Genomic DNA, 72,089 nt, shown 5'->3' with positions numbered 1-72,089 from the left:
TCCTCTTGAAAGTTCTTTAGGCACTTCAAACTTAATGTTCAGAAACTGAACTCTTCTAAACCTGCTCCTCCTCTTTCCCTGTATCGTATCAAGTAAATGGCATCACCCAGTCTCTTAAGTCCAAAACCTGAGTGAGTCCTTGTTACTTCCCTCCCCTTTCACTCCCTATGTATAATCAGTTGAGATTCCCTAGTGGCTCAGATGGTAAAGAATCTGCCTGCAATGTGGGAGACCTGGTTTCCATCCCTGGGTTGGGAAGATACCCTGGAGAAGGGGATGGCAACCCACTCAAGTATTCTTGTCTGGAGAATCCCATGGACAGAGGAGCCTGGAGGGCTACAGTCCATAGGGTCACAAAGAGTCAGATGCAATTGAACGACTAACACATATCAAGGTGTTTACCCTTAGCCCCTTGTCCTCCCTGAATTTCTGTTCTTCTATGGTAACAAGCCCATGCATATGATAGATTTATCCTTGTAGGATTCGAGGGTAAAGAGGTCTCAGAATCAGAAGTCAGAGGTATAAGAGACCATAGAGATCATTGAGAATTATGGGTTTCAATTTTTTAAGCATCAGAATGATTTCTTCAAGTGAATCCCAATGCAGAACAAAAAATATAAAACTACAATGAGGTACCATTACACGCCAGTCAGGATGGCCGCTATCCAAAAGTCTACAAGCAATAAATGCTGGAGAGGGTGTGGAGAAAAGGGAACCCTCTTACACTGTTGGTGGGAATGCAAACTAGTACAGCCGCTATGGAAAACAGTGTGGAGATTTCTTAAAAAACTGGACATAGAACTGCCATATGACCCAGCAATCCCACTTCTGGGCATACACACTGAGGAAACCAGATCTGAAAGAGACACGTGCACCCCAATGTTCATCGCAGCACTGTTTATAATAGCCAGGACATGGAAGCAACCTAGATGCCCATCAGCAGATGAATGGATAAGGAAGCTGTGGTACATATACACCATGGAATATTACTCAGCCATTAAAAAGAATTCATTCGAACCAGTCCTAATGAGATGGATGAAGCTGGAGCCCATTATACAGAGTGAAGTAAGCCAGAAAGATAAAGAACATTACAGCATACTGACACATGTATATGGAATTTAGAAAGGTGATAACGATAACCCTATATGCAGAACAGAAAAAGAGACACAGAAATACAGAACAGACTTTTGAACTTTGTGGGAGAATGTGAGGGTGGGATATTTCAAAAGAACAGCATGTATACTATCTATGGTGAAACAGATCACCAGCCCAGGTGGGATGCACGAGACAAGTGCTCCAGCCTGGTGTACTGGGAAGACCCAGAGGAATCGGGTGGAGAGGGAGGTGGGAGGGGGGATCGGGATTGGGAATACATGTAAATCCATGGCTGATTCATATCAATGTATGACAAAACCCACTGGAAAAAAAAATAATAATAATAAAAATTTAAAAAAAAATATATAAAACAAAAGTTGAACAAATTTGGCTGGAAAAGTGCGAGGTGCCTATGGGTCCATTGCCTAGTACTCACCTCTCCCTCTCCAAGGCACTGCTGTAGAAACTCAATGATAGTTTGAAAACACCAGGTTAATTGAAACTGCTCTTTTCATATATGAAGAAACAGCGTCCCCAAGAGAGAGCAACTTTCTTAACTAGTTAGTGGCGGAGGCAGATTCGGAATTCAGGTCTCCTGATTCATACCACAGAATATTGTTTATTACCGCATCCTCCAAATTCCCTTTCATGAAGTGAGATATTTTACACAGCTGGGAGTTTGGGATGAAATGGGCTGCTTCTTTGGCAAGTAGAAGTGTCCCCTATCCTCTAATCAGACCCAGTAAGACTAGAGACAATTACAACCTCATCAGCTTTCATCATTTCTACACGGGGAATGGTAGATCTCAGGGGATACCAAAATACTTTAATAATAGACAGTCCTCACAGTCAGAACTGGGTATATAATTTGTAGCCCCAGTATAAAATGTTAATGTGAAATCCTTTGTTCAAAAAGCAGAAAAAATTGCCATTAAAGATATTCAAATACAGTTTTTTTCTTTCAACTGGAATGTCTCTGTCAACCTCTCATGGTGTTTAAAGTTTTCCTTTTAATTTCATACCCTTCTCAGGCACTGGGATACTTGTGGGGCAAGTGAAGACCCTCACAAGTGCCCTGTTATCCCACCCTGTGATTTGATGCACATGTGTGGGGCCCACTAGCTGCTGGGTCCTTTTCCTTCCTGCTGGGAAGATGCATTGTACCCTGGTCAAGAGTAAATAAGTAGACCCAGTCATATCCTCTTCCCATGGGTCAGCCACCCCAACCCAGGGTAGACAGGTGACCACCAAGGGTATTGCAGCCTCTCCACCAGGATGCACTAGGTACCTGGATCCAGATGGGCAATAGGCCCCACTGAGTGATCTGCCAAATATGCCCTGGTAATACCACAGTGGGGCCAGGATGGCTGGCTGTCATCACATTCAACCCCGAGATGTTACAGGGCCTGTGTACCTGACCCCCGTCCTCCCCTGGCCCATGCCCAGATCCCTGATTGTGGAGGGCTGCAGCAGTCACTAGTAAGACAGAGAATCTGTTCCCGGGAGGTAGAGAAGCAGTGAAAGATGAGACTGTGTGCTAGCTGAGACTCTGAGCTTCAAGTGCCTAGTCAATTATTCTATCACATTTTGGTTTTCACTTACAAAGCACAAATTTGAATAATTAAAATTCAAACAGTGGCAAGTACAAGTCTCTTCTAAGCTCAGGACCCTGTACTACTGCACTAATCACATGTCCATGAAGCCAGTTCTGCTTAGAGACAGAGATTTCTTTTATCTTTGTCAAGCAGTATAGTGTAGTGGTTAAGACCACAAGCTTTGAATCAGACTGCCAGACTTTGAGGCCCATCTCCCTCACTTTTTTTTGACCCTATACAAGTTACTTAACTTTTTTATCTCAATTTTCTTATCTGTACAATAAGGATAATAAGATTATATGAAATGAAAATATCTCCTGCCATATCAATAAACAAGAAATGTCATAGCCATCAGCGATTTCTTGCCTCCAAATGTGAATGAGGGCTCCCCAAACGGGGATCCAATGGATGCTGCCACCCTGACGGTGACTGTTGAGGACCTTGGGAAATGCAAAAAGCAGCCGGCCATCTACCACTCCTTAAGGTGAACAAGAAGGAACCAGGACTTGGCCCCAGATAGCTGAGGTACATATGAAAGGAATGAATTCAGTGAGCCCACAGGCTTGCATCTTCTCATACAAAGAATGCTAAATTCCTTAACTTGTTACCTGATGTTTGACATTCAGATTGCCTGCTCCCTTTGTTGCAAACTTGTGTATAGCCTAACTCACCCTCCCAGCTCCCTTCGAGCAGTTTTTTCAGAGATACTGAGATGCTGTCTCCCGGGGTCAGAGTCCTAAACATTTCCACAAAATAAAATAGCTCTCTACTTTCAAGTTGTGGCTATATTTTTTAGTTGACAATAACTTCCTAAGGCTGCTGTGAGGTAATGCATGCACATTGAACAGAATAATGCCCGGACATGTTATCCACTTAATAACTTTTTCATTCTTATTTTTTGTTCCTAGTGTTGCAGAAAAGGGCCCGAAAGTGGGCTCTTGTCTAACACTCAGAAATGAATTGTCCAAGGAGACACATGTGCTGACAAAGCAAGAGATTTTGTTGGGAATCTGTGCCTGGGCCAAGAGCAGTGGGGTTAAGGAACTCAGGAGAACTGCTTTCAGTCTTGGGTTTTATGGTGATGGGATTAGGTTCCAGGTTGTCTTTAGCCAATCATTCTCACTCAGAATCCTTCCTGATGGCGCACGCCTTGTTCAGCAAAGATGGATGCCATTGAGAAGGACTCTGGGAGATGGTTGGACACGTGGTGTCACTTTTTGAGTTTTCCTGAACTCTCTCTGTTGGTGGTGGCTTATTAGTTCCGTGTTCCTTACCAGGACCTCCTGTCATAAAACAACTCATGCAAATGGTGACTATGGTGCCTGGCCAGGGTGGGCGGTTTCAGTCAGTGTGCTTCCCCTAACACTAGGCTTCTACAGTTCTTAGGTATTCACACAGGCATCAGGTTTTGTTTGCTCTGGATCTGCTCTAGGTCTGTGTTCCAAATGGTGTTTACTCAGCTTGTATGTACAGCATATAACCAGACCTAGTCTCCAGTGACTGCTCAGGCTTCAGGAAACTCCACTAGATTTACACAAACCGAGTGAGCTGAGTCAGCCGTCAGTGGTAGAGTCTAGACCCATTCACAGACTCAGGACCCATTTGAGCTAGTGTTAGGCTATATGACACTGGGTTTCAATGAAGAGGAAAAGTTAAAACTTTACACAACTGCCTGCTCCTTCTGCCTCTGTAACTCAGCTCGCTCCTTGCAAAGTCTGGATCATGTAGGTCACGAAGTCTCAGAAAGTGGGGACTTACAATACTAGGAACTGGAGCTTATCTCACTCGTCCTTGTCCTGCTCTTTGCAATTGCCCAGCCCCTGCAAACCTGCTTAATCATGCTTGCCCACGTAAAGGTCAGGCATCCCCCTCCCCATCTTGACTGCTGTTCCTGCGCTCACAAAACCCCTTAGTTTAAACCAGTCTATTAACAGCTAGTGTTGCCCCCTATAGTCTGTCTATAAAAACTCTGTAATCCCTTTGTTTGGGGCTCAGAGCTTGGAGCGTAAACTCCTCTGGGCCCGCCGGTATAATAAACCTGAGTTCTCCAACTCTCCAAGTGTGGTGCTCTTGGGTACTGGTTTCTGCAACATCAGACTATTAAATTCAACTTCAGGGACATCACTTCTCGTTTTGTTGCTTTTCCAATAGGCTTTCAAGAAGAGGATGTTGTCTTATAAATAATGGCTCTTAATTATAGGGTTAATGAAAAGGACCATCCAAGGCAATCTCTGGTGTTCCCATTTCAGCAAACTCTTAGTTGCAGCATGTGGGCTCAAATCCCCTGACCAGGGATTGAACCTGGCTCCCCTGCATTGGGAGCATGGAGTCTTAGCCACTGGACCAGCAGGAACATTCCTATACCCTCAGATGTGACCAGAGAATAACCACTGACCTCTCTCTGCACTTGCCACTCACAGTGACAGGAGAACCTGAGCCTTGCTTCCCAGGGAGCTCTCAGCTTGTCTCCAAGCCCTCTGTCTCTGCTCTGCACACAGGCAAGGTGGGCTGCAGGCAGCTACGCTTAGAGGCCGGGTCTCCTCCCCAGCGCGGCTCCAGATTGCAGTGCTCAGAGCAGCTTCTATCTCTCTGACTTAAGGGTCTTGCTGACAGAGCTCTCAGTCACATTGAGCTCAGCCAGAGCCTGTCCTCAGGCTGAGTCAGGAGCTGAGCACATGCTCAGATACTGGGGGAGGGTGGTTCTGGGGGTCCCAGTGACAAGATCCTACAGACCCAAAGGCTGAGCTGCAGAGTCCGGCTGGCTGTGTGGTTCCCAGCTACTGTCCAAGCCAAGGGCATCTTAGGGGCTCTTTTGGCCCAGGCCACTTGGGTTTCCTGTAGGATCTGGTCAGGGGTGTCTCATTGTTGACTTAAAAAATGGTCAGAACTTAAAAGTTGAGAGTTGTGTTTCATTCTGTGGGAATTTTTAGGACTTCAAGCCCAGAAGACAGCATCTCAAGTAACCCTGAGAGAACTGCTCCCAGGAGGTGGGGGGAGGAGTCAAGTTATATAGAAATTTGTAACAAAGGGCAGGTGGGTCTTCCCAGGTGGCACAGTGGTAAAGAACCCACCTGCTGATGCAAGAGACACAGAAAAACCGGGTTCTGTCCCTGAATCAGGAAGAGCCACTGGAGGAGGAAATGGCAACCTGCTCCAGTAGTCTTGCCTGGGAAATCCCATGGACAGAGGAGCCTGGTGGGCTACAGTCCATGGGGTCGCAGAGTCAGATGTGACTGAGCACACACGTCTGCACAGTCTGAACATCAAAAGTATTTTTGTGAATTAAAGAAAACCAGATATCCCAAGTTAAGTAATGTAACACTTTTTTTTGGAATATCACCGTTTTATAACTCCCATCAAATTAATGGATCTAGTTATAGCATTCACAGCTGCTAATATCACAAAAAGAAGGACAACCAAACAGCATGTACCTCCTAATAAAAGAACACTGTATAAGTTGCAATGTTGCCAAAGGGACTGAGTCTGAGTCTAATCAAATTTCTGTATTCATGTCATTGTATGGCAAAAACCACTACAATATTGTAAAGTAATGAGCCTCCAACTAATAAAAATAATTGGGAAGCACTTTTTTTTTGTATGGGAAGATGCGAGAGTCTAGGCTTACTGAAATCAGTCCTTTCATATGCATCTCAGTTATCTGAGGCCAGTATCCTGTGTTTTTCACATCCTGAGCACCTCAGGGCATATGGAGTGGCTGCAGCCTGATGCTGCTGATCCTAGGTATTCTTCTCTTTCCTGATTGCCCTGGAGGGCTGGAATCAGTGATGATGGTAACATTCTTGTTTATTGATTTGGCAGGAAATATTCCAATTCTCACCATTCAGGGAGGAAAGTCTCCATCTTGCCTCCTGGATTTTGAATGGTCTCCTGTTCAGGCCTCTCGTTCAAGCCTACCTGGATCAAGGGGACTGGCTGGAGCGAATCTACCATCCATGCAAGGGAAGAAATCCTGGAGGTTGGAAGTGGCTGAGGTCTCTCTCACTGCCCAAGTGGAGTTCTGGGACCCAGAGCACTAAAGCAGGGGCACTGGGAACAGATACCAGGCTTCTGAAGAGGCAGAAGCCATTTGGTAGAATTCTGGGACCATGGCTCAGGTTGGACTAATGGAAAACAGAAATAAGCAAATCCAACAACAAATATTTTCTGAGTGTTCGTGGTGTATACAAACTTATTCTAGGCTGTATGAGAAGCATAGAAAAGAGAATGGGGAGAGAGCTGGGAGATAACCCTTTCTCTTGAGGAGCATAAAATTTGGGCCCCAGAGAAGAAAAGTTTTAAGTCCATAAAGAAAAAGTCAAGCAGAAATGGATTTTACTTGATGTTTTTCTTGAAAGGGGGTTTGTGAAATGACTATTTCAAACTCAGGAAGTTCCCACTAATTCACATTTTAATTTTAGAGACTTGTTCCTACCTAAAAAATGTAACCTCAATTCAAAACAACAATAAAGGTGTTAATTTCTCTTTGGTAAGCCTTTTCCACACATGCTGATTGACCCTGATAACTAATTGAATTATCTAAAATTACTTTTTTCCTGATTATGAGAAAATGGCATGCTCATTATTGGGAAAGTGGAAAATACAGAGAAATAAGATGACTGACTCAGCACCTAGAGACAACTGCCAGTACTTTGTTATATGTCTTTTTGTGTTATACTTTTAAATGCATGCATACATGTGTGTCTATAAATGTATTTCTAGTAGAATAATGATGTAATATTACTTTGCGCCATGTTCTTTTCACTTGAAATACGTTAGAAAAATATGCAAGTCAATAAGTATTGTTCCTCTGAATTTAATGGTTTCATAATACCCACTGTATGGATGAACTCTCAGTACTAATGGTTAACAAAGAACTTTGAAAAGATTGATAAGAACATATAGCTTCTATCATGTGCTCAAAGCAAAAGATGAAATACACAATTTGGAATGTGACTGCATTTTGTTAAATTCATGAGTATTATGTTGTGCACAGTTGTGTCTGACTCTTTGCAGCCCCTTGGACTATCGCCCACCAGTCTCCTCTGACCATGGAATTCTCCAAGCTGAATTCTGAATACTGAATACTGAATTGGGTATACTAAATACTGAAATGGGTTGCCACTTCCCACTCCAGGGGATCTTACCAACCCAGAGATCGAACCCATGTCTCTTGTGTCATCTGCATTGGCAGGCAGATTCTTTTACCACTGTGTCACCTGGGAAGCCGTGAGCCTTGGTTAAATTAAGTTACTAGAAAGAAGAATTACATTCTATGATAAAATCTCATGTGAGCACAAAGACTTTAAATGATACTTTCGTTTGAATGAGTGGAAAAGAGAAAAAGCTGATGTTCTAAAAGATTTTAGCAGACATTTTCCCTCAGGTTATGGAGTTGAACAGGCATATTATTTCAGTGTAGAACACTGAAGCCAGCCTGTGTCAGCCCAGTGAGTGTCCATCCCAAGGACAGAGGGAGAAAAGCAAGTGAATGCCATGATTTCATAACTGAGGCTGAGAGCAGTCAGTAGGAGGCTGGGGCATGAAGGACTTGTGTTTGCCCTGGAGCTGAGAGGCTTCTGATGATGGTGAGGATGATGAGTGTTTGTGAATGCAGTGTAGAGGGAGTTAAAGGCTTCAAAATCACAGAGAATAAGGAGAAAAACATGGCAGCTTCATCAAAGGATGAATATCACAAAATACTTCATCAGTAGTGGAGTTCATGGTCTGCAGTGCTTGGAAAACAAGTTAGACAGGATACTGGCCATGAACACAATGAGCAGAGAAATCTAAGCAGGACAGAGAGATAAAAGGAGACTCACCCCAGTGAAGATGGCCAGCCAGTTTTGCTATTATAGGGATAGCACAGAGGAGGGTCATTAGCCCAAGAGAAAAGTTATAATAAAGGTAACTCTGTGGAGGATCAGTCAGTTCTAGGAGAATGAACTTTGCTGTAACATTACAGTTTCCTTCCCTAGTTCCCCAAAAGCATCTGAGATAAACCTCCTAAGACACAAGCTCAGGGATCTGACAATATTCTGGTTTGGTCCTCTAGCTTTGTTCCTACTCAGAGTTGTCACAAAATTAGTATAGGCAATTTGGAGTTATCCCAAGGGGTAAAACCAATTTACATCATTCAAAATTCATTTAAAGGCATGTTTAATTAACATAATATTTAATTCTACTTTAATTACTTTTAAGAACCCACATATTGCTTTGGGGAATTAGTAAAATTAGACAAAATTAGTGTGTCATAACATGGAACATGTTGGGAATCATTAGTCTAAACCATCTGGATAGATGGCTGTCTCCCTTTCTACTTGATAATTGCCAGCATTGAAAACCCTACACCTATCCATCCTCCCCTCCATTCACCTCCAGTAGGTATTCTCTTGAGAGCAGGGAGTTCTTATGTTTATCCAACAATATTTACATATTTTTAACTTGAACCTCTGATTCAGCCCAAAGCAATATAGCCTCAGTTTCCTCATGTATGACCTAAAGGTAATCACAGTTTCTTCCTATCTGCACTATTGTGAGAACTCAATAAGATAATGTACATAAAAGGTATTTGTGAAAAAGTTTCCATTATTAGTAAAAATTTCATCTAAGGAAAATGCCAGGCAGTAGTTTTCATTTACACAGTTGAAAAAATAGGGAGCAATAACAATACCAGCCACTAACAGGAGAAATCTTTGCAAAGCTTTGCAACTGCATTCCATGAAAATGACACACGGAGTAGTGGAATTAAAATTCTTCATATGTGAAGAATGTAACTTTCACTTCTTTACTCACAAATAAAAAACACCGTTTGTAATATCTAACAACACCTTTAGCCTCTAATGCTCTGGTCTCCAGCTCCAGGAATATAATTAAGGCATCTTTTTCAGCCTGGAACACAAGTGAGTGGGGAATCCCAAATATGGAGAGGCAGAACCCTGAATGAGATGTTGCTACTCCATTGTAACTGAGTAGCGTGGATAGATGGTGTCGTAAAGAGTTGGAAATGACTGAGCACACACAGAGGCCATAGTGGCAAGGTGGTGGCAGATGAGAAAGCATAGCTTCAATCTAGGACAAAAATGAACTATCCTTTCTTCAAGGATCAGACATGACTTTGCATATCCAGTGCCCAAATTGGGACTTTGCTATTTCAGCCTCAATAGAAAAAGAATGATCTCAATGAGTGTTTTCCTATCTTCTTTATTTAATCTGATTTTCCCCTCATTTCCATTATTTGTTTCTCACATAGAAATAGAATAGTTGGAAAATTGGGGAATTTGAACTCAGACAAGCTTAATGTCTAAACTTCTTGAAGTCTTGGTTTCTTTGAGATCACCAGCCTTTCAACCCTCTTTTGTCTGTTTTCTGTCTCTGTTTTGAGGGTTTTTTTTTTTTATTCTGTCTCTGTTTTGATTCCCTCACCACGTTTCTTCCTCATAACTTTCCCCTGTGTCTGTGCTCTTGCCACTTCTTCTAAAAATCAGTTTATTGGCAAGGATGTGGAGAAATTGGAAGCTTCATAAACTGCTGGTGGGAAAATAAAATGGTGTGTGCTTAGTCACTCAGTCGTGTCCAACTCTTTGTGACCTCATGGACTGTGGTCTGCCAGGCTCCTTTGTCCATGGGGATTCTCCAGGCAAGAATACCAGAGTGGGTTGCCATGCCCTCCTCCAGGGGATCTTCTCAACCCAGGAACCGAACCCAGGTCTCCCGCACTGCAGGTGGATTCTTTACCAACTGAGCCACCAGGGAAGCCCTTAAAATAAACAGTTCCTCAAAAAGTTTAACGTAGAGTCACCATATGACCCAGGATTTTCACTCCTAAGTATATACCCAGGAAAAATAAAAATACATGTCCACACAAAAAGTTGTGCATAATGTTTCATAGAAGCATTATCTTCTATAGCCAAAAAGATGAAACTATCCAACAATCCATCAATGAATGAGTGAATACATGTGGTATATCCAAACAAAGGAATATTATTCAGCTATAAGAGGGATCAAGTACTGATACATGCTACAACAGGAATGAATCTTGATTTCATTATACCAGGAGAAAGAAACCAGTCACAAAAGATCATATACTCTATGATTCCATTTTTAGGCAATGTCCAGAATGAGCAAACCTATGGAGACAAGGGGCTTCCCAGGTGGCACTAATGGTAAAGAACCCACTTACCAATGCAGGAGACATAAGAGACTCCTCCTCGCCATGCCCTGGAGGAAAGCATGGCAACCCACTGCAGCATTCTTGCCTGGAGAATCCCATGGACAGAGGAGCTTGGCGGGCTACATTCCATGGGGTCAGAAAGAGTCGGACATGACTGATGTTACACAGCATGCATGGAGACAAAATATATAACAGTGGTTGCCAGGGGCTGGAAGACAGGAGAATCAAGAGTAACTACTGATTGGTACGAAGATTTTGGGGAAGATGATGAAAATATTCTAAAATTGATTGTGGTGGCAGTGGCACAACTCTGTTAATATAGCAAAAATCATTTAATTGTACAATTTAAATAGTTGAGTTGTGTCTAAATATGTGTATTATACCTATATAAGGTTGTTATTTAAGAAAAAAATCAGCCCTTCTAGTTCTAATTGTTAGTATAAATAGTGTTATTTTAGGAGCCATAGAAAGATTCCCTGGGACTGGCATTACTAACCAGAAGGAAATATTCTAACCAGAATTCTAAACAAATCCTATCTCTGCTTCATAAATGATTCAGGGTAAATTTTTAAAATTCTTTAAAATATCACACACATATGATAAAACATTTTTAAATGGTAGTAATTGATATACAGGACTTCCTAGGTGGCACTAGTGGTAAAGAACCTGCCTGCCAATGCAGGGGACATAAGAGTGCAAGTTCAGCCCCTGAGTCAGGAAGATCCCCTGGAGGAGGGCACGGCAACCCACTCCAGTATTCTTACCTGGAGAATCCCATGGACGGAGGAGCCTGGTGGGCTACAGTCCATAGGGTCGCACAGAGTCAGACATGGCTAAAGGGACTTAACATGCACGCACACAATTAATATACAGTGAAAAATTTTCCTCTCATCCACTGTCTGCTGTCCTCCAGTTTTCCTCTGAAGGAGCAACTACTCTTATCCATTTTTGTTCATCCTTCCATGTTATAATACATTAAAACATGTCTTTGAAAAATTTAAAAAATATTTCATTGTACATATTGTTCTACACCTTACTTTTTCCACTTAAAAGTATATTTTAGAGAATGTTCTCTATCAGCTATTCCAGTTATTGCTTCAGGCACAAGAAAAAGTCTCAAAAGAGTGACTTAAAACAACAACAGTCATTTATTTTGACAATCAATCTGGGGTTGACTGGGTTCATGTAGAATTCTCACTCAGGATCCCCATGTGGCTGTAATCAGATGGTAATTTGAGGTGGAATAATTTTATAAGCCACAGGCTTCATTATTTAATATGTCTGGCTCTGGAGACAAGGGCCAATTCCTCCTCAGCCATATCTCCCTCCCTCTTTGTCTCTCGCCTCTCTCTGTTTCTCTCTCCCCTACCCTTTTCTTCCCTCTGCTCCCCCTCCACCCATTATTGTGGCTTCATAGTAGCCAGATTACATGCATGGCAACTAAATCCTGCTAGAGCAATTGCCCTAAGAGAAACTGGTAGAAGCTGTATGATCTTTCCTAACCTAGCCTTGGAAGTCCCACACCATCATTTTTGCTGTATTCTATTCATTTAAGCAGTTTCAAAGCCCCAGCTAAGTTCAAGGGATGGTGGCACAGACTTTGAGCCTTTTGATTGGACTGACAAGAATTTTTGAATAACACTTTCTTTTTTAAATTGGAGAATAATTGATTTATAATATCTATATTAGTTTCAAGTGTACACCAACCATAACAATTCAGTTATACATGCATATACATATACAGTTAAAATGTATACATTATATACATTGTACATACATTATATATATTGTATACAATGTATACATATATACAATATACAGTTATATATGTATATATATATGGGCTTCCCAGGTGGTGCTAGTGTAAAGAATCTGCCTGCTAATGCAGGAGACATAATGAGACACTGGTTCAATCCCTGGGTCAGGAAGATCCCCTGGAGAAGGCAATGGCTACCCACTCCAGTATTCTTGCCTGGAGAATCCCGTGGACAGAAGAGCCTGAGGGGCTACAGTCCATAAGGTGGGAAAGAGTCACACATGACTGAAGTGACCTAGCATGCATGCATACATATGCATATGTGTGTGTATCCTTTTTCAAATTTTCTTCCCTTATAGGATATAAAAAATTATTGAGTGTAGTTAGTTCCCTGTGCTATACAGTAGGTCTATTTTATATATATATATAAAATTATTTTATATATATATAAAATTCTTGCCTGGAGAATCCCACAGACAGAGGAACCTGGAAGGCTACAGTCCATAGGGTTGCAAAGAGTCAGACATGACTAAAGCAACTGAGCAAGTGAGCTCTCTAGCTTATCTATTTTATACATGGTGGTGGTGGTAGTGGTTTAGTAGCTACGTCATATCCGACTCTGATGACCCTGTGGACAGTAACCCACCAGGCTCCTCTGTCCATGATATTTCCCAGGCAAGAATACTGGAGTGGGTTTCCATTTCCTTCTCCAGGGGGTCTGGAGATCCCATGGACAGAGGAGCCTGGCGGGCTACACTCCATGGGAGTCACAAAGAGTCAGACATGACTAAATGACTGACTGAACACACACACACACACACACATACATTAATCCCAACCTCCTAATTTATCCCTCCCCCACCTTGCTTTCTCCCTTGGTAACCATAAATTTGTTTTCAATGTCTATAAGTTTTAATCCACTGCATCAAACGACATAGAGATAGCTTCTTCTTTGTTTAGTGACTGCACGGTATTTCATAGTATGAATGCACTATGATGAATCAGTTCCCTATTAATGGACATTTAGATTGCTTTCTGTCTTTTGCTACTGCAACAATGTGTAATAAATCTTTGTGCATAAATCTTTGAAAAAAACGTGTAAGTATATCTGAAAGATAATTAATTAAACTAGAGTTGCTGGACAAAATTAAATGAGACTTCAAAAACTTTACACCTCCACCAATAATATATGTGGATGCCTTTTCCACCCATTTTTGTCAATGCAATGTATTACTGAACCTATTAATCTTGGCTTTATGTTTGTTGTATTAAACAGCTATCTGTAAACTCTTCATTTTTTTGCACAGTTTTAAACTAGGTTGGTTTTTTTGTCATTGACTGACAGATATTTTTTCTGGACACAGGAGAAACCTATAATATACAATATAAGAAAGAATAACAGTAATTATTCAGTGTGTAGTGATATTATTTCAGATCAGTTCAGTTGAGTCGCTCAGTCGTGTCCGGCTCTTTGCGACCCCATGAATCACAGCATGCCAGGCTTCCCTGTCCATCAGCAACTCCCAGAGTCTACCCAAACCCATGTCCATTGAGTCAGTGATGCCATCCAGCCATCTCATCCTCTGTCGTCCTCTTCTCCTCCTGACTCCAGTCCTTCCCAGCATTTGGGTCTTTTCCAATGAGTCAACTCTTCACGTGAGGTGGCCAAAGTATTGGAGTTTCAGCTTCAGCATCAGTCCTTCCAATGAACACCCAGGACTGATCTTCTTTAGGATGGACTGGGTGGATCTTCTTGCAATCCAAGAGACTCTCAAGAGTCTTCTCCAACACCACAGTTCAAAAGCATCAATTCTTCAGCGCTCAACTTTCTTACCGTCCAGCTCTCACATCCATACATGACCACTGGAAGAACCATAGCCTTGACTAGACGGACCTCTGTTGGTAAAGTAAGGTCTCTACTTTTAAATATGCTATCTAGGACTCTATGGAAGAAGGGGAGGGGGAGATGATCTGAGAGAACAGCATTGAAACATGTATATTATCAAGTGTGAAACAGATCACCAGTCCAGGTTGGATGCCTGCGACAAGTGCTCAGGGCTGGTGCACTGGGATGACCCAGAGGGATGGGATGGGGAGGGAGGTGGGAGGGGGGTTCAGGATGGGGGACACATGTAAATCCATGGCTGATTCATGTCAGAGTATGGGAAAAACCACTACAATATTGTAAAGGAATTAGCCTCTAGACTGATGGGCAGAGCCCTGCTCTCTGCACTTCCTTCCCTGTCCCCTCCCCCCACCCCCACCACCCAGTAAACGTCAGCTTACTCTTCAAGACAACCCCACTCCCCAAATAAAACCATTCCTATTAACAGAAAAAAAAAACTTAAAAGGTGTTTAACTCTACTTTCAAAATAGGTTGTATACTTTTACTCATCTAAAAGGCTAGATGTTTCAAATAAAGATTTAAGTTTGTCCACTATACATACACATAGTAGCACTGAATACACTGCGTACAATGGCTATAGTCTCAAAGTATCATCTAAACAGGAACACTCTAGCCAAGGACCCTTACTAAGAAAAATAAATGGAAAAAAATTAAAATAAAAAAAGAAGGAAAAAAATGCTATCTAGGTTGGTCATAACTTTCCTTCCAAGGAGTAAGCGTCTTTTAATTTCATGGCTGCAGTCACCATCTGCAGTGATTTTGGAGCCCAGAAAAATAAAGTCTGACACTGTTTCCACTGGTTCCCCATCTATTTTCCATGAAGTGATGGGACCAGATGCCATGATCTTAGTTTTCTGAATGTTGAGCTTTAAGCCAACTTTTTCACTCTCCTCTTTCACTTTCATCAAGAGGCTCTTTAGTTCCTCTTCACTTTCTGCCATAAGGGTGGTGTCATCTGCGTATCTGAGGGTATTGATATTTCTCCTGGCAATCTTGATTCCAGCTTCTGCTTCTTCCAGCCCAGCGTTTCTCACGATGTACTCTGCATATAAATTAAATAAGCAGGGTGACAATATACAGCCTTGACGTACTCCTTTTCCTATTTGGAACCAGTCTGTTGTTCCATGTCCAGTTCTAACAGTTGCTTCCTGTCCTGCACACAGGTTTCTCAAGAGGCAGGTCAGGTGGTCTGATATCCCCATCTCTTTCAGAAGTTCCCACAGTTTATTGTGATCCACACAGTCAAAGGCTTTGGCATAGTCAATAAAGCGGAAGTAGATGTTTTTCTGGAACTCTCTTGCTTTTTTGATGATCCAGCGGATGTTGCCAATTTGATCTCTGGCTCCTCTGTCCTTTCTAAAACCAGTTTGAACATCTGGAAGTTCACGGTTCATGTATTGCTGAAGCCTGGCTTGGAGAATTTTGAGCATTACTTTACTAGCAGGTGAGATGAGTGCAATTGTGCGGTAGTTTGAGCATTCTTTGGGATTGCCTTTCTTTGGGATTAGAATGAAAACTGACCTTTTCCAGTCCTGTGGCCACTGCTGAGTTTTCCAAATTTGCTGGCATACTGAGTGCAGCACTTTTTCAGCATCATCTTTCAGGATTAGAAATAGCTCACCTGGAATTCCATCACCTCCACTAGCTTTGTTCATAGTGATGCTTCCTAAGGCCCACTTGACTTCACATTCCAGGATGTCTGGCTCTAGGTGAGTGTTCACACCATCGTGATTATCTGGGTGGTGAAGATCTTTTTTGTACAGTTCTTCTGTGTATTCTTGCCACCTCTTCTTAATGTCTCCTGCTTCTGTTAGGTCCATACCATTTCTGTCCTTTATCGAGTCCATCTTTGCATGAAATGTTCCCTTGGTATCTGTAATTTTCTTGAAGAGATCTCTAGTCTTTCCCATTCTGTTGTTTTCCTCTATTTCTTTGCATTGATCACTGAGGAAGGCTTTCTTATCTCTCCTTGCTATTCTTTGGAACTCTGCATTCATATGGGAATATCTTTTCTTTTCTCCTTTGCTTTTCACTTCTCTTCTTTTCACAGCTCTTTGTAAGGCCTCCTCAGACAACCATTTTGCTTTTTTGCATTTCTTTTCCATAGGGATGGTCTCGATCCCTGTCTCCTGTACAATGTCACGAACCTCTGTCCATAGTTCATCAGGCACTCTGTCTATCAGATTTGGTCCCTTAAATCTATTTCTCACTTCCACTGTGTAAACATAAGGGATTTGATTTATGTCATACCTGAATGGTCTAGTGGTTTTCCCTACTTTCTTCAATTTAAGTCTGAATTTGGCAATAAGGAGTTCATGATTTACTATGCTAGACAAGGGATTCAAGAGACTGTTAGTAAAGAACCATCTCATTTTCTTCATTGGCTTTTCTTTACATTCGTTTTAAGACACATACATGTGTTCTCTGAATATTACTTTTCTCTCATTCAATCTATTTTCCGGGAACTCTCACTACACATGATTTAAAATCTCTTCATTCTAACCTCTCTTTTAGTCTCTCTAATAATTTCCATTCATGTGTTCTTCTGGATTACATCTTTAGCTTTATTTTTCAGTTTGCTAATACTGTTTTTGATTCTATCAAATATGTTGTTTAATTTAGTTACAAACTTTTCATTTTAAAGGCTATCTTTTTCAGTTCTAAAGTTTCCACTTGGTTCTTTATGATCCCTGCCTGATTTCTCAAAATAGTGTCTTGTTTTATGATTCTGATTCTTTTATGATGTTCAGTTCAGTTCAATTGCTAAGTCATGTCTGACTCTTTGCAACCCCATGGACTGCAGCACCCCAGGCCTCCCTGTCCATCACCAACTCACAGAGTTTACCTAAATTCATCTACATTGAGTCGGTGATGCCATCCAACCATCTCATCCTCTGTTGGCCCCTTCTCCTCCTGCCTTCAATCTTTCCCAGCATCAGGGTCTTTTCAAATGAGTCAGCTCTCTGCATCAGGTGGCCCAAAGTATTGGAGTTTCAGCTTCAACATCAGTCCCTCCAATGAACACTCAGGACTGATCACCTTTAGGATGGACTGGTTGGATCTCCTTGCAGTCCAAGGGACTCTCAAGAGTCTTCTCCAACACCACAGTTCAAAAACATCAATTCTTTGGCACTCACTTTTCTTTATACTCCAACTGTCATATCCATACATAACTACTGGAAAAACCATAGCCTTGACTATACGGACTTTTATTGGCAAAGTAATGGTTCTGCTTTTTAATATGCTGTCTAGGTTGGTTATAGCTTTTCTTCCGAGGAGCAAGCATGTTTTAATTTCATGGCTGCAGTCACCATCTGCAGTGATTTTGGAGACCAAAAAAATAAAGTCTGCTACTGTTTCCCCATCTATTTGCCATGAAGTGATGGGACCAGATGACACGATCTTAGTTCTCTAAATGTTGAGCTTTAAGCCAAATTTTTCACTCTCCTCTTTTTATGTTGTAAATCATTACAAATATTCAATTTACTTAAACAAAGCAAAACAAAAAAAAACAGGTCACTCATTTCTCTCACCCCCTCACCACCACCTCTTATAACCACAAATCTGTTCTTTGTATCTATGACTTTGTTTTTTTTTTTTTAGATTTTAGATTCCACATATTAGAGAAATCATACACTACTTGTCTTTGTCTGGCTTACTTCACTTATCATAATGTCCTCAATATCCATCCATGTTGTGGCAAATGGCATCATTTCATTATTTTTTATGGCTTTATATACATATATAAAATGAAATATTATATATACCACAATTTCCTAATCCATTTATCCATCAATAAACACTTAGGTTGTTCCCATATCTTAGCTAATATAAATAATGCTGCAATGAACATGAGAGTGCATATTTCTTTTTGAATTAGTATTTTCATTTTCTTTGAATAAATACCCAGAAACCTGTATACTGGTTTCCATCATGGTTTCACCAACTTATATTTCCATCAACAGTGTATGAATGCTCCCTTTTCTCCACATCGTCACCTCAACCTGTTATATCTTGTCTTTTTCATAACAGCCATTCTGAGAGGTGTGAGGTGCTGTATCTTTGCATTTCCTGGGTGATTAACAATACTGAGAATATTTTCATGTAACTGTTGGCCATGTGTATGTGTTCTTTGCAAAAATGTCTAATTGGATCTTCTGTCCAATTTTTAAAAAATTAATTAATTTATTTTAATTGGAGGCTAGTTCAGTTCAGTCAGTAGTATCCAACATTTTGTGACCCCATGGACTGCAGCATGGCAGGCTTCCCTGTTGTCACAATCTCCCAGAGAGTGCTCAAACTGATGTTCATAGAGTTGGTGATGTCATCCAACCATCTCACCTTCTGTCGTCTCCTTCTCCTCCTGCCTTCAATCTTTCATAGCATCAGGGTTTATTCCAATGAGTCAGTTCTTCACATCAGGTAGCCAAAGTATTGGAGTTTCAGCTTCAGCATCAGTCCTTCCAATGAATATTCAGGGCTGATTTCCTTTAGTATTGACTGGTTTGATCTCATTGTAGTCCATGGGACTCTCAAGAGTTTTCTCCAACGCCATAGTTCAAAAGCATCGATTCTTCGGCACTCAACTGTCTTTATAGCCCAACACTCATATCCATACATGACTAGTGGAAAAACAATAGATTTGACTAGACGGACCTTTGTTGGCAAAGTAATGTCTCTGCTTTTTAATATGCTGTCTAGGTTGGTCATAACTTTCCTTCCAAGGAGGAAGCATCTTTTAATTTCATGGCTGCAGTCACCATCTGCACTGATTTTGGAGGCCCCCAAAATAAAATCTGCCACTGTTTCCACTGTTTCTCCATCTATTTGCCATGAAGTGATGCGACTGGATGCCATGATCTTTGTTTTCTGATTATTGAGTTTTAAGTCTTTTTCACTCTCCTTTTCCACTTTCATCAAGAGGTTCTTCAGTTCTTCCTCACTTTCTGCCATAAGGGTGGTGTCATCTGCATATGTGAGGTTATTGATATTTCACCCAGCAGTCTTGATTCCAGCTTCTGCTTCATCCAGTCCGGCGTTTCTCATATGTACACTGCATATAAGTTAAATAAACAAGGTGACAATATATAGCTTTGATGTACTCCTTTCCAGGTTTGGAACCAGTCTGTTGTTCCATGTCCAGTTCTAACTATTGCTTCTTGACCTTCATACAGATTTCTCAGGAGGCAGTTCAGGTGGTCTGGTATTCCCATCTCTTTCAGAATTTTCCACAGTTTGTTGTGATCCACAGAGTCAAAGGTTTTGACATAGTCAATAAAGCGGAAATAGATGTTTTTCTGGAACTCTCTTGCTTTTTTGATGATCCTGTGGATGTTGGCAATTTGATTTCTGGTTCCTCTGCCTTTTCTAAATCCAAGTTGAACATCTGGAAGTTCATGGTTCATGTACCGTTGAAGCCTATCTTGGAGAATTTTGAATATTACTTTGCTAGTGTGTGAGATGAGTGCTATTGTGCAGTAGTAGCTTGAGCATTCTTTGGCACTGCCTTTCTTTGGGATTGGAATGAAAACTAACCTTTTCCTGTCCTGTGGCCACTGCTGAGTTTTCCAAATTTGCTGGTATATTGAGTGAAGCACTTTCACATCACCATCTTTTAGGATTTGAAATAGCTCAATTGGAATTCCATCACCTCCACTAGCTTTCTTCATAGTGATGCTTCCTAAGGATCATTTGACTTTGCATTCCAAGATGTCTGGCTCTAGGTGAGTGATCACACCATCGTGGTTATCTGGGTGATGAAGATTTTTTTGTATACTTCTTCTGTGTATTCTTGCCACCTCGTCATAATATCTTTTGTTTCTGTTAGGCCCATACCATTTCTGTCCTTGATTGTGCCTGTCTTTGCATGAAATGTTCCCTTGGTATCTCTAATTTTCTTGACGAGATCACTAGTCTTTTCCATTCTGTTGTTTTCCTCTATTTGTTTGCATTGATCACTGAAGAAGGCTTCTTATCTCTCCTTGCTATTTTTTTTTTGGAACTCTGCATTCAGTTGGGTATATCTTTCCTTTTCTCCTTTGCCTTTCACCTCTTTTATTTTCTCAACTATTTGTAAGACCTCCTCAGACAACCATTTTCCCTTTTTACATTTCTTTTTCTTGGGCTTGGTCTTGATCACTGCCTCCTGTACAATGTCACAAACCTACATCCATAGTTCTTCAGGCACTCCGTCTATCAGATCTAATCCCTTGAATCTATTTGTCACTTCTACTCTATAATCGTAAGGGATTTTATTTAGGTCATACCTGAATGGTCTAGTGGTTTTCCCTACTTCCTTCAATTCAAGTCTGATTTTGACAATAAGGGGTTCATGATCTGAGCCACAGTCAGCTCCTGGTCTTGTTTTTGATCACTGTATAGAGCTTCTCCATCCTTGGCTGCAAAAAATATAATCAATCTGAATTTGGTAGTGACCATCTGGTGATGTCCATGTGTAGAGTCTCTCTTGTGTTGTTGGAAGAGGTTGTTTGCTATGACCAGTGTGTTTTGGCAGAACTGTATTAGCTTTTGCCCTGCTTCTTTCTGTATTCCAAGGTCAAATTTTTCTGTTACTCCAGGTATTTCTTGCCTTCCTACTTTTGCATTCCAATCCTTTATAATGAAAAGAACATCTTTTTTAGGTGTTAGTTCTAGAAGGTCTTGTAGGTATTCAGAGAACCATTCAACTTCAGCTTCTTCAGCATTACTGGAGGAAGCCACAGGAAGATGGTAGGGGGGGTGAAATCATGTTTAGAATCAAACCCCATACCCATCAGAGATGCTCAGAGGGCTCAAACATACCATGTGGGCAGCAAGACCCAGAGACCCCCCAGAGACTGAGACAGAACTGTGTTTGAGTGTCTCCTGAGGAGGTATGGGTCAGCAGTGGACTGCTACAGGGGCAGCGGCTGTGAGTGCAGTAGACCTGGATATGGCATAAGCCCTCTTGGAGGAGGTCACCATTAACCCCACCTTAGAGACGCCAGAACTTACACAGTACTGGGGAAACAGACTCCTGGAGGGCACAAACAGAACCTTGTGCACACCAGGACCCAGGAGAAAGAAGCAGTGACCCCACAAGAGACTGACCCAGACTTGCCCGTGAGTGTCCAGGAGTTTCAGGTAGAGGCGTGGGCTGAGGGTGGCCTGCTGCAGGGTTGGGGGTGCTGAGTGTAGCAGTGCGTGCATGGGACCTTTTGAAGGAGTTTGCCATTATCTTCATTACCTACACCATAGGAAGGCTTTGAGGGTCATTGAAAAAGGCTTTCTTATCTCTCCTTGCTATTCTTTGGAAGTCTGCATTCAAACAGGTGTATCTTTACTTTTTTCCTTTGCCTTTTGCTTTTCTTCTTTTCTCAGCTATTTGTAAGGCCTCCTCAGACAACCATTTTGCCATTTTGCATTTCTATTTCCTGGAGATGGTTTTGATCATGGCCTCCTGTACAATGTCACAAACTTCTGTCCACAGTTCTTAAGGCATTCTGTCTATCAGATCTTATCCCTTGAAGCTATCTGTCACTTCCAGTGTATAATCGTAAAGGATTTGATTTAGGTCATACCTGAATGGTCTAGTGGTTTTCATTATTTTCTTCAATTTAAGTCTGAGTTTGGCAATAAGGGGTACATGATCTGAGCCACAGTCAGCTCCCGGTCTTGTTTTTGATCACTGTATAGAGCTTCTCCATCTTTGGCTTCAAAGAATATAATCAATCTGATTTTGGTATTGACCATCTGGTGATGTCCATGTGTAGAGTCTTCTCTTGTGTTGTTGGAAGATGGTGTTTGCTATGACCAGTCTGTTCTCTTGGCGAAACTCTGTTAGTCTTTGACCTGCTTCGTTTTGTTCTCCAAGGCCAAATTTGCCTGTTAGTCCAGGTATCTCTTGACTATGGTTCCTCAGCAGGGAGTTGTAATTTTGGAGTTCTCGCATGAGAAGATGAGCGCACGTCCTTCTACTTTGCGATCTTGGAGAAAATCAATTGGTGGCTAATTACTTTACAGTGTTGTGATGGTTTTTGCCATACATTGACGTGAATCAGCCACGGATATACATGTGTCCCCCATGCTAAACCCCCTTCCCACTTCTCTCCCTATCTCATCCCTCTGGGTTGTCCCAGTGCAACAGCTTTGAGTGCCCTGCTTCATGCATCAAACTTGCACTGGTTGTCTATTTCACATATGGTAATATACATGTTTCAATGCTATTATCTCAAAACATCCCATCCTCTCCTGTACTGCATATAGGATCTTGCTGTCTTACATATAGGATTGTTGTTACCATCTTTCTAAATTCCATATATATGCATTAATATACTGTATTGGCATTTTTCTTTCTGAGTTACTTCACTCTGCACAATAGGGTCCAGTTTCATTCACCTCATTAGAACTGATTCAAATGCATTCTTTTTAACAGCTGAGTAATATTCCATTGTGTATATGTACCACTGCTTTCTTGTCCATTCGTCTGCCATATCCTAGCTATTGTAAACAGTGCTGCAATGAACATTTGAGTACATGTGTCTCTTTCAATTCTGGTTTCCTTGGTGTGTAAGCTGGGTCGTATGGCAGTTCTATTTCCAGTTTTTTACAGAATCTCCACACTGTTCTCCATAGTGGCTGTACTAGTTTGCATTCCCACCAATAGTGTAAGAGGGTTCCCTTTTCTCCACACCCTCTCCAGCATTTATTGTTTGTAGAAATTTTGATGGCAGCCATTCTGACCGGTGTGAGATGCTACCTCATTGTAGTTTTGATTTGCATTTCTCAGATAAGGAGTGATGTTGAGCATCTTTTCATGTGTTTGTTAGCCATCTGTATGTCTTGTTTGGAGAAATGTCTGTTTAGTTCTTTGGCCCATTTTTTGATTGGGTGGTTTATTTTTCTGGTATTGAGCTGCATGAGCTGCTTGTATATTTTTGAGGTTAATTCTTTGTCAGTTGCATTGTTTGCTATTCTTTTCTCCCGTTCTGAAGGCTGTCTTTTCACCTCACTTATAGTTTCCTTCATTGTGCAAAAGCATTTAAGTTTAATTAGGTCCCTTTTGTTTATTGTTGTTTTTATTTCCATTACTCTGGGAGGTAGGTCATAGAGGATCTTGCAATTTATGTCAGAGAGTGTTTTGCCTATGTTTTCCTCTAGGAGTTTTATAGTTTCTGGTCTTACACTTAGATCTTTAATCCATTTTGAGTTTTTTTGAGTGTGTCTATGGTGTTTGAAAGTGTTCTAGTTTCATTCTTTTACAAGTGGCTGACCAGATTTCCCAGCACCACTTGTTAAAGAGAGTATCTTTTCTCCATTCTCTATTTTTGCCTCCTTTGTCAAAGATAAGGTGTACATAGGTGCGTGGATTTATCTCTGGGCTTTCTATTTTGTTCCGTTGGTCTATATTTCTGTCTTTGTGCCAGTACCATACTGTCTTGATGACTGTAGCTTTGTAGTATAGTCTGTGTATGGTGAAACAATTCTCCACCACGAGTGACACCCAGAGAGGTTCACAGAGCTACACGGAGAAGAGAAGAGGGAGGAAGGAGATAGAGGAGACAAGGAGGAGAAGAAGGGGAGTCAAAAGAGGAGAGTGCAATCTAGCCAGTAATCAATTCCCTAAGTGTTGTCCACAGTCTTGGAATACCCAGAGAGATTCACAGAGTTAAGTAGACAAGAGAAGGGAGCAGGAGGGGGTAGAGGTGACCTGGGGAAGAAAAGGGAGAGTCAAAAGGGCAGAGACCAATAAGCCAGTAATCACACCCCTAAGTAAAAATGGATACTGAAGATTAGATTCTTAAAGATACAAAATTGATTTTAAAAAAAAGCAAAGATTAAAAACCTAGAATAGAGGTTAGACTCTCAAAAATACAATAATAAAATTACAAAACAAAATCAATCACAAAAATTATAAATATATATGTATGAAATTTGTTTTAAAATAGGGTCTTTTTTGCAAGGTAATAGTAGGTCAGTTTTCATTCCAATCCCAAAGAAAGGCAGTGCCAAAGAATGCTCAAACTACCACACAATTGCACTCATCTCACACGCTAGCAAAGCAATGCTTAAAATTCTCCAAGCCAGGCTTCAGCAATACATGAACCGTGAACTTCCAGATGTTCAAGCTGGTTTTAGAAAAGACAGAGGAACCAGAGATCAAATTGGCAACATCTGCTGGATCATCGAAAAAGCATGAGAGTTCCAGAAAACCATCTATTTCTGTTTTATTGACTATGCCAAACCTTTGACTGTGTGGATCACAATAAACTGTGGGAACTTCTGAAAGAGATGGTAGTACCAGACCACCTGAACTGCCTCTTGAGAAACCTGTATGCAAGTCAGGAAGCAACAGTTAGAACGGGACATGGAACAACAGACTGGTTCCAAATAGGAAAAGGAGTATATTGTCACCCTGCTTACTTAACTTATATGCAGAGTACATCATGAGAAACACTGGGCTGGAGGAAGCACAGGCTGGAATCAAGATTGCCAGGAGAAATATCAATAACCTCAGATATGCAGATGACACCACCCTTATGGCAGAAAGTGAAGAAGAACTAAAGAGCCTCTTGATGAAGGTGAAAGAGGAGAGGGAAACAGTTGGCTTAAAGCTCAACATTCAGAAAACTAAGATCATGGCATCTGGTCCCATCACTTCATGGCAAATAGATGGGGAAACAATGGAAACAGTGTCAGACTTTATTTTTCTGGGCTCCAAAATCACTGCAGATGGTGATTGCAGCCATGAAATTAAAAGACGCTTACTCCTTGGAAGGAAAGTTATGACCAACCTAGACAGCATATTGAAAAGCAGAGACATTACTTTGTCAACAAAGATCCGTCTAGTCAAGGCTATGGTTTTTCCAGTGGTCATGTATGGATGTGAGAGTTGGACTATAAAGAAAGCTGAGCGCCGAAGAATTAAGGCTTTTGAGCTGTGGTATTGGAGAAGACTCTTGAGAGTCCCTTGGTCTGCAAGGAGATCCATCCAGTCCATCCTAAAGGAAATCAGTCCTGAATATTCATTGGAAGGACTGATGCTGAAGTTCAAACTCCAATACTTCGGCCACCTGATGCAAAGAGCTGACTCATTTGAAAAGACCCTGATGCTGGGGAGGATTGAGGGGAGGAGGAGAAGGGGATGACAGAGGATGAGATGGCTGAATGGCATCACCGACTCCGTGGACATGGGTTTGGGTGGACTCTGGGAGTTGGTGATGGACAGGGAGGCTTGGTGTGCTGTGGTTCATGGGGTTGAAAAGAGTTGGAGACAACTGAGCGATTGAACTGAGTAGGTTATAAAAATGAAAATTAAAAGAATAATAAAAAACTTAAAAAGATTGAAAGGTGATAATAATAAAAAATATATCTTGGAATTTATCTCGAGCTGTTGTGGGCATTGTGGGGTCAGTTCAGTTTCAGATAGTTCCTTGTTCCAGCTTGTACTTGTTCTCAAGGTGTTTAGGCCCCCTCCAATGCTTAATCAATGTTAACTATAGAGTTTTAATCTGTTGCACCCATCACTTCCAGAGCAGTTCCCTCTTCTTTGTTTATTTTGGCTTCCTCTGTTTGCAAGTCTCTTCAGTGTCTAATTTTCACCCTGACTCAAAGGGGCAAAGGTGGTCACTTATTTAGGCTTACTTGTTCAGTTGTGTAGCGGGGAGGGAGCAACACTGCAAACAGATATTGCTGGCATGTGTGGTGAGTGATCGCAGTGTATGGACCACACTGGACTTGCCCCAGCTCACGGTGGCACATGATTTCTGGGTCTACACTGCTCAGGGTCCACCGTACTCTGCAGGGGCACTATCGAAAGTGGGGCCCTGCATTTTGTGCACTTCCCAGGTCTGAGCTGCTCAGGTTCAGGTTCTCAGGTATTCTACAAGGGCACAGACTCAGTTGGGAGAGTGTTTTGTGCCCTTCCCAGGCCCGAGCAGCGCAGGTGACTAGGTGCTTGATGAGCACACAGTCCTAGGTGGGCTGTGCGTCTTAATCACCTCCCCAGTCCTGGCTGCTCAGTTTCCCAGGTGTGCCACAAGAGCTCCGTCTCAGGTGTGCTCTGTGTCCCCTCTGGAGAGCTGATCTCAGGCTGTGACTCTCCTGGCAGATGTCAACTGTCCAGGATCCCAGGAAGACATGATTAGCAACTGGGAGCCTGCTCACAGTTTGGTGGAGAATGGTGGTCTCTGGGGCTGAGATTGCCCCTTGCCTTCTGGCTCTGTCTGTCAGGTGCCTGTCTGCCTCTCTGCCTCCGGTAGGGGGGTGGGGTCTGTATGCAGCTGGCTAGCTCTCCTTTGGTATTTGCTCAATCCTTTGTTCTGTGAGTGGGCCAGGCTGTGCATTAGACCCTTTTAAAGCAGGAAAGTTCTCTGTCTCTCTCTTTTTTTTCTCCCTGGCCATCCCACAGTTTGGGTTGCTATCTCATGTTAGCTCCCTCAGATTGTCCTCAGGGCATTCAGGCCTGGTCCTTACCCTAAGGACCAATGATGCAGCCTGTGTCTCCCTGTCCAGCCCCCTGGTGGATAGCTCGCTGGTAGTGGACGCAAGTGTCTGGGCTACTTCTCTGCTGGCAGTTGTGGTTAGGTGCGTATTCTGTGGGGTTTTTTTTTTTCTCCCAGTTATGTTGCCCTCTGAGATTCCAAAACTGCCTACAAACTCGCCTGTGAGAGGGTTTCCTACTGTTTGGAAACTTTTCCTCCTTCACAACTTCCTCCCCAGGACGGGTCTCTGTCCCTAACTTTTTGTATCTCTTTTTGTGTTTTATATTTTGTCCTACCTCCTTTTGAAGAGAATAGGCTGCCTTTCTGGGTGCCTGGTGTCCTCTGCCAGCATTCAGAAGTTGTTTTGTAGAAGGTGCTCAGCATTCAAATGATCTTTTGATGAATTTGTGGGGGAGAAAGTCTCTCCGTCCTATTCCTCTGCCATCTTGGGACTACCTCCTTCTGTCCATTTTTTAATCATATTTTTTAACAATTAAGCTGTATGAGTTGTTTACACATTGGGGATATTATTCCCTTAACAGATATATGTGTTGCAATTATTTTCTGCTGTTCAGTAGGTTGTCTTTTCATTTTGTTGCTGGTTTTTCTTCCCTGTGCAGGAGCTTTCAACATTTGTATGATGTAGTTGCATTTATTACTTTTGCTTTGGGTATTAGATTCAAAAAGTCATCAGCAAGACCTATGTCAAGAAGCTTACCACCTATGTTTTCTTCTTGGAGTTTAATGATTTCAAGTTTTACATTCTAGTAGTTAATACATCTTATTTAATTTCTTTTATATTGTGTAAGATAGTGGTCCAGATTCATTATTTTTCATGTGGCTCTCCTATTTTCCAAACACCATTTATTGAAGACAATGTCCTTTCCCAGCTGTATATTCTTGGCTTCTTTCTTATAAATTAAGGACCATATATGTGTGGGTTTATTTCTGAGCTTTCCATTCTGTTCCATTGATTTGTGTGTTTGTTTTTATGCTAATACCATACTGCTTTAATTACAATAGCTTTGTAATATGATTTGAAATCAGGGAGAAATTTTTCTTTCTCACGATCACCTTGGCCATTCAGGGTCATTTGTGGTTCCATACAAATTTTAAGACTGTTTGTTCCATTTCTGAGAAAAATACCATTGTAATTTTGATTATGGGTCCTGAGGTTCCAGGCCTATCTTTTTCTCTCCACTTTCAGTATTTTAAAGGTTATTTTATATATAATATCCAAAATTTTAATCTGTATTTAGCAGGGTGAGTAGGAAAAATTAAGTATATTCTGTTTTTCCAGAAGTGGAAATTAATAAAGGTTTGAATAGTTAATTTATCTGTCTTTTCTTTTATGACTGCTTGGTTCATGTCATACTTAGAGAGCTCTTCTCTACTCTGAAATGAAAGACAAGAGCTAACATATTTTCTTCTAGTACTTTGTCTTTATTTTTAAATTTGCATCTTTGAGCCATCTGAAATTTATTTTGGTATATGGTATGAGATCAGGAGCAAAATCTTTTTTTTTTTTCTTAGTAGGAAATCCATTTGTCTCAGGGCCATTTATTAATCAAATCATCATCTCTTCTTTTTCCTATTTAACTGCCATCTGCTTGAAATACCACATTCCAATATGATTTGGGTCTCTTTACTTTATAATGCATAAGAGATTGTATGCCAGTTCCATTTCATTATTCTTTTGCAGAAAGGTCCTATTTTATGCTTAAACGATTTTCCCCAGATAATTTTAAAATAAGCTTGATAAACTTAAAAATTCTAAAAATTCCTTTATTGATGGATATATGTCACTATGTGTTTGTCCAAATTCAGAGAATGTACAATACCAAGAGTGAACTCTAAAGTAAACTATGAGTTTTGACTGATAATGATGTATTAATTTGAGTTCATCCTTGGTTTAAAAAAACGTATCATTCTGGTGAATGATGTTGATAAAGGTGTTGGGTATGTATCTGTGGAGGCAAGGGACATGTGGAAAACTTCTGTACTACCTCCCAATGTTGTAAATGTCATAAACTTAAAACTGCTCTAAAAAATAAAGTCTAAAGCTTCCTATCGGTGTATCAGTAGATGTATCAATAGGATCCTGTTAACAGTATAGATGAATTTAAGGTCGAAGTATGTCATCCCATTCATTAACTTTTATGACCCAGCATAATGTTTTATGTTTTCTTTATGTGCTCCCTACACATTTCTAGTTAGGTCTATTCCTAGATTCTTTTTGTTTGTTTGTTTGTTTGCTCTTATAGTTGCAATTGTAAATGTTATGTTTTCATGACATTAAAAAATGTGTTTATATTTGAACACTTGCACTTTTTAATTTTTATTTTTGTGTTATCTGTCTTTTTTATCCCTCTTGTTTTTTAAAGAATAAAATGTTTATTTTTAAGTAAATAAACAATACATTTGGATTAATTTTGAATGGCATTATAAATCTTAAAACAGAATGCTTGATAATACTTTCTCTGCTATAGAAAAGGTGATTTAACATTATTTATAGTTCCTATTTTTTCTATCCTATAGGATACTTATTTCAAAGACCTTCTTGGGTCTAAATTATAATGTTGTGTGGTAGATTTAATTTTTTCATTTTTTAAAAAATTGAGGCATAATTGATTTATAATGTATTATATTGTAAAACTACTCAGGTGTACAGCATGGTGATTCAGTATTTTGTGAACTATTTCAGCCTTCAAAGAACTCCTGTATCCCCTTCATCCATATTACCCTATTGTTAATATTTTAGCATATTCACTCTATTTCTCCCTTTCTCTATAGACACACATACACATGAACACACACAAAATCATTACTTTTTTTTAACAAAACAGTTGGTTTGAGAGCAAATTTCATGTATATGCCCAATCATTCCAAAATACTCCAGTATTTCAATTGAGTGTACCCTATTGAAATGTGTGTACTCAACTGAGTACTACTCAGTTCAATTGAGTGTACTCTCAAAAGCAAGAATGTTGTCTCTCATAGTCACAAATAGAAATATCAACAAACTAACATTGATCAGTGCTACGATACAACCTACAAATTCTGTTCAAATTGTGCCAAGTGTAGAACAATGTCTCTTCTTATTTTCTGGTCCAAGATCCAATCCAGGAACACATTTTACTTTTAATCTTCATTTTTTTAGTACTCTCCCACAATATAGAACATTTTCTTAATCTTTTCTTATTTTCATGACCTTGAAGTTTAATAAATACATGTCTTCCATTTTATATGATATCCCTCAAACAGGATTTATTTGAAAATCTGTTGGTGTTCAGTTTGTCAGTCGTGTCCGACTATTTGTGACCCCACAGACTGCAGCACACCAGGCTTCCCTGTCCTTAACCATCTCCCAGAGCTTGCTCAAACTCACGTCCATTGAGTCAGTGATGCCATCCAACCATCTCATCCTCTGTCATCCCCTTCTTCTCCTGCCTTCAATCCTTCCCAGCATCAGCGTCTTTTCCAATGAGTTGGCTCTTCATCTCACATGGCCAAAGTATTGGAGCTTCAGCTTCAGCATCGGTCCTTTCAATGAATATTCAGGGTTGATTTCCTTTAGGATTGATTAGTTTGATCTTCTTGCAGTCCAAGGGACTTTCAAGAGTCTTCTGCAACACCACAGTTAAAAAGCATCAATTCTTCAGTGCTCAGCCTTCTTTATGGTCCAATTTTCACATCCATACATGACTACTGGAAAAACCATAGCTTTGACTATATGGACTTTGTCAGCAAAGTGATGTCTCTGCTTTTTAATACACTATCTAGGTTGTTACTCTTGCCTGGAGAATCCCATGGACGGAGGAGCCTGGTGGGTTACAGTCCATGGGGTCTCGAAGAGTCAGACACGAATGAGCAGCTTCACTTTCACTTTTCACTTTCATGCATTGGAGAAGGAAATGGCAACCCACTCGAGTGTTCTTGCCTGGAGAACCCCAGGGATGGGGGAGCCTGGTGGGCTGCCGTCTATGGGGTCACACAGAGTCAGACATGACTGAAGTGACTTAGCAGCAGCAGCAGCAGGTTTGTTACAGCTTTTCTTCCAAGGAACAAGTGTCTTTTAACTTCATAGCTGCAGTCACTGTCTGCAGTGATTTTGGAGCCCAAGAAATTTGGTAATTATTCATTTCCAAATTCAAGCGGTGCAATCCTGGCAGAAAGAATACAGAAATGAAATTATGCTTTAAACAGAGCATCAAGAGGCAATGATGGCAATCCAGTTCTGTTAATACCAGTGATAATGATAGTCTTCATTACTTGCGTAAGATGGTGTCTTTCAGGTTTCTCAAACTTAGAGTTATCATTTTTCCCTTTATAATTGTTGTCTTTTTTTGAGAAGATCAGTTCAGTTAAGTTGCTCAGTTGTGTCCGACTCTTTGTGACCCCATGATACGCAGCACGCCAGGACTCCCTGTCCATCACCAATTCCCGGAGTCCACCCAAATCCATGTCCATTGAGTCGGTGATGCCATTCAACCATCTCATCCTCTGTCAGCCCCTTCTCCTCCTGTCCTCAATCCTTCCCAGCATCAGGGTCTTTTCAAATGAGTCAGCTCTTCGCATCAGGTGGCCAAAGTACTGGAGTTTCAGCTTCAACACTGGTCCTACCAATGAACACCCAGGACTGATCTCCTTTAGGATGGACTGGTTGGATCTCCTTGCAGTCCAAGGGACTCTCAAGAGTCTTCTCCAACACCACAGTTCAAAAACATCAATTCTTTGGCACTCAGCTTTCTTTATAGTCCAACTCTCACATCCATGCATGACCACTGGAAAAATAGCCTTGACTAGATGGACCTTTGTTGACAAAGTAGTGTCTCTGCTCTTTAATATGCTATCTAGGTTGGTCATAACTTTCCTTCCAAGGAGTAAGCATCTTTTAATTTCATGGCAGCAATCACCATCTGCAGTGATTTTGGAGCCCAGAAAAATAAAGTCAGCCACTGTTTCCACTGTTTCCCCATCTATTTGCCATGAAGTGATGGGACCAGATGCCATGATCTTTGTTTTCTGAATGTTGAGCTTTAAGCCAACTGTTTCCCTCTCCTCTTTCACCTTCATCAAGAGGCTCTTTAGTTCTTCTTCACTTTCTGCCATAAGGGTGGTGTCATCTGCATATCTGAGGTTATTGATATTTCTCCTGGCAATCTTGATTCCAGCTTGTGCTTCATCTATTCCACTACCCTGTTCTTCAATCACCCACTAACATGCCTTGATGATTTCTGCCTAACTTAACCACTACTGTGGTAATTCTCAAATGATGATTTTCTCTTTATATTATTTCTTTACATTCATTAGCTTATATTCTACTCTAAAAGCATTTTTATTTCACCTCTTTTTTAAAAATTCATTAATCTTTTGTATTCATATGAACTTGTGGAATCCTATACTTAAAATATTTGGTTGTAATCCTTATCATTACTTATTTTGATGCTCAAATTATCCTATATTTGGCTAGTGGGCATCCTTTCAGGCTTGCTCCATTGTCCTTTTGACACAACTCTTTTATTCTTTGATTGCCTTCTTATCTGTCAAATGCAATTAGATGTTCCAGGATCATCTTGTACTTTTCCCACTCTCGTCCCATAATCAGTCATTTTCCAAGGAGCTTTGGTTCCTTTCAGAAGTGAGTGATATTTATAAACCAAGATCTGTGCCTTCAGTGCCCTCTAGTAGATAGAACTAGGAAATATTTTGTATATATGTGTTTATATGTGTACACAACACACTCACACCCCACATACATTCATATCTATTTTTCTATGCGTGTGTGTGTGATGAATACACATCAATATTTCAAATTCAAGTCCAACATCCTAGGATTCTTTCTAGCCCTCCCCTTTCTGTGTTTGTAAATCCACGTGTTTGTAAATTCTCTGACAGTGAGATATTTAGCTCTCATGATTCTCAATATATTTGCTGATATGCTCAATATTCTTATATATAATCAATTTCCTTCTTGGTGACTTCCTCAGCCCATAGACCCATTGCATTTCCTCAGCCCACTGGCTCCTTGGCCTTGTCAGCTTCTAAATCTCTGTCACAGAAAAAGGAACCCTCTTACACTGTTGGTGGGAATACAAACTAGTACAGCCACTATGGAGAACAGTGTAGAGATTCCTTAGAAAATTGGAAATAGAACTGCCATACAACCCAGCAATCCCACTGCTGGGAATACACACCAAGGAAACCAGAATTGAAAGAGACACATGTACCCCAATGTTCATCGCAGCACTGTTTGCAATAGCCAGGACATGGAAGCAACTTAGATGTCCATCGCCAGATGAATGGATAAGAAAGCAGTGGTACATATATGCAATGGAATATTACTCAGCTATTAAAAAGAATGCATTTGAATCAGTTCTAATGAGGTGGATGAAACAGTATACTAACGCATATATATGGAATTTAGAAAGATGGTAACGATGACCCTATATGCAAGACAGCAAAAGAGACACAGATGTAAAGAACAGACTTTTTGACTCTGTGGGAGAAGGCTAGAGGTGGGATGATTTTAGAGAATGGCATTGAAACATGTATATTATCATATGTGAAACAGATCACCAGTCCAGGTTCAATGCATGAGGCAGGGTGCTCAGGGCTGGTGTACTGGGATGACCCTGAGGGATGGGATGGGGAGGGAGGTGGGAGGGAGGGTCAGGCTGGGGAACACATGTACATCCATGGCTGATTCATGTGAATATATGGCAAAAACCACTACAATATTGTAAAGTAATTAGCCTCCAATTAAATTTTAAAAAATAAATAAATAAATTTTAAAAAAGAAAAAAAAATTTCCATCACACGACCATCTCCAAGAGAAGGGAAAAAAAAGGAAGAAGGATGTTACTATTTTTAATAATTTACATGTATTTGTGTTGTTAATTTAATGTATATGAGTCATAGTATCTGTGAAAAATTAAAGAATTAACTCCTACTTTTAATGTTGATGCCTCTTTCTTCTCACCCTTTTCTATATGCTCAATATATAAGAATATTGAGCATATCAGCAAATATATTGAGAATCATGAGAGCTAAATATCTCACTGTCAGAGAATTTACAAACACGTGGATTTACAAACACAGAAAGGGGAGGGCTAGAACTTTCTATAGAAAGTTCTCAATAAACGTTAAGGAATAGAGATGATAGTGGCATCTTTGCCTTATTTCTGACAAATAGTAATACTTCTAGTATCTCTGTACCATTTAGCAATATGCCAATTATTTTCTTGTTCTCATTTTATTATTTTTTTCTGTTCATTTTCCCTGTTTTATTAATAGTTTGCTTTTTTTTTTTGAAATTTTGAGATTTTTCATTTGAAGGTAAATCTTAATGCTATTAAATTCACAAATATGCTAATTTAAATACCCAATTCTATTATCTAAAACACACATTGCAAACGTACAAATATCTATTCTCTCCACATGTCAGAGCCATTCACTTCATGGTTTGGAAATGGGGAGAATAGATTCCCCTTAAACTGCCAGTCAGCAGGTGTTTCTTTACAGTTAACTTTAGCAAAATTCATACAAAATAGTAATTAACAATGATCTTCTTTACTTGTTAACTCACAAGGAAACACCTTCAAAACTGCATTTTGTTAAAGTTTCTGTACTAAAATGTAGAAAAACTGAACTACACAAATATTGAAAAGTTAAAAATTCCTTAATTTTTTATTCCTGGTACCACTACCACAATTTACAGGGCAATATACCTGATGTAATGAAAAGAAAAAGACAAAGCTATAACAGATAAAAGACCTCAGGAATGTACATCTAATTGACACTACATTGCATTAATCAATAGCTGCACTTTTGGCAAACTGTGGCTATGACAGTCCTGAACAAGAAGGGTTTCCTGTTTAAGCTGCAGTAACTTTTCTGACTATGGATCATTGTTCCTTCTGTGGCAGATTTTTACAGTTCCTCTAACGCATTTGGGACGACTGTCTCAAAGTAACCTGCAGCTTTCCTGACAACTCCTCGCTCTCTCTCCTGCTAAGAACTGTAGCCCTTTTCTTCTGAGTTTTTAGAACCTTCTGCTAGCATATCCACAACTTCCACCACCAGATCCATAACCACCACCACAGGGACTGCCCGAGCTTCTTCCACCAAAACTACCCCCTTTCATGGGTCCATAATTTGATTGCTGTTTTCCACTGTAATTTCCAAAATCATTATAGTTTCCACCACCACCATAGTTACCTCCAAAATTTCCTCCTTCATTGTAACCATCATCTCCTCCACCACCACCACCATATCCACCACCTTGGTTTCCATATCCTGGTCCACCACCACCGTAACCTCCTCTACTACTATAACCAGGACCACCGCCATAGTTGCCACCATCACCTCCACATCCATTGTATCCACCATCACCTCCTCCATAACTCCCTCGGCTGCCACCACCTCCACCACCATAGCCTCCTCTTCCACCAAAGTTTCCACCACGGCCAAAGTTACCTCCACCACCTCCAAAGTTTCCTCCACGACCCATAAAGTTGCCAGGTCCACCTCCACGACCTCTTTGTGATCCAGCTGATTGCATCTCTTGTTTAGAAAGGGCCTTTTTCACTTCACAATTATGCCCATTAATAGTGTGGTATTTCTGAACAACAATTTTATCAACTGTATCATGATCATCAAAAGTTACAAAAGCAAATCCTCTCTTTTTTCCACTCTGCCTGTCTTCCATAACTTCTATGGTTTCAATCTTGCCATACTTTTCAAAGTAGTCTCTTAAATTATATTCTTCCGTATCTTCTTTAATACCACCAACAAAAATTTTCTTCACTGTTAGGTGGGCACCAGGCTTTACAGAATCCTCTCTATAAACAGCTCTCTTTGGTTCCACTACACGCCCATCAACCTTGTGTGCTCGAGCACACATTGCTGCATCCACTTCTTCAACACAAGAGTTAAGTCACAAAACCAAAGCCCCTGGAACGTTTTGTTTGGGGGTCTCTCATCACCACACAATCTGTTGTTATGCCCGATGTCCGAATCCCCGAGCGGGAAGAGAGAAGGCTTCCAAGACAATGCAACTCGCAAAAAGGGAAGTTTATTGCTGACTCGAGTCAGGGCTCCTGCCACATCCAACGCAATGGTGCGGGTCAGAGAGCCCTGAGCCCAACCTGTTACACAAATTTATAGGGTGAGCACACGCCGTTGGTAGTTGGTTTAAGCGGATTGGTTATAAGTTTTGCAAAGCAACTTCATTGGTCAAAACTTTTGCACGCACGGGACTTTTCCGGGGGTTTCCGCCCCGTTCCTAATTTCCTAATTGGCAAACAGCGGTCAGTGTTTAAGCGAAAGCTGATTGGTTGTATCCAGGTGGCCTGATAATCTTACCGCCCAGAAGTAGGAAGGCCTGCTACTAATCTAAGCTGCCTGCCATGGCGTTACTTCTGCTTGCCTCACACTGTAAGTGTGCCCCATTTCTCAAAATGTTCTCTTAAGCTATCATCTGTAGTTTCAAAGCTCAGACCACCAATAAACAGCTTTCTCAACTGCTCTGGTTCCTTAGGATCATGACCCTCCTCCCCCCCCCCTCCCCCCCCCCCCCGCCCCTGGCGGCAACCGCCGGAGTCCTAATAGTTAGCTTTTATTTATCAGGTATTGTCACTGAATTTTATAAAAAGACTTGTATTTGTTTTTTTAAAGGTTTGTTTTACTTTATTTGAAAGTTAAAGCATTGACAATAGACTATTTGATGAAGGAAAGGAGAGCATCTAAATTCATTATTTTATTTTTTGTTGTTTTTAAAATTAATTTTTATTGGAATATAGTTGTTTTACAATGTTGTGTTAACTCCTACTTTAGAGCAAAATGAATCAGCCATGCGTATATGTATCCCCTCTCTTTTGGACTTCCTTCCCATTCAGGTTATCATAGTGCATTAAGTAGAGTTCCCTGTTCTCCATACACTATTTTCTCATTAGTTATTTATTTTGTACATAATATAGTGTATATGTGTCAATCCCAATCTACCAATTCTTCACACTCCCATCCCCTCCCCCTTTGGTATCCATATATTTGTTCTCTATGTCTGTGTCTCTATTTCTGCTTTGCACATATTGTGAAAATGACTGTATTACCCAAAGCAATCTACAGATTCAAGGCAGTCCCTATCAAATTACCAGTGGCACTTTTCACAAAAATAGAACAAAATTCTTTTACAATTTGTATGGAAACACAAAAGACTCTGAATAGCAAAAGCGATTTTGAGAAAGAAAAACAGAGCTAAAGGAATAAGGTTCCTTGACGTCAGACTATACTACATAGCTATAGTAATCAAGACAGTATGGTACTGACACAGAAACAGAAATATAGATTAGTGGAACAGGATAGAAAGCCCACAGATAAACCTACACAACTATGGTCATATAATCTATGACAAAGGAGGCAAGAATATAGAGTGGGTAAAGACAGCCTCTTCAATAAGCGGTGGTGGGAAAACTAGACAGCTACATGTAAAAGAATGTAATTAGAACACACCATATACAAAAATAAACCTCAAAATAGATTAAAGCCCTAAATGTAAGACCAGACACTATCAAACTTTTAGAGGAAAACATAGGTAGTACACTCTTGGATGTAAATCTCAGCAAGAAGTTTTTGACCCCCCTTCTAGAGTTAGTGAAAGCAAACAAATGGGGCCTAATTAAACTTTAAAGGCTTTTGCAGAGCAAAGGAAACCATAAACAATATCAAAAGACAACCCTCAGAATGGGAGAAAATATTTGCAACTGAAGCAACTGGCAAGAGATTTATCTCCAAAATACAGAAACAGCTCATGAGCTCAATATTTAAAAAAAATAGCCCAATAAAAAATGAGCAGAAGACCTAAATAGACATTTCTTTAAGGAAGACGTATAGATGGCCAACAAACACACGAAAAGATGCTCAATGACACTAATTATTAGAGAAATGAAAATCAAAACTACAATAAGGTATCACCTCACACCAGTCAAAATGGCCGTCATCAAAAATCTACAAATAATAAACGCTGGAGAGTGTGTGGAGAAAAGGGAACCCTTTTACACTGTTAGTGGGGATGTAAATTGGTACAGTTGCTATGGAAAACAGTATGGAGGTTCCTTCCAAAACTAAAATAGAGCTACCATGATGCTGCTAAGTCACTTCAGTCATGTCTGACTCTGTGCGACCCCATAGAAGGCAGCCCACCAGGTTCCACCGTCCCTGGGATTCTCCAGGCAAGAACACTGGAGTGGGTTGCCATTTCCTTCTCCAATGCATGAAAGTGAAAAGCAAAAGTGAAGGCGCTCAGTCATGTCTGACTCTTCACGACCCCATGGACCGCAGCCGATAGGCTCCTTCATCCATGGGATTTTCCAGGCAAGAGTACTGGAGTTGGGTGCCATTGCCTTCTCTGAGAACTACCATATGACCAAGCAATTCCACTCCTGGGCATATATCTGGGAAAGACAAAAATTAATTTGAAAAGTTACATGCACCCCAATGTTCATTGCAGCACTATTTATAATAGTCAAGACATGGAAGCAACCTAAATGTTCACCAACAGTAGAATGGATAAAGAAGATGTTGTACATGTATACAACCTGTACACATGTATACAACACGTATACAACAATACAATGGAATATTACTCAGCCCTAAAATGGAATGAAATTATGCCATTTGCAGAGATGTGTAGGGACTTAGAGGCTGTCATGCTGAGTGAAGTCAGAAAAAGAAAAAGAAATATCATATATTAAAACATATATATAGAATCTAGATGGAGAAGGGCATGGCAACCCACTCCAGTATTCTTGCATGGAGAATCCCACAGACAGAGGAGCCTGGTGGGCTACAGTCCATAGGGTCGCAAAGAGTCGGACATGACTGAGCAACTAACACACACACACACACATACACATAGAATCTAGAAAAATAGTAAAGATGATCTTATCTGCTAAGCAGAAATAGAGACACAGATGTTGAGAACAAATGTATGGATACCATGGGGGAAGGAGGGTGGCAATGAGTGAGAGATTGAGATTGATATATACACAGTACTGTGTATACAATAGATGACTAATGAGAACCTGTAGAACACAGGGAACTCTACTTGGTGCTCTGTGGTGACCTAAACGGGAAGGAAACACAAAACAGAGGGAGGGGAGATATATAGGAGATATATATATATATATATATATATATATATATATATATATATATATATATATATATGTATATATGTCTGATTCAGTTTGCTGTCCAGTAGAAACTGACACAGCAGTGTAAAGTAACTATACTTCAATAAAAAAAAATACACAGCAGAAATTAAAACATTCAAAAAAGGTCCAGGTTTTCTAATTTGTTTGCGTGAAGCCCAACAGGATTTTGAGGAATGCAGTTAGGGTTAGCCGGACAAGTTCCTAACCACTCTAGCGGAGGCAAATAAATTCACCAACTGTAAACTCTGCTTCACTCTTTTCTGAACTGTTGCTACTTCTACCAGAAACTCTAGCAGCAATTTCCAGGCTTGCTTTACTCTCCAGTCTTCCCTCTCATAAGTCAGACTTACAGCCTGGTGCTCCAAGTTCTCATGTTGACCCTTCATTATTTCATACCTCCACCTTCCTTAGCAATGTATCAGTATCTGGAACTAGGCTGGCTTTTTCTGTCCTCTGCTGGATTCATTTCCCTAGACTCCTGCAGAGCTGGAGCCCCATACAGACACCTACACTCTCAATGCTAACTGATTTTATTATCCAGGGCCACTTGCTACCCTACTCTGGTTTCAACTTGTTTGCTAGACATCCTCTAAGCCATAGGTTTCATTTGCTACCAGAGGACCATTCTTTGGAGCCTTCTCCATAGCCCTCCACTTGTTCAGTGGTGCCCCCTGGAGTTATGCAACAAGGCATTCACCATCCCTTTTCTCTCCCTAACTAATCCCCTCTGGCTCTCTGGAGTTTTCACTTCAATCCTGACAAATGAATCATTATTTTGTACTGGCTTAAGTCAAGTTCCTGCCTGATGACTTTTGCAAGGTAAAGGGGGGAATTCTTTCCATCCACCAGTTTTTCTCCTTTCTGTTCCCTGCTTTCATGTGAATTTATGATTCCAGGTATCTGTGCTAGGACCTGTGTTTCTTAGGGTTTACATGCACAAATTTCCCTTTCAACAAAAGGTGCCTTATGACAACTAGCAACAGAGAAGAGCAATTTAGGGAAATGCTGCTAAAGAACAGAGGCTAAAGCAGATTGACTTAAGTTTTCAAGCTGCCCTCTGCAGCTGACCACCAATATATCTGCCGGTCTAGAGGTGCTTGAAGGGATTTAGCATTTTGTTTGGGCTTTTGTAGCAAGGATTCTGAGATCATTGCCTTAACAGAAGACTCGTACCTGGGGAATGACTACAAACTGCTTTAGCAAAAGAATTCCTGCAAACTGTTTTTTGTAAGAGACAGCATCACTTTCAAATCAAGATACTTTTAAAACATATATATTTGAAAATGTTTTAAACCGTTCTTGTCTAAATGTTGCTAATCCCCCTATGGTGGGTTCAGGCTATAACATGGAAAAATTTGAGAACAGTGGGATAGAAGAGATCTTTTGGGCTACTAGGGTTATTAACAGAAGTGATTGAGGTTGGAATAATTGCCTGGTAAGATGGTAGGTTCTATATTGTATGAAAAGTGGGGTAGTCAGGTAGTTATCAGATGAAATGTGTTGGGGTCCTATGAAGGGGATTTCTGTTCCAGGCAACCATTTACTGATTGGTTTCTGGAGTCTTTTAGAAGCTTACAATCCTTAATATAAAAATATTACAGGAATTCAGAAGAAGTAGAATATCAATGAAAGCTGACGAAACCAGAAAAAATTCTTAGATGAGGTAGAACTGGAAGTGCTAGGGCAAAATCTTGTTCAGGGTCTTGTCTGTCTGCTAATCTGCCAAATCAGAACAAAATGGGGAGATTTTATTGAGATTCTAGAACTTTACTGCTCTCCGCTCTACTCTCTGTAACCTAGGAGGATCCTGGAACACCCACTTCGAAATCTGTACTCATTAGGAGCTTGGGTTTTATAGAATGACCAAATTCTTGGGACACAGCAGAAAGTGCTCACTGGCTTTTCCAGAGATGACTTGGACATGGATTCTAGGCATGAGCAGGAGGCTGTGACCCCAAGGAGAATGATGTGGTGGGGTGGGGGATCATTGGTGGGTAAACATCTTCACCTCCAATGGAGCTGTATCTACACATGGGAGAAGAAAAGGTTTGTGAAGTCTGGAGAATGTTGTCAAGGTCTAGGTCCCTAGATCTGGGTGTAGCTGCCCAAAGCCTACCCTTGCAGTCTGGTGAGCTTGGTGAACCCTGCCTCAGGATGAGATCTGAAACTCACCTCTCTCTGAAATATAGAAGGCTTGATCCACACTGGCTATTTCCACACCGCTGGGATTAAAGGGTGTGGTTTCTCTACTAAGGCTTCCCCGATGGCCCATCTGGTAAAGAATCCACTTGCAATGTGGGAGACCTGGGTTTGACCCCTGTGTTGGGAAGATCCCCTGGAGAAGGGAATGGAAACTCACTCCAGTATTCTGGCCTGGAGAATTCTATGGACTGTATAGTGCATGGGGTTGCAAGAGTCAGACACGACTGAGCAACTTTCGCTTCTTTCTCTACTAATTCCTAGAACAGTATAGCCCTGGTTGGGGACTGCCAGACCTGTACCTTGGCCCACCGTGCTTCGGATGCTCCAAGTGGAAGGTGTTTAACCCAGCATGCATTTGGCTATGTGAGTCTGGCATTAAGAAAACTTCTGTGTCACTTTGGTGAAACTGGAAAATTACCTTATCAAATTTACTTCATTAAAAGGTAGGGCACCGTGGTGTTGCTGGATTTCATTCTATCCTTCTGGTCAGAATCCCTCCTGGAATTTTTTTCTCTCACCTTCTTGTGGCTCTCTCTCATTTAGCAGAGCTTTTGTATAGATCTTTTAACAGCATGAGTCAGTAGGAAAAGAGTTAATGCCAACTGCTGTGGTCTCTAAATATTATTTTATATGCCCGTTGGAGGTCTGGTGCTCTCGCCTCCTGCTGTTAATCTAAAGTTTTATTATGGTCTCACTTAACCAATATGCAAAACACTCACTATCCCTTCCTCAGACATGTGTCACTGTCCCTAGCCCAGGGCCTCTCATGAAGCCAGTGCTCAGCTGTTGAATAATTTCATGACTTCGGTGCTGCAGCAGCCACTTGTAAAGGCCATGTTTTCATTTTCTCAGAAAAACAAACTGCAATTTAGGTACATTATCACTAGATGGAACTAGTCTGTTAGAGCAACGTGAGACCAAGTCCCAAAATGTGAGCCCTGGGTATGTTGTTGAGATGTTTCCTAGAATTATAAATAAATAAATCTCTTTATTAAAACTGTTGAACTCCAATTTAGACAGCAGAATAGATAATTCTCTTAAATTTCTTATGGATTTCTTGCTTTCCCTTCATCAGCTCAACTGGCATCATATTTTAGAGTCAAAACTCTCTTCTAACAGGTACTTTTTATTCAGGCTTGGAGCTGCTTTTACATCAAAGTCTCCTACCCCAGATGCCTACCCCTCAGTGGTTAGCAAAAACCAAACTGTTGATCTCAGCCACAGGCTGTCTATTCATCTTGCCTCCACTATTTGAGCTAATTATAGGGAACAAACTCTTTGCCCACTAAGGAAGAGAAATAAGCTTCACAGAGGTGTGACGGTGCTGAAAGTGTACAAGCTACCCCCTCCCTTAGTCTCTTTTCCTGAAAACAGAAGGGATACTTTCTTGACACTGTCAAGCTTCCCTCCTCCCAGCAGCTTTCTGAACCTGCTGGGGGCTGCTGGCTTAATTTCCACACTAGCTGCAGTTAATTAGTATCCCAGGGTAACTGACTTCCCTTAGCAACAGAGGTAACAATGGCTTCAGCTCACAAATTACCTTAGCTACAGTTTCCTTTCACTGATAAAAACATGTTCAACAATACTCAAACACAGGTTTTAAACAGAAAATTAATCTTATGTCCACTCATCAACAAATATTTATTAAGCTCCTTCTGTGTGCACATCATAGATCTGGCCACTGGGTATAGAGAACTGAATCAGCTACATAGTCCTTTCTCTTGGGGAACTCAGAAAACAATTGGGAAGAGAAGAAGTGAACTAAAATAAGTTTAACGAATGATAGTATTAAATGTATCATTTGGTTTGAAGATATGGAGGATGTCTGAGGAAGGTGAAGGTCTTTGTGCCTGGGGAAGGTGGATCTTGAACTTGAAAGATCAACTGTGGAGCCTGGCAAATTTAATGCAAACTATGGAAATGGTGGCTGACTTTATTTCTGGGGGCTCCAAAATCACCGCAGATGGTGATTGCAGCCATGAAATTAAAAGACGCTTACTCCTTGGAAGGAAAGTTATGACCAACCTAGACAGCATATTAAAAAGCAGAGACATTAATTTGTCAACAATGGTCTGTCTGGTCAAGGCTATGGTTTTTCCAGTAGTCATGTATGGATGTGAGAGTTGGACTATAAAGAAAGTTGAGCACCGAAGAATTGATGCTTTTGAACTGTGGTGTTGGAGAAGACTCTTTTTTTTTGGTGTGACCAAAAAATTTTTTATTTTATTTTATTTATTTATTTTTTTCATTTATTTTTATTAGTTGGAGGCTAATTACTTTACAATATTATCTGTAGTGAAACAGATCACCAGCCCAGGTTGGATGCATGAGACAAGTGCTCGGGCCTGGTGCACTGGGAAGACCCAGAGGGAGCAGGTAGAGAGGGAGGTGGGAGGGGGGATCGGGATGGGGAATACATGTAAATCTATGGCTGATTCTTGTCAATGTATGAACTGTGGTGTTGGAGGAGACTCTTGAGAGTCCCTTGGACTGCAAAGAGATCTAACCAGTCCATCCTAAAGGAGGTCAGTCCTGGGTGTTCATTGGAAGGACTGATGTTGAAGCTGAAACTCCAATACTTTGGCCAACTCATGCGAAGAGCTGACTCATTTGAAAAGACCCTGATGCTGGGAAAGATTGAGGGCAGGAGGAGAAGGGGACGACAGAGAATGAGATAGTTGGATGGTATCACCGACTCAATGGACATGGGTTTGGGTGGACTCTGGGAGTTGGTGATGAACAGGGAGGCCTGGTGTGCTGCAGTTCGTGGGGTCTCAAAGAGTTGGACACAACTGAGCAACTGAACTGAACTGAAGGATTATTATAGAAAATCATATCTCTGGGAAGCTTGTTCTTTATCACCATTCCTTGGGTGTCTCTTGGCTATCACATTCTCACCAGCAGCCTTCTTACTTCTACCGATCATTAACACTCATCCAAAAATGCTTGTGCTATTTTCCCACATCTAACTATTCCACATAGCTTTCCAGGTGGCTCAGCTGTAGAGAATCTACCTGCAATCCAGGAGACTTGCAGGAGATGCGGGAAGCACAGGTTTGATCTCTGGGTTGAGAAGATCCCCTGGAGGAGGAAATGGCAACCCACTCCAGTATTCTTATCTGGGAAATCCTATGGACAGAGGGGCCTGGCAGGGGATGGCCTTTGCCATCCCAGTCCATAGGATGGCAAAGAGTCGGACATGACTGAGCACACACAAAAAACCATTCCACAACATATAACAAACCTTGACAAATTTCTAATGAGAAAAAAAAATAGCAGAAACCAAATGCCCTCCATCTGTGACTTGATGTGGGGAGTTCAGTTGAATTCAGTTCAGTCACTCAGTCATGTCCAACTCTTTGCAACCCCTGCACTGCAGCATGCCAGGCTTCCTTGTCCATCACCATCTCCAGGATCTTGCTCAAAGTCATGTCCATCGAGTCAGTGATGCCATCCAACCATCTCATCCTCTATCATCCCCTTCTCCTCTTGCCTTTGTCTTTCCCAGCATCAGAGTCTTTTCTAAACAGTCAGTTCTTTGCATCAGGTGACCAAAGTATTGGAGTTTCAGCTTCAGCATCAGTCCTTCCAATGAACATTCAGGACTGATTTCCTTTAGGGTTGACTGCTTTAATCTCCTTGCAGTCCAAGGGACTCTGAAGAGTCTTCTCTAACACCACAGTTCAAAAGCATCAATTCTTCGACACTCAGCTTTCTTTATGGTCCAACTCTCACATCCATACGTAACTACTGGAAAAACCACAGCTTTGGCTATATGGACCTTTGTCAGCAAAGTAATGTCTCTGCTTTTTAATATGCTATCTAGGTTGGTCATAGCTTTTCTACCAAGGAGAAAATATCTTTTAATTTCATGGCTGCAGTCACCATCTGCAGTGATTTTGGAGCCCAAGAAAATAGTCTCTCACTGTTTCCATTGTTTCCCCAACTATTTGTCATGAAGAGATGGGACCAGATGCCATGATCTAAGTTTTTTGAATGTTGAGTTTTAAGCCAGCTTTTTCACTCTCCTCTTTCACTTTCATCAAGAGGCTCTTCAGTTCCTCTTTGCTTTCTGCCTTAAGGGTGGTGCCATCTGGCTCTTTGAGGTAACTGATATTTCTTCCAGCAATCTTAATTCCAGCTTGTGCTTCATCCAGCCCAGCATTTCACATGATGTACTCCACATATAAGTTACATAAGCAGGATTACAATATACAGCCTTGATGTATTCCTTTCCAATTTGGAACCAGTCCATTGTTCAACCAGTCCAGTTCTAACTGTAACTTCTTGACCTGTGTACAGATTTCTCAGGAGGCAGGTCAGGTGGTGTGGTATTCCCATCTCTTTACGAATTTTCCACAGTTTGTTGTGATCCACACATTCAAAGGCTTTAGCGTAGCCAATGAAGCAGAAGTAGATGTTTTTCTGGCATTCTTTTGCTTTTTCTATGATCCAAGGGATGTTGGCAATTTGATCCTTGGTTCCACTGCCTTTTCTAAATCCAGCTTGAACATCTGGAAGTTCTCAGTTCACTTACTGTTGAAGCCTAGCTTGGAGAATTTTAAGCATTACTTTGCTAGCATGTGAGATGGGTGCAATTGTGCAGTAGTATGAACATTCTTTGGCATTGCCTATCTTTGGGATGATTTGGCCAAGCATAGGCTTATTTCAAAAGGTGCACCATAGAAAAGTCATTGGGCCCACTCCACCCCCACCCCAAGGCTAGCTGGTGTTTTCCCCTTTAGTTATTTAAGAGGATCTTATTAAGATCTTATTTTTTAAAATAAAACAAAGGCAAGCATTATGATTGCAATTCAATAAATGTACAGAAGGAAGCCCATTGATACATGTTGTTTTATATTTTGTGGGCTTTGTTTCATATTGAGCATTCTAAAATTAGATCCTTATATTTATCTGGTTTTCCCCATATTTGTAAGAATAAAAACTCTGCAGTGTTTAAACAGAAATCAAATGCCAAACAAAATTCCACTTTCTAGAAAAACATCTATGGAAATGATTTTCCAAATATAAGTAATTTTTAGTAGCTGAATATCTAGAAATAAATGGAAATTTATTGAATACTTAATTCAGATGACCATTATATCTACTACTGTGGGCAAGAATCCCTTAGAAGAAATGGAGTAGTCTTCATTGTTAACAAAAGATTCTGAAATGCAGTCCTTGCATGTAATCTCAAAAATGACAGAATGATCTCAGTTCGTTTCCAAGGCAAACCATTCAACATCACAGTAATCCAAATCTAGGCCCCAACCACTAATGCTGAAGAAGCTGAAGTTGAATAGTTCTATGAAGACTTACAACACATTATAGAACTAACACCAATAAAAGGTGTTCTTTTTTTTTCATAGGGGATTGAAAGGCAAAAATTGGAAGTCAAGAGATAGCTGGAGTAACAGGCAAGTTTGGCCTTGGAGTACAAAATGAAACAGAGCAAAGGCTGAGAGTTTTGTCAAGAGAACACACTGGTTATAGCAAACACCCTCTTCCAACAACACAAGAAATGATCCTACACATGGACATCACCAGATGGTCCATGCCAAAATCAGATTGATTATGTTCTTTGCAACTGAAAATGAAGAAGCTCTATACAGTCAGTAAAAACAAGACCAGGAGCTGGCTGTGGCTCGGATCATGAGCTCCTTATTGCCAAATTCAGACTTAAATTGAAGAAAGTAGGGAAAATCACTAGCCATTCAAGTATGACCTGAATCAAATCTCTTACAATTTTACAGTGGAGGTGACTAATAGATTCAAGAGATTAGATCTGGTAGACAGAGTGCCTGAAGAACTGTGGATGGAAGTTCATCACATTGTACAGGAGTCAGTGATGAAAATCATTCCAAAGAAAAAGAAATGTAAGCAAAAAGTGGTTGTTTGAGGAGGCTTTAGAAATAGCTGAGGAAAAACAAGGGCAAAGGAGAAAGGGAAAGATATATCCAACTGAATGCAGTGTTCCAGAGAATAGTAAGCAGAGATAAGAAAGCCTTCTTAAATGAACAATGCAAAGAAATAGAGGAAACAGTAGGATGAGAAAGACTAGAGATCTCTTCAAGAAAATTAGAGATGCCAAGGGAAATTTCATGGAAAGATGGGCACAATAAAGGACAGAAATGGCAAGGATCTAACAGAAGCAGAAGAGATTAAGAAGAGGTAACAAGAATACATAGAAGAACTATACAGAAAAGATTTTCATGACCCAGATAACCACAATGGTGTGGTCACTCACCTAGAGCCAGACATCCTGGAGTGTGAAGTCAAGGGGGCCTTAGGAAGCATTACTTTGAACAAAGCTAGTGGAGGTGATGGAGTTTCAGCTGAGCTATTTAAAATCCTAAAAGATGATGCTGTTAAATTGCTGCATTCAATATGCCAGCAAATCTGGAAAACTCAGCAGTGGCCACAGGACTGGAAAAGGTCAGTTTTCATTCCAATACCAAAGAAAAGCAATGCCAAAGGAAGTTCAAACTACCATACAGTGGCGCTCATTTCCCATGGTAGCAAGGTAATGCTCAAAATCCTTCAAGCCAGGCTTCAGCAGTACGTGAACCAAGAACTTCCAGATGTACAGGCTAGATTTAGAAAAGGGAGAGGCTCCAAAGATCAAAATAACAACATCCATTGGGCCATAGGAAAAACAAGGGAATTCCAGAAAAACATCTGCTTCATTGACTATGCTAAACTCTTTGTGTGGATCACAACAAACTGAAAATTCTTGAAGTGATGGGAATAACAGACCACCTTACCTGTCTCCTGAGAAAACTGTATGCAGGTAAAGAAACACAGTTAGAACCGAACATAGAACAATGGATTTTTTCAAAATTGAGAAAAGAGTACATCAAGGCTGCATATTATCACCCTGTTTTTTTAACTTCTATGCAGAGTGCATGCATGCTAAGTCACTTCAGTTGTGTCTGACTCTTTGCGACCCTATGGACTTTAGCCCACCAGGCTCCTGTGTTCATGGAATTATCCAGGCAAGAATACTGGAGTGGGCTGCCCTGCCCTCCTTCAGGGGATCTTCCCAACCCAGGAATGCAACCCACATCTCTTTATGTCTCCTGCATTGGCAAGTAGGTTCTCTACCTCTAGCACCACCTGGGAAGTCCGTATGGAGATTACATCATAGGAAATGGCAGGCTGGATGAAACACAAGCTAGAATCAAGATTGCTGGGAAAAATATCAACAAACTCAGAGTTGCAGATGATACCACTCTAAAGGCAGAAAGCAAAAAGGAACTAAAGAACCTCTGATTAGGGTGCAAAAGGAGAGCGAGAAAGCTGGCATGAAACTCAACATTCAAACACTAAGATAATGGCAACTGGTCCCATCACTTTGTGGCAAATAGATGGGGAAACAATAGAAACAGTGACAGACTTTATTTTCTTGGGCTCCAAAATCACCATGAACAGTGACTTCAGCCACAAAATTAAGACACTTGCTTCTTGGAAGAAAAGCTATGACAAACCTGGACAGTGTATTCAAAACCACAGACATCACTTTGCCAACAAAGATCCATATAGCCAAAGCTATGTTTGTCCCAGTAGTCATGTATAGATGTGAGAGTTGGAACATAGAGAAAGCTGAACACTGAAGAATTGATGCTTTTGAACTGTGGTGTTGGAGAAGACTCTTGAGAGTCCCTTGGACTGCAAGGAGATCAGACCAGTCAATCTTAAAGAAATCAATCCTGAATATTCACTGGAAGGACTGATGCAGAAGCTAAAGCTCTAATACTTTGGCCATCTGATGTGTAGAGCCAAATCATTGGAAAAGACCCTGATGCTGGGAAAGACTGAAGGCAGGAGGAGAAGGGGGATGATAGAGGATGAGATGGTTGGATGGCATCACCGACTCAATGGACATGAATTTGGACAAACTCCGGGAGATAGTGAAGGACAGGGAAGCCTAACTTGCTGCAGTCCACGGGTTTGCAGATAGTTGTGTGCAGATAGACACAACTTAGGGACTGAACAACAACAAGAGCAAAGTGCCATGCCTGTGCACTGTGCACAGTGCACTTTGCCTTTGCATCTCAATTCATTCTCAATTGCTACGAAATTGTGATTACTATGCCCATTTTATAGAAGAGGAAACAGATGGATCAAAGATGTTAAGCACAGACACAGAGCTACCAAAAGGCAGATCTGGGACTTTAATCCATGTCCTCTAACTCTATACTGAATGCTTTATATACACATAAGATTCATTCATCCATTTATTTGGCCGTGCTGGGTCTTCATTGTTGAGTGTGGGCTTTCTCTAGTTGCAGGAAGCAAGGGCTATTCTCTAGTTGTGTTTCTTGGGCTTCTCATTGTGGTGGCTTCTCTTGTTGCAGAGCATGGACTCTAGGTGCATTGGCTTCAGTAGTTGTGATACACTGGCTTAGTTGCCCCATTGCACTGGGATCTTCCCCGACTAGGGATCAAATCTGTGTCCCCTGAATTGGTAGACGGATTCTTTTTTTTTTTATAAGTAAAAATTTAGATTTTATTTGCACTTAAAATGGATGCTGAGGATGAAAACAGAAGTCTAATGTGGCAAATGTGTAAGTCTCTAGACATGAGAGAAGAACTCAGTCCCAATTATTATTTATTTTATTAAATGAACTTCAAGTGTAATGAGTACTAAATGATTTAGCTAGATTAATATTTACTATTGTGTTATCTTGCTTTTTCTTATACTTTATTTTTTGTTTGTTTGTTTATTATCTTTTTTTTTCTTTTTCCATTTATTTTTATTCATTGGAGGCTAATAACTTTACAATATTGTAGTGGTTTTTGCCATACATTGACATGAATCAGCCATGGATTTACATGTGTTCCCCATCCTGATCCCCCCTCCCGCCTCCCTCTCCATCCCATCCCTCTGGGTCTTCCCAGTGCACCAGCCCTGAGCACCCGTCTCATGCATCCAACCTGGGCTGGTGATCTGTTTCACCCTTGATAGTATACTTGTTTCAATGCTGTTCTCTCTGAACATCCCACCCTTGCCTTCTCCCACAGAGTCTAAAAGTCTGTTCTGTACATCTGTGTCTCTTTTTCTGTTTTGTATATAGGGTTATTGTTACCATCTTTTTAAATTCCATATATATGCGTTAGTATACTGTGTTGGTGTTTATCTTTCTGGCTTACTTCACTCTGTATAATGGGCTCCAGTTTCATCCACCTCATTAGAACTGATTCAAATGAATTCTTTTTAATGGCTGAGTAATATTCCATGGTGTATATGTACCACAGCTTCCTTATCCATTCATCTGCTGATGGGCATCTAGGTTGCTTCCATGTCCTGGCTATTATAAACAGTGCTGCGATGAACATTGGGGTGCACGTGTCTCTTTCAGATCTGGTTTCCTTGATGTGTATGCCCAGCAGTGGGATTGCTGGGTCATATGGCAGTTCTATTTCCAGTTTTTTAAGGACTCTCCACACTGTTCTCCATAGTGGCTGTACTAGTTTGCATTCCCACCAACAGTGTAAGAGGGTTCCCTTTTCTCCACACCCTCTCCAGCATTTATTGCTTGTGGACTTTTGGATAGCAGCCATTCTTACTGGCGTGTAATGGTACCTCATTGTGGTTTTGGTTTGCATTTCTCTGATAAGGAGTGATGTTGAGCATCTTTTCATGTGTTTGTTAGCCATCTGTATGTCTTCTTTGGAGAAATGTCTGTTTAGTTCTTTGGCCCATTTTTTGATTGGGTCATTTATTTTTCTGAAATTGAGCTGCAGGAGTTGCTTGTATATTTTTGAGATTAATCCTTTGTTTCTTCATTTGCTATTATTTTTCTCCCATTCTGAGGGCTGTCTTTTCACCTTGCTTATAGTTTCCTTTGTTGTGCAAAAGCTTTTAAGTTTCATTAGGTCCCATTTGTTTATTTTTGCTTTTATTTCCAATATTCTGAGAGGTGGGTCATAGAGGATCCTGCTGTGATTCATGTCGGAGAGTGTTTTGCCTATGTTCTCCTGTAGGAGTTTTATAGTTTCTGGTCTTACATTTAGATCTTTAATCCATTTTGAGTTTATTTTTGTGTATGGTGTTAAAAAGTGTTAACCACTGAGCTATCAAGTAAGCACTCAGTGCTTTTCTTAACATACCACAGAAGCAAGAACAGGAGCTTCTTCCAAAAGTAAATTTTTAGTAAAGAACTATGTAAGCAAATGTTCATGAATTAGATATTTCAAATTTCAGATTCAATTCACTTGGCCACTTAAAAAATAAAAGACTTAATCAATCACAAAGAATTTCACTTAGATTTATTATCTAAGGTGATTAATAAACATGATATTTCCCTACCAGGTCTAAATGATAAAATCAATTTGGGAACTTTACCAATAATTTGAACTTGAGACGTTAATCTTAAAAGAAAGACTATATATCAAAATTGTCATAGTGTGACACAAATATACAAGAATATTGTTTTTCAATTTCTATTAAACTGATTTTTCTTTTAAAGAAGAGTTGGAAAGCCAAAAATACCCCTTTCAAATCCATTAAGCCCCTTGCATTTTATTTAAGAAGTTCCATTTTTCAAGCCAAAGCCCAGAAGACAAAACAAGCTCATTTAATTCACACCCTAGAATTGTAATTGTTCTGCTAGAGCCAATATCTAAATGCCTATATTAAGGACTTCCCACTGACCAGAAAGTGTTAATTCATCAATCTACACAACTTTCTTTTATTTTAAGCTACTCCTCATTTTTCTCTGGATTAGGATTGCCTATTAGAAGACTCTCAAACATTTTAAATTTCTGATAAGCAACAAATAATCTTTGGATTAGTATGTCTTGTGCAATAATTAAGATATGATTATACTAAAATATATCATTTACCTGAAATTCAAATTAAATTGGACATGTATTTTTATTTGCTAAATCTGGCAACACCACTCTTCATAAATTAATGCCATAGAATAGAGATTTCCCAACTTCTTACCCCCAAATAATTTCCTGAATTACCAAGGAGTCAAATGGAAGAGGCAATTGTGTAGAGGTACCGAGAAAAAACAAGGAAAAATTATATGTAATCTTAAAGTGAAAAGACATTTCTAAAAAAAAAAAAAGCAAAGGCATTTCTAAGCAAGATGCAAAACCCATGAAACAAAGTTTGATAAATCTAACTACACACATTTTAAATTTACTTCTTGCATGAAAATACAAAAAACAAAGTCAAAACACAATTTTAGAAAAACATCTTCAATACATCTGACCCACAGTGAACTGTTATTTAATATGTAAAGATCTTTTACAAATCAATAGGTAAAAGAGCAAAAGCATAAATAGAAAAATGGATAAAGGCCATAAATACACAGTTCACTGAAAAATAAATACACATGGCCAATAAACACAGAAAAATATGTGTAACCTTACTAATAATTAAAGCAGCATAAATAAAAATAGTGAAACATAATTTCTCTCCATCAGACTGGAAAATATTAAAAGCTAAATAATGCCTGGTGTCAGTAAGGATAGAGAGATGAGCATTTCATACCTTATAGGTGGGATTATAAATTGATGCAACATGTTTGGAAAGCATAATTTTACAATATCTATGAATATGAAAAGTGCATTTATCCTTGACTCAGCAATTCTCATTTTAGAAATTTATTTTATAAAAATACTGTACAAGTATGCAAAGGCATACATATACACTTTCACTGCAACATTATTTGTACCAGTGAAAAATTGGGACCAAGCTAAATGTTCATTATTACAGGATCAGATAAATAAATTAGTATACATTCGTATATTGCAAAAATATTCCATCAATTTAAAATATACTGATTTTCAAAGTTATTGAAATTAAAGAAAAAGTAAGGGTCACAGTGAAGTATATGGTGGCCTTCCTTTATTGATTAAACAAAAGTATATATAAATACATATGTTTGTATCTGCAGAGGTAGACTGAGTTTCATTATTACACCCTTGTGCACTCTTTGAAACTTTTTGTATTGTGTCTGTATGACTTTTTCAATAAAAAAAAGCTAATCTATGAAAGATACCTATTTGGGGTCTTTTTTAAAAAACTTACTTATCTCATCTCTCATTTCTTCTCTTGTTCTTATCTCAGAGTCTTTACGCCAGTTATCACTGTTGTGCCAGTAGGGCCCTGCAGGGAGCTGATGACAATCAGTGGCTTGCTCCCTTTCATAACACAGTCCAGAAATCAACAGTTCAATTTCCTTTTACCAGAAAGACCCTCAGTTGTTAGTATCCAGGACAGTAACTTCTCCTAGCCCCCAAATTTCAGGGAACTGAATGTATTTCTCAAACCATGAAGGTTAGGACATACTGCATTTCTTGGATGGTGGCTGTTATACCCATCGTTCTTGGCTTCTTTGCAGACGTTCCAGCCAATGCCACTCTCCTCAGTGCCTTCATCCATGTTGTTATCCCTTGTTGGAATGCCCTCCCTTGCCTAGCTGGTGTCACAAGCTTCATCCACCCCTCAAGATTCAAGTCTCACTTTTCCTCAGGTTGACATTCATGATTATTTCAACCCTGCTCACTGTTCTTTTCTTTCTCTGACTTTGAGTCTTACTTTCATAAAAAGATATTCCTAATAGTTCTTTAATAAAACATTTTTCTTTATAAGCATAACCAACATGGGGAAATTAACTATATGAAGTTATCTATGTTGCACTGGTTTTAGAGTCAAACAGAGCAGGGTTCAACATTTTTATGGAAAGTGAATGTGTAGTCACTCAGTTCTGTCCAACTCTTTGTGATCCCACTGATTGTATCCCACCAAGCTCCTCCATCCATGGAATTCTCCAGGCAAGAATACTGGAGTGGATTGCCATTCCCTTCTCCAGGGGGTCTTTCTGACCCAGGGATTGAACCTGGGTTTCCCGCATTGTGGGCAGATTCTTTACCGTGTGAATCACCAGGGTAGGAAGCCCTTTTACAGAATGTTAGGCAAATTATTCAATTTTCCTGTGTCTCAATTTCTCCATTTTAAAATTGTGGATCATAATATCTACCATATAGGGATATCATTGGTATTAAATGTAAAGTGATCATTTTTCTAGATTCCATATATAAGCATTAATATATGATATTTGTTTTTCTCTTTCTGACTTACTTCACTCTCTATAAGAGGCTCTAGGTTCATCCACCTCAGTTCAACTGACTCACATCCATTCTTTTTATCACTGAGTAATATTCTATTGTACATACCACAACTTCTTTAGCAGCACTGACATATATACTACCAGGTACAAAATAGATAGCTAGTGGGAAGCTGCTGTATAACACAGGGAGCCCAGATTGGCACTCTGTGGTGACCTAGCATGCAGGATGGGGGATGTGGGAGGGAGGGGATATTGATATACACTTATAATAATATATATACTATGACTGATTCACACTGTTGTATAGCAGAAACCAACACAACATCGTAAAGCAATTATCTCCAATTAAAAAATCAAAATAAATAAATGTAAAGTGACTTGCACCATACTTAGTACATCATAGATGGTCAGTTGATCTTAGCCTTTGGAGCATCTCTTTCTCTGACCAATTCCTTTACTGTCACTTAGAAAAGATAAATAAATTTGAGGTTAATAGACTCCAGAATGAAGTTTAAAGTATATATATTGTGGATTTCTTTCTTTACTTTCCATATATATATATCAGTTCAGTTCAGTCATTCAGTCAGGCCCAACTCTTTGCCACCCCATATATATATATAAATATATTTTTTTAATTTTATTTCATTTGCTTTTGTTATTTCAAGGCCTGTTTGTGTTCTAAATCTGCTAGTCATCATCTATCATCTGTGTGACATTGGACTATTTACTGAATTTTTAATTAATTAATTAAATTTAGCTGCCCTGGGTCTTAGTTGTAGTAGGTGAGATCTTTAGTTGTGGCATGCAAACTCTTAGTTGTGGCATGTGGGATCTAGGTCCCTGACCAGGGATCAAACCTGGGTCTCCTTCATTAGGAGCACAGAGTCTTACCCAGTGGACCACCACAGAGGTTTCCAATTTACTGAATTTTTCAGAGCCTCAGTTTTTCCACCCTAAAACAGGGGTGATAATGCTAATCTTGTAGTGTTGTTGGGGAGTTTAAATGAGATTATGTATGTGAATGTGTAAAGTGATAAAGTGCTACAACAATTTGGAGTGTTCTTATTGAATGTTCGTGTAGGGTGAGATTTTAAAGTGAATAAAAATCTTTGGAGTCTTTATGATTTATTTTGCAGTTCAGATGGAAGTGTCATTCTTTGTTGGTTCACAAGCCGTATTTCCAGCTGTCATCCATCAGCTCTTTGGCCACAGCTTGTTCTTGGCTGCCTGTCTACATGGAATTAGTTATCCTTCCTAGTACAGCCTCCTTTTCTCCAGACAAAATCCCTTCTTCCCAAAGACAGTGATCCTCTCACTGAGTGCTTTCAAATGACAAACCCCTTCTTTTGAATCTATATCATTCTCTCTTGTTTACTTTTCTATCTTAGAGAGGTTGAAACATTAAAAAAATTCATTCATTCATTCATCAACTCAGTCCACAAATATGTATTGAGCACCTACTATGTGCTAGATCTAGTGCCTAAGTTATGGGGCTACAGAGGTAAATAAGGCACAACCACAGCCCAAAATGACTTTACAGTTAAATAGGGGGGACATGTGCAAACAAACATTTGCAAGTTATTTTTTATAATAAGTAACAATAAAAATTTTTACCAACTATAGAGACAGCAGGTCCAGTAAAAGCTTCCTGGAGGAGATGTCATTTAAAATTTGAAGGATAAATTATATCTCAACAGACAATAAAAGAAACATATTTCAAGTGGAGAATACAGTGCATGAAAAAGTATAATGTTCTGAAGCAGCACCGCTAATTTAGAGAATAGATTACTGAATTATGAAGAGTGACATGAAAAGTGTTAAGAGATGAATCCCAGCCCAGATCATGGAAGTCACTGTAGCCATGCAAAAGGGCTTGAGAAGAGGCAACTGTGAGGGGGTAGAATTTCAAACAGAGGAGATGCATAATCAGTCTAAAGTGATGACTGTCACCTATCATTGAGCATCAGGATCACGTGAGGATCTTCAAAAGTATGGATATCCAGGTCCTACCCCTGAAACTCTTACTTGACTGATCTGTTTTTAAACCCAGATTGTGACACTTTACCTGTGCTTTGGTGTTTTTAAGGTGCATCCAGGGTTGAGAAAATAAGTGTAGAGTTTCTATGAGACCATTTTGATAATAATTTGGAGGAGACACTGGGGATGCAGGAAGGCCAAGGCCATAAGTGAGCAAGACCATTGAGGAGCAAAGAGCTATTGCTAGAGTATGGGTGAAAGAAAACATAGAAATATACTGATATGTTAAAAAGATAAACCATCAACCTTCCTCAATGAAATTCTTAGCTGCATAAAAACTGGAATCACGTTTCATAATATTTTTGTAGATGGCCACCTCCCCATTGTGCAGACAGAAATAGAGCAAACTCTCCTGTCTCTTCATCTAAGGGCACTAATCCCCTCCATGTCAATTCCACCCTCATGATTTAATCACCTCCAAAAGCCCCACCTCCTCATACCATCATTTTGGGGGTTAGGATTTGAACATGAATTTTGGGGGGCCACATTCAATTGATAACTATATATATATGTAATAAGTATATAGTTAGTTAAAATGGTAAAATTTAGGCTTTCCTGGTGGCTTGGACTGTAAAGAATCCACCTACAATGTGGAAGACCTGGGTTCGATCCCTGGGTTGGGAAGATCCCCTCAAGGAGGACATGACAACCCACTCCAGTATTCTCCCCTTTCCATGGACAGGGGAACCTGGCCGGCTACAGTCCATGGGGTCGCAAAGAGTTGGACACGACTGAAGTGACTAAGCACAGCACATATTTTCCTACAGTAAAGAGTTGGAGGAAAAGTATATAGATTATGTAGATAAGGACATAGACAAATGATCAAACAGACAGATGACTAAAAGCTGGGTGTAAGAAGAGAGAAATACATGAATGGGAGCTGAAAAGATGGATAATAGAATCAAGATAGTAACAACTACCAAGATAATGGAATGATGAATAGAAATTAATAATTTCATAGTTCTCCTTTAAAGACTCAGCCCATCAAGTACACATATACAGGATGATTTGTCATGACAGCAATTTGTATCGAGATGCCTGGGAGGGAGGCGCAGCGGGGAGTGGGGTTGCACTTGCTTCTAGGCTGATGTGAGACCAGGGTGTGACACAGTTGCTAAATAAAATCATGTAAGTTGAGCTATCAATAATAGACTATGAATGTTTAAAAACAGACTTTTGAGTCTAACGGTTCTTTATACAGATCTGGAGCATTATCGTAACTGAAAAAGGGAAACATGTTTACAAGAGAGCCACCAAAATGGGGAAAATTTAAGAAATCTTTTCATCTGAGACATTGGTGAGTGTATTGTATCTATCTAACCATGGTCTGCTTGAGAAAGGTTGCCCAGAAGAGATGAAGCAGATGGGTAGGTGAATAATGTGTTGGTTACCCAGAAACCAAGAAGCAAAAAGTTAAAGGTTAAATAATCCATAGGGTTCTAAAGAACTAGACCCAAAGGGTTAACAATGTAAAGTTCCCAGGAGCCTGGGCAGCAGCTGTGAGGCAGGCCACTGCAGCTGCTGCTCAGGGTTTGGCCCCACAACACTTCCCTTGTTGTTTCTGTCACTGCCAAAGGCAGAGTAGGGCCCTGGGAATCTAGAGATTAAAAGACATAAAAGAGGACTCCTTTCAAAATCTGTAGAGCTGGATGGCAATTATTACTATGCCCAGTTTACAGATGAGGAAACTAAGGCTATGAAAGCTTAGATAACTGGTTGAAAGTCACATTGACAAGGAATGGCAGAAATAGAATTAAAATCTAGGTCATCATTAATTCACATGTAATATTTATTGATGTCTACTTTTGCCCAGAACTGGGGCTACAAAGGTGAATAAGACATAGTCCTTGCCTTCAGGATACTTATAAATACCTTAAAACAATGCAATCAGGATTAAAGTAGAGGATTTCACATTATGTTAAATATTCATGTGCTGGAGAACTGTAGCTTAAACAGAGCTGAAACATAGGGCACATGTAAGGAATGATAGGAAGTACATCTGGAAAATTGATTTGGGCCCAGACTGTGTTGGCCTGACACTGCTATGCCAAATTGGGTGGACTTTATACTGCATACAGTGGAGAATTATAAATATTTCCAAAGCAGATAAATTGCAAGGTCAAATCCATTTAGCAAGATAACTTTATGAGCAGGTGGAAGGTGGACTGGGAAGAAAGGTAACTAAAGTTGCTATTACAATAACCCATATAAAAGAATATGAAGATCAGAACTAAGGCAACGAGAGTAGAGACATGAAAAGATTGGGATAAACAGATGTGAGAGATTTCTGTGAAGCTGAATCACTAAGGTTTTATGACTGATTGGACATAGAGGGTAAAAATATAAGGAAGCCAATGATGATGATGAATTGGTAAAACATTAGACAGTTGATGGAAATGAGAGATACAAGAAGAAAGCCAGGTTGAAAAAGGTAAAGATATTTGGCTTGGAATACATTCTCTGATATCAAGGAGAGAATGTCCAGTAAGCATTCTCTTACTGGAGAGAATGAAGAGAAACATTTAGATAATATAACTTCTATAAAGTTATAGAAGAGGGATCATTAGCTCTTTCAAGTTGGTTGATGTTTTAAGAGGAGAGGAGGGCAAGGAGAAAGAGGAGGAAGGGAGAGAGAAGGGAAAGGAAGGGAAGAGATTCATGAACAATATGCACAGAATGTCATAGTGTAACTGTAAATTAAATTAAGAAACAAATGAGTGAATGAAACAATCCCAACAACTGAAGTTTGGGTAGAAGATTGAAAAAGAATTTTGAGAGAATTAGAACTTCCTAGAGGGAATGGAGTTGTGCATCCCAAGAGAGAACAAAATTTTGAGACTGGAATTGAATGGACAGAGGACTAAAAAGGCCACAGCAAATTGCCTTGAGAGACTGGGGATTTAGCTGGGGGACTTAATTCAGTTATTCATAGTAGCAACATATACATGATTGTTAAATGATTCCAGAAATAGTAAGGGAAGGGAAACAGGTATACAGAGAAAGCAGCAATCATTTGATCTGGAACTTAACAGAGAAGAAGCTTGAACTCCTGGGAGAAAGAGAAATGCACATAAGCCTATGGGTCAGCATAGAGGCTGGAACAGAATCAAAGAGAAAGAGAAGTTGGAATATCCCTAATAGATTGGTTAAGAAAACCCATATATACCCAGGCATACCCATTTTGGCATCATTATCGACTCAATGGCTCAGTCTGATCACCAACATATTACACTGTCAGTCAATATCCTGGCCTTGTCTTTTCCCCTCAGGCTCTGTTCCCCAGTACTTACCCCAGGGACTGTGTAACAGGGTCAAGATAGTGTCTCATCCTTCGTGTCTTAATTTTTACACTTCAGCCAGAGAGCGACTGTAATCGTTACCGGTCGAAATTCCCACTGTAAGTTTTGTAAATGTGGAGAGCAAAACCAGTGCTGGAAATGATTGGAAAAGAATTGTCAAAAGAGCCTTGAATGCCAGGCTGTGAAATGGGAACTTGATCCAGTAATACTGAGAAGACATATGAGTATATTAAAAAGGGAGTGGCACAGTGAGAACTTGGCTTTATGATTGGGAAACAGAAACACAACTGATTTTCAGGGCCCTTATCCTTTGGGTTTTGATTATTAAGTGAAACCTACACCAAGACTGGGCCCTAGATCTGACTGCTTTTTTTCTGTGCCAAGATGCAAGTTACAGCAAGAAAAAAGGTCCAGAGTGGAAAATACAATATTCCTGTTCTCTTTAAAGCCCCCTGGGTTCTGCAGTCTTCCTTTTACAGCTTCACCACTCAGTTTCACCATCATTCCCCATAATTTGGTGACCAGCCCTTACCAGAGGAAATTTAAAATGATCCATAAATATAAATAAATGTGGAACTAAAAATATTTTTATGCCATAAAAGATTATTGAGGTTGATTAGAGACATTAGAGCTAATATTGGCCATCACAAGTTGAGCCCCTCACCAACCTGGAGGCAAAGGACAGACCCAGAAGGTCTCTCAGATTAAATTCAGGTCCAGATATGAGTCTGTGCCTTGGGAGTTCTGTCCTAGATGCTTTTTGGAAACCGTGGGAGAGAAATCCCAGTGTAGTGGAAAATTCCTTCTCCAAGGGATAACTGATCTTCCTCAGCATTACCTTTAGTTTAATCTCTCTTTTGGGATTATTCATCATCTTATACATTGTAATCATGATGACAATGGACATGGTCATTGTCATGTCCATGACAATGACATGAACCTGGACATGGTCACTGTTATATGAGTCAGCCTCAATTTATCTTTCAGTTCTGCCCAGATTTTTGCCATTCACTTTCTCCATTCTCAAAATCCTAGCAAAGACGTGTTCCAAACCTGGACTACCCTACTTTTTCTGAGGTCCTAAAGCACACATGAATGAATGTTTTTGAATTGTGGTGTTGGAGAAGACTTTTGAGAGTCCCTTGGACTGCAAGGAGATGAACCAGTCCATCCTAAAGGAAATCAGTCCTGGGTGTTCATTGGAAGAACTGATGCTGAAACTCCAACACTTTGGCCACCTGAAGTGAAGAGCTGGCTCATTGGAAAAGACCCTGATGCTGGGAAAGACTGAAGGTGGGAGGAGAAGGGGATGACAGAGGATAAGATGGTTGGATGGCATCACCGACTCAATGGACATGAGTTTGGGTCAACTCTGGGAGTTAGTGGTGGACAGGGAGGCCTGGTGTACTGCAGTCCATGGGGTCACAAAGACTCAGACACAACTGAGTGACTGAACTGAACCAAAAGCACAGATGAGAATCTTCAGCATCTTGTATATCACAGAGTTCTTTTTCTTAACATGAACAGCCTGTGATGACTCTGTCACTCTCCGTGGCCCTCTATTCTCCCTCATCACTAGTCTGAGATTCAACTGACTGTCAACTCAGCAGTCCTCCCAACTCTTATATTCCACCCCTCCTTCAGCTCCCACTTCTGCTCACTTTGATGCTATTTCTCCCAAGTTCAAGCTGACTTCCATAATATGACTTTCAGCTTTGAACTCCCTGGTTTCACTAACTTAGATATAACTCTTCTCATCCTGTGCTATGGAATCACTTAACCTCATCCCATGATTCTGAGGTGGTTACTTCCTGGGGAGAAAGAGGGTGTTTTCTGGGCCTACACTGAGGTCGTCTTCAGGCTAAAATAAAAGATCTGGAAAATAAAGTTTTGACAGAATTTTTTTTTTTTTTTTTTTTTACAGAATACCACCCATCATACTTTTCCTCCTGTTCAGATAAAACCATCTTTAAAGGTTTTGAGGTATCACTAGACTAGTTCTTTAAAAGTAAACAACATTTTATAATACAGCCTTCAGTTCAGTTCAGCACTCAGTCGTGTCTGACACTTTGCGACCCCATGAATCGCAGCACACCAGGCCTCCCTGTCCATCACCAACTCCTGGAGTTTACTCAAACTCATGCCCATTGAGTCGGTGATGCCATCCAGCCATCTCATCCTCTGTCGTCCCCTTCTCCTCCTGCCCCCAATCCCTCCCAGCAACAGGGTCTTTTCCAATGAGTCAACTCTTTGCATGAGGTGGCCAAAGTATTGGAGTTTCATCTTCAGCATCAGTCCTTCCAATGAACACCCAGGACTGATCTCCTTTAGAATGGACTGGTTGGATCTCCTTGCAGTCCAAGGGACTCTCAAGAGTCTTCTCCAACACCACAGTTCAAAAGCATCAATTTTTCGGTGCTCAGCTTTCTTCACAGTCCAACTCTCACATCCATACATGACTACCGGAAAAACCATAGCTTTGACTAGATGGATCTTTGTTGGCAAAGTAACATCTCTGCTTTTTAATAAGCTGTTTAGGTTGGTCATAACTTTCCTTCCAAGGAGTAAGCGTCTTTTAATTTCATGGCTGCAGTCACATCCACAGTGATTTTGGAGCCCAGAAAAATAAAGTCTGACACTGTTTCTACTGTCTCCCCATCTATTTCCCATGAGTTGATGGGACCAGATGCCATGATCTTAGTTTTCTGAATGTTAAGCTTTGAGCCAACTTTTTCACTCTCCTCCTTCACTTTCATCAAGAGGCTTTTTAGGTCCTCTTCACTCTTTGCCATAAGGGTGGTGTCATCTGCATATCTGAGGTTATTAATATTTCTCCCGGCAATCTTGATTCCAGCTTGTGCTTCTTCCAGCCCAGCGTGTCTCATGATGTACTCTGCATATAAGTTAAATAAGCAGGGTGACAATATACAGCCTTGATGTACTCCTTTTCCTATTTGGAACCAGTCTGTTGTTCCATGTCCAGTTCTAACTGTTGCTTCCTGACCTGCATACAGGTTTCTCAAGAGGCAGGTCAGGTGGCCTGGTATTCCCATCTCTTTCAGAATTTTCCACAGTTTATTGTGATCCACACAATCGAAGGCTTTGGCGTAGTCAATAAAGCAGAAATAGATGTTTTTCTGGAACTTTCTTGCTTTTTCAATGATCCAGAGGATATTGGCAATTTGATCTGGTTCCTCTGCCTTTTCTAAAACCAGATTGAACATCTGGAAGTTCATGGTTCACGTATTGCTGAAGCCTGGCTTGGAGAATTTTGAGCATTACTTTACTAGTGTGTGAGATGAGGGCAATTGTGCAGTAGTTTGAGGATTCTTTGGCAGTGCCTTTCTTTGGGACTGGGATGAAAACTGACCTTTTCCAGTCCTGTGGCCACTGCTGAGTTTTCCAAATTTGCTGGCATATTGAGTGCAGCACTTTCACAGCATCATCTTTCAGGATTTGAAATAGCTCACCTGGAATTCCATCACATCCACTAGCTTTGTTCGTAGTGATGCTTCCTAAGGCCCACTTGACTTTACATTCCAGGATGTCTGGCTCTAGGTGAGTGTTCACACCATCGTGATTATCTGGGTCGTGAAGATTTTTTTTTTTGTACAGTTCTTCTGTGTATTCTTGCCACTTCTTCTTAATATCTTCTGCTTCTGTTAGGTCCATAACATTTCTGTCCTTTATCTAACCCATCTTTGCCTGAAATGTTCCCTTGGTATCTCTAATTTTCTTGAGAGATCTCTACTTTTTCCCATTCTGTTGTTTTCCTCTATTTCTTTGCATTGATCGCTGAGGAAGGCTTTCTTATCTCTCCTGGCTATTCTTTGGAACTCTGCATTCAAATGGGAATATCTTTCCTTTTCTCCTTTGCTTTTCACTTCTCTTCGTTTCACAGCTATTTGTAAGGCCTCCTCAGACAACCATTTTGCCTTTTGCATTTCTTTTTCATTGGGATGGTCTTGATCCCTGTCTCCTGTACAATGTCACGAACCTCCGCCCATAGTTCATCAGGCACTCTGTCTATCAGATCTAGTCCCTTAAATCTATTTCTCACTTCCACTGTATAGTCATAAGGGATTTGATTTAGGACATACCTGAATGGTCTACTGGTTTTCCCTACTTCCTTCAATTTAAGTCTGAATTTGGCAATAAGGAGTTCATGATCTGAGCCACAGTCAGCTCCTGGTCTTGTTTATGCTGACTGTATAGAGCTTCTCCATCTTTGGCTGCAAAGAATATAATCAGTCTGATTTCAATGTTGACCATCTGGTGATGTCCATGTGTAGAGTCTTCTCTTGTGTTGGAAGAGGGTATTTGCTATGACCAGCGCGTTCTCTTGGTAAAACTCTATTAGCCTTTGCCCTGCCTCATTCCGTACTCCAAGGCCAAATTTTCCTGTTACTCCAGGTGTTTCTTGAATACTATACACTATATATTTTACAAAGTCCAATGAAGTAACATGTTTCATATCAATGGCATTGCTTTTATTTATTTTTTTCTTCTTTTTTTTCCCTTTATTTATTTATTTATTTTTAATGACATTGCTTTTAATACAAAGAATTTATGCTTTTGAACTGTGGTGTTGGAGAAGACTCCTGAGAGTCCCTTGGACTGCAAGGAGATCTAACCAGTCTATCCTAAAGGAGATCAGTCCTGGGTGTTCATTGGAAGCACTGTTGCTGAAGCTGAAACTTCAATACTTTGGCCACGTGATGTGAAGAACTGACTCATTGGAAAAGACCCTGATGCTGGGAAAGATTGAAGGTGGGAGAAGAAGGGGACGACAGAGGATGAGATGGTTGGATGGCATCACCAACTCAATGGACATGAGTTTGAGTATACTCCAGGAGTTGGTGATGGACAGGGAGGTCTGGCATGCTGCAGTCCATGGGGTCTCAAAGAGTTGGACACGATTGAATGACTGAACTGAACTGAACTGATTAATGAAAGATTTGCTTGACGGGAAGAGGTGTGTTCAAATTTTTTTTATTAAAGTGTTAATGTGTAAATAACGGTGTGTTTTCTTGTCTCTGATCTCAGTAATTTCTACATGACATATAGGTGCAAACTTGAACTATCTGCTTCAACAGCATGTGCAGGCATGCTAAGTCGCTTCAGTCTTGTGCAACTCTTTGTGACCCTATGGACTGTCCTTATGTAAGAAATTGAGGTTCAGATAGGTTAAATCTCAAGGTCACACAGATGGTGTGGTATCAGTTGAGTTCAGTTGCTCAGTCATGTCTGACTCTTTGCGACCCCATGGACTACAGCACCCCAGGCTTCTCTGTCCATCACCAACTCCCAGAGCTTGCTCAAACTCATGTCCATCGAGTTGGTGATGACATCCAACCATCTCATCCTCAGTCATCCCCTTCTCCTCCTGCCAGCAGGAGGAGATGGTGTGGTAGTTCTGGGATTATACCTTCTTATGTTTGTTTCCTGAGCTTCTGCTCCTTGTACTACATATTTCTAACCTGATACCAGGGAGAATGTCCATCAAATGGGGATTAGCTTAGTGGTTTATCATTCATGTGTGCTTGTGTGCTAAGTCACTTCAGTTGTGTCCGACTCTTTGTGACTCTATGGACTGTAGCTCACTAGGCTCCTCTGTCCATGGGGTTCTCCAGGCAAAAATACTGGAGTGGGTAGCCTTGCCCTCCTCCAGGGAATCTTCCCAACCCAGAGATCAAACCCACTTCTCTTATGTCTCCTGCATTGGCAGGTGGATTCTTTACCACTAGCACCACCTGAAAAGCCCATATCATTCATAGGGTGCTTTAAAAGTTCTTGAAATTTTAAGTGGTGTGACTGACCATTTGGACTTCAGATATTGTGAAAGACTTAAACCTCCCATATAACAACAAAAGCAGCATGCTTCTTGAATCAACCATTTGGAACCTGAAATGTGATGTTTATTTCAGCTGAGGCAAAATAAAACTCTTACATGTCTCCAGTCATAATGGAAGTCAGTGAGAAAATATGATTTGCTGTATGACTATTCACTTTACATTCAACTTGTTATGAATGCACTTAGCCTATAACTCCTGCATGCCTTGTACCTAATTTGCTCCTGCAATCACTTACATATTTCATTGTCGTACAACAAATTTTAAGTTCACCAGTCCCCATTGCTAGGATAGTATACTGCATGAGCTCAGAAGGCACTCCATAAATATCCAATGACTTTCTCTCTGGCTCATGTCTCTTTATTTCCCAAGCCCTTCCATTCTACCACTAGAAGGCCTCATCCACAACATGGTCATCATAATCCTCTTGACCTCTCTTTAGTTACTAATGTAGTCAAATGCCTTAGTTTCTTGGCCCTTTACATCCAAATGCACTTGTCTGAAATTGTATAGCTTCCAGGGAGAGCTTGTATAGCTTCCAGGGAGAGCTTCCAGGGCAGAAATGTTTTTTGTTTCTTTAGCTGAGTAGTTAGTACTCTATTGTACAGTTGTATCACAGTTTATTTTGCCACTCATCCATTGAAAGACATTTAAATTGCTTCCAATTTTTTACTATAACAAACAAAGTTGTTACAAAGAATTGTATATAAATTTTAACCTAAGTATAAGTTCTCATTTCTCAAAGAAAAATTACCTGGAGTACAATTGCTTGGTCATATAGTAGGTGCATTTTTAACATGATAAAAAATCACGTGCACCCCGATGTTCATCACAGCACTATTTATAATAGCCAGGATGTGGAAGCAACCTAGATGCCCATCAGCAGACGAATGGATAAGGAAGCTGTGGTACATATACACCATGGAGTATTACTCAGCCATTAAAAAGAATTCATTTGAATCAGTTCTAATGAGATGGATGAAACTGGAATCCATTATACAGAGTGAAGTAAGCCAGAAAGATAAAGACCAGTACAGTACACTAACGCATATATATGGAGTTTAGAAAGATGGTAACAATAACCCTATATGCAAAACAGAAAAAAAGACACAGATGCACAGAACAGACTTTTGGACTCTGTGGGAGAAGGCAAGGGTGGGATGTTTCGAGAGAACAGCAATTGAAACATGTATATTATCTAGGGTGAAACAGATCACCAGCCCAGGCTGGATGCATGAGACAAGTGCTCGGGCCTGGTGCACTGGGAAGACCCAGAGGAATCGGGTGGAGAGAGAGGTGGGAGGGGGGATCGGGATGGGGAATACATGTAAATCCATGGCTGATTCATGTCAATGTATGGCAAAAACCACTACAATATTGTAAAGTAATTAGCCTCCAACTAATAAAAATAAATGAAAAAAAAAAAGTCCAATAAGTTTCCTAGAGTGGCTATACAATTTTTCATTCCCAAGAGCAATGCAAAAGAATTCCAGTTGCTCCACATCCTCACCAGACTAGTATTGCAGCATTTTTTAAAGACATTCCAATAGGTTATATAGTGTTATTTAACTTATTTTTAATTTGCATCTGACTAATGGCTAATGAGGGCTTCCCAGGTGACTCAGTGATTAAGAATCCACCTGCAATGCAAGAGACCCCGGCTTGATCCCTGAGTTGGGAAGATCCCCCGGAGAAGGGAATGGCAACCCACTCCAGTATTCTTGCCTGGAGAATCCCATGGACAGAGGAGCCTGGCCAGCTACAGTCCATAGGGTTGCAGAGAGTTGGACATGACTGAAGCTACTTAGCATGCAATGGCTAGTGATGATAAATATCTTCTCCTGTACTTACCTTCTATCTGTATATTTTCTTCAGTGAAATGTCTGATCATGCCTTTTGCCCACTTTTAATTGAAAAGTATTTTTTTACTGTTGAGTTTTCAGAGTTATTTATATATCCTAGATACAAGTCCTTCGTTGGATATATGAATTGCAAATATTTTCTCCCAGTCTTTGTTTTTTCATCTTCATGACAGTGCCTTTGACAGAGAAAATGTTCTTACTTTTACAAAGAACTTATTTATTTTTTCCTTTATATATCATAGTTTTTATTTCCTTTCTAAGAACTTTTGCTTAAACTCAGATTATATAGATTTTCTCCTATGTTTTCTGTAAGCATTAAAGCTTTTACATTTTGTATTTATACCCATGTACCATTTGAAGTTAATCCTTATACCAAGTGTAAAGTTGAGGTCAGAGTTCATTTTTTTGCACATGGATGACCACTTGTTTCATTTGATGAAAAGACTATCATTCCTCCAGTGATTTGCTTTCATATCTTTATCAAAGAAAAATGGCCACATTTGTGTGGGTCTATTTCTCAACTATCTATTCTGGCCCATTGATTCAAGGGTCTATTCCTTTGCCAATGAATACTGTATTCATTCCTGTAGATTTATATTGTCTCAAAACTTGTTAGTGTGAATCCTTCAACTTTATCCTTTTTCTCAAAATTATTTTAGCTATTTCATTGCTTCCTTTTATGTAAAACTTAGAATACAGTTTTAGAAATTCTTGTTGTCTATAGTAACAGTATGCAGTATATGGTAATTTTGTGTGTGCAAAATTCTGCTGTGCTTTTCATTGCTTAAGTTTTATTGCATTAAATTTATAGATTACTTTGGGGAGAACTGGCATCTTTATTATATTGAATCCTCCAATCCATGCTCATGGTATGTCTCACCATTTATATTGTCCTTGAATCTTTCATCAGTATTTTATAGTTTTCAGCATACAAATCCTGTATATATTAATATTAGTTTTTAGCCTGTTATATTAATACTTAGCAATTTCATTTTTAGAAACATTAAAAATGATATGAGTACATTTTCATAATTTTGATTCCAATTGTTCACTGCTTGAATTTGGAGATACAATGAACTGTTTTCAGATGACATGATACTATACACAGAAAATTCTGAAGGTGCCACCAGAAAACTACTAGAGTGCACCAGTGAATTCAGTAAAGTTGAAGGATACAAAATTAATATACCCAAATCTGTTACATTTCTATACACTAACAACAAAGTATCAGGAAAAGAAATTAAGGAAACAATCCCATTTACCATTACATCAAAAAGAATAAAATGCCTAGAAATAAACCTACCTAAGGAGGCAAAAGACCTGTATTCCAAAAACTATAAGATGCTGATGAAAGAAATTAAAGAAGACGCAAACAGAACTTCCCTGGTGGCCCAGTGGTTAAGACTCAATGATTCAAATGTGAGAGGCATAGGTTCAATCTCTGGTCAAAGAACTAAGACCCTGCATGCCACATGGTGCAGCCAAAATTAATAAATAAATAAAAGAGGACACAAATGGAAAAATATACCATGTTCTTAGACAGGAAGAATCAATATTGTTAAAATGGGCATACTACCCAACACAATCTACAGATTCCATGCAATCCCTATCAAAATACCAATGGCATTTTTCACAAAATAATTTTAAAATTTGTATGGACACACAAGAGATCCCAAATAGCCAAAACAATCTTGAGAAAGAAAAACAGAGCTGGGGGAATCATTCTCCTTGACTTCAGACTATATTACAAAGCTATGATAATCAAAAAAGTATGGTACTGGCACAAAAATATACACATAGATCAATGGATAGAGAACCCATAAATAAACCCATGCATTTATGGTCAATTAATCTATGACAAAAGAGACAAGAATACACAATGGAAAAAAGATAATCTTCAAGAAGTAGTGCCGTGTAAACTGAATAGCTTCATGTAAAAGAATGAAATTAGAGCATTCTCTAACACCATATACAAAAATAAACTCAAAAGGGACCTAAATGTAGGACCAAATACTATAAAACTCCTAGAGGAAAACATAAGCAGAACACTCTAACATAAGTCTTTTTTGATCCATCTCCTGAAGTAAAGAAAATAAAAGCAAAAATAAATAAATGGAACCTAATTAAACTAAAAAGCTTTTCCACAACAAAGGAAAACATTGAGAAAATAAAAAGACAACTTACTGAAAGGGACAAAATATTTCCAAATGACACGACTGATAAGGGAGTAATATCCAACATATATAAACAGTTTGTACAAATCAATTTAAAAAACAACCCTGATTTTAAAAATGGGCAGAAGGACTGAATAGACAATTTTACACACACACACACAATGCAGGTGGCCAACATGCTCATGAAAGATTAACATCCTTAATTATCAGGGAAATGCAAATCAAGACCACAATGAGATATCACCTTACACCTGTCAGAATGGCTATGTCAAAAAGACCAAAAACCACAAGTGTTGGCAAGGATGTAGAGAAAAGGGAACCTTCATACACTTGAAGTGGGAATGTCAATTGGTGCAGCTGCCGTGGAAAACAGTATGGAGATTTCTAAAAAAAGTACAAATAGAACTACCATATGACCTAGCATGTGTTTATATCCAAAAAACAGAAATACACACTAATTTAAAAGGATGCATGCACTCCAATGATCATAATAATATTATTGACAGTTGCCAAGATATGGATCCAACCTAAGTGTCCATCAACAGATGATAAATGTTAAACATGGTGTTTAAATGTTAAAATGTTAAAATTAAATGTTGAAAATGATAAACACATGAATAAAGATGTGTATGCAGCAGAAAACTACTCAGCCATAAAAAGAATGAAATTTTTCCATTTGCTACCACATGGATGGATATGGAGGACATTTTGCTGAGTGAAATGTCAGATAGAGAAAGACATACACTGTATGATATCACTTATGTGGAATCTAAAAATTACAGCAAGCTATTAAATATAACCAAAGAAAAAGCAAACTCACAGATACAGAATGAACTAGTGGTTACTGGTGGAGAGAGAGGGGAGAGGCAGCATAGGGGTGAGAGATTGGGAGGTACAAACTATTGAGTATAACACAGGCTCAGTGATGTATTATTGTACAGCACAAGAAATATAACCAATATTTTGCAATAACCATAAATGGAAAGTAACCTTTAAAATTTGTATAAAAAGTTAAAAAATAGAAATGCAATTAAAACTTGTGTGTTGAACTTGTATTCTGTGACATTGCTGAACTCATTAGTTCTAAGTGGTTTTCATTTAACATTCCCTGAGATTTTCTACACAGATAATCATTTGTCTACAAATAGACTGCTTCTTCCTTTCTAATCTGTATATTTTTTCTTTTCCTTATCTTACCACATCAGTTAGAACTTGTAGTACAATGTTGACCAGGAGTTATGAGGGTAATATCCTTGCCTTATTCTTAATTTTAGGAAGAAGGCATTTATTCATTTACTATTAAGATATTAACTGTAGATTTTTAATAGATGCTTTTTTTAAAATCAGGTTAAGGAAATTTCCTTTTACTCCTGGTTTTTTGAGAGTTATTTTTTAAAAATAATGAATGGATGTTTTATTTTGTCAAATGTTTTATGTATCTATTGATATAATCATGTGGGCTTTTTTTCCATTTAGACTGTTAGAATGGTTGTGGTTGTTCAGTCGCTCAGTCATGTCCAACACTTTGCGACCCCATGGACTGCAGCACGCCAAGATTCCCTGTCCTTCACCATCTCCTGGAACTTGCTCAAACTCATGTCCACTGAGTCAGTGATGCCATCCAACCATCTAGTCCTCTGTCATCCCCTTGTCCTCTTGCCTTCAATGTTTCTCAGCATTAGGGTCTTTTCTAACAAGTTGACTCTATGCATCAGGTGGCCAAAGTATTGGAGCTTCAGCTTCAGCACCAGTCCTTCTAATGAATATTCAGGACTGATTTCCTTTAGGATTGACTGGTTTGATCTCCTGGCAGTCCAAGGGACTCTCAGGAGTCTTCTCCAACACCACAGTTCAAAAGCATCAATTCTCCAGCATTCAACTTTATGGTTGAATTTAAAATGGTGGATTATATTTATTGATCTAATTGATTTTTTAGTATTGCACTGGCTTTGCATTCCTAGGATAAACTCCAATTGGTTGTGATATTTTACTCTTTTTGGGTACTGCTGGTTTCAGTTTTCTAGTATATTGTTGAGGATTTTTATATTGATGAGCTTAAAGGATATTGTCTTGTAGTTTTATTTTTTGCACTATCTTTGTCTGATTTTGGTATCAGGGTAATGCTGGCATCATAAAGTAAAATGGAAAGTGTTTACTGTTATTTTCTGGAATAGATTGGTATTATATCTTCTTCAATTTGATGAATGACACCATTGAAACAATCTAGATCTAAAGATATATTTTTCAGAAGATTTTGAACCATGAAATAATAATTAAAGGACCATTCTTATCAAATATTTAATCTTTAGTAAGTTTTGATAATTTAGCTTTTGAGGAGTTGGTAGCTTCATTTAAGCTGTCTAATTTCTGTGTGTAA

The 72,089-nt window shown here is 39.8% G+C and overlaps 1 pseudogene; it reads right to left on the bottom strand.

Moving 5' to 3' along the window:
• Window positions 1–34,653: 34,653 nt before the first annotated feature.
• Window positions 34,654–35,978, bottom strand: LOC133053140 (heterogeneous nuclear ribonucleoprotein A3-like; annotated as a pseudogene).
• Between the last annotated feature and the right edge of the window lie 36,111 nt (window positions 35,979–72,089).

The sequence above is a fragment of the Dama dama genome, chromosome X (assembly GCF_033118175.1).
Source record: "Dama dama isolate Ldn47 chromosome X, ASM3311817v1, whole genome shotgun sequence".
In the NCBI taxonomy this organism is placed as follows: domain Eukaryota; kingdom Metazoa; phylum Chordata; class Mammalia; order Artiodactyla; family Cervidae; genus Dama; species Dama dama.
Note: the sequence above shows the minus strand (reverse complement) of the source record. Positions and strands in the feature narration are given on the sequence as shown.